This window comes from Medicago sativa, chromosome 3, assembly GCF_051527215.1.
Source record: "Medicago sativa cultivar Bolivia chromosome 3, Bolivia_mono, whole genome shotgun sequence".
NCBI lineage: Eukaryota > Viridiplantae > Streptophyta > Magnoliopsida > Fabales > Fabaceae > Medicago > Medicago sativa.
The window spans coordinates 23803905-23875993 of NC_140751.1; the positions used below are offsets into that span (position 1 = coordinate 23803905).

At 36.6% G+C, this 72089-nt stretch overlaps 3 protein-coding genes, 2 long non-coding RNA genes and 1 other non-coding gene across 9 annotated transcripts; 3 read left to right on the plus strand and 3 right to left on the minus strand.

Moving 5' to 3' along the window:
* The first annotated feature begins 2051 nt into the window (after positions 1-2051).
* LOC146936519 (uncharacterized) lies at positions 2052-7841 on the plus strand. Of its 4 annotated transcripts, none has more exons than XR_015030633.1 (7): positions 2052-2517; positions 2588-2696; positions 3637-3726; positions 4791-4854; positions 5906-6009; positions 6924-7110; positions 7490-7841. It is a non-coding gene; the product is annotated as an uncharacterized LOC146936519 (long non-coding RNA). The 4 variants fall into 4 exon arrangements; XR_015030632.1 differs by having other exon boundaries at positions 2052-2489; XR_015030634.1 differs by having other exon boundaries at positions 2053-2517; positions 2616-2696.
* A 5879-nt stretch (positions 7842-13720) lies between these two features.
* On the minus strand, positions 13721-14775 carry LOC146936520 (uncharacterized). Its single transcript, XM_085751304.1, has 2 exons — positions 14335-14775; positions 13721-14261 (listed from the first exon to the last, which is right to left on the minus strand). The coding sequence occupies exons 1-2, from the start codon at positions 14753-14755 to the stop codon at positions 14008-14010; spliced, it is 675 nt and encodes a 224-aa protein (XP_085607430.1). The 5' UTR covers positions 14756-14775; the 3' UTR covers positions 13721-14007.
* Positions 14776-21913: 7138 nt separating this feature from the next.
* LOC146936521 (uncharacterized) lies at positions 21914-53332 on the plus strand. The gene is made up of 2 exons (XR_015030636.1): positions 21914-22105; positions 53293-53332. It is a non-coding gene; the product is annotated as an uncharacterized LOC146936521 (long non-coding RNA).
* LOC146936522 (uncharacterized) lies at positions 30047-32788 on the plus strand. The gene is made up of 3 exons (XM_085757364.1): positions 30047-30144; positions 30298-30413; positions 30498-32788. Exons 1-3 carry the CDS (start codon positions 30047-30049, stop codon positions 32786-32788), a joined length of 2505 nt encoding a protein of 834 aa, XP_085613490.1.
* LOC146936523 (small nucleolar RNA R71) lies at positions 36997-37103 on the minus strand. The gene has a single exon (XR_015033598.1). It is a non-coding gene; the product is annotated as a small nucleolar RNA R71 (small nucleolar RNA).
* A 9074-nt stretch (positions 53333-62406) lies between the features above and the next one.
* Positions 62407-62892, minus strand: LOC146936524 (uncharacterized). Its single transcript, XM_085749231.1, has one exon. It carries the CDS (start codon positions 62890-62892, stop codon positions 62407-62409), a length of 486 nt encoding a protein of 161 aa, XP_085605357.1.
* Positions 62893-72089: the final 9197 nt, after the last annotated feature.

A 72089-nucleotide genomic window follows, 5' to 3' on the forward strand; every position in this document is an offset into this window, starting at 1 on the left:
CTATCTTCAAGAACTGAGAAAATTAAAGACTATATATGAGGCCATTTTATGGGAACACTATTGATTATTTCTTGACACATGATTCTTGCTGTTTTACAATATAGATCTGGTTATCACAAGTTCATCTATGTATAGTGAGAGTGAGAGATTTTTATTGTATTTATTTATGTATTTAATCATTTATTGTAGATGTAGAAAAAAATAAAAGAGGATGTTGAATCCTTCTTGTTTCTTCAACTTTCTTGTTCTTTATTTTTTGTTTTTTGTCAAGAACTTTCTTGTTCTTTTATTATTGTTACGGTTAAATATTTTTTTAAGTAATTTAATGATTAAAAATTCACCTTTAAATGATTATATGTCGGTCTCGGAGTACGAACCAACCGAATTAAACACACAAAGTTATATATTATTATTTTGGTTAATTAAGTATTTATAATTTTATTTTTGTCCATTTAATTTTATTTTTCATCAGGATTTTGTTCTTAAAAATGCTAAAGGATGTTACAGGGATTAAAAATTATGATATTTTTCAAAGATTAAAAACAAAAGTATATATATGTGTGTTTGGTATAGCGGCGGTGAGAATTGATTTTGATAGAATTGAGTTTGAGAGAATTGATTTTGGTTAAAAGTGAGTTTGATATGAATTGATTTATGTTTGGATACACTAATGTAAAAGTGATTCTTATGATTTGATGATGTTTGGAAGGTTTAAATCAAAATTGATTTTGAATGTGTAATGACCAAATTATCTTTTAAATGTATTTAAAATTAAATATCTCATTTGATATAATTATCTTTACCTAGCCATTATTATCTCTCGGTTCATCTTGTTATTATTTTTTATTAATTAATTAATTAAAATCATTTTCAAAAAATCATCTTCAAAAAACAAATAAGAATTCTCTAGAACTTCTCCTTTAACTAATAAATAACAAATATAGTGATGGGTAATATAAGTCATTTATGAAGAAGACTCTAGGCTCTCTGTAATACTACCCATTTCAATATCGCCTGTCTTCCCTTTTTCTGTTTGAAGATGTTTAATTCCATGGCATCATCCTTTCTTCCCTTTTTATGTTTTTAGTTTCCCAAATTTTTAAATTTTTCATTCATATTCTCTGTTGAAGCTTCAATGGAGATTGGGTATTTTCTCATTCTTCCTCCCCAACTTTTGTTTTTCACCAAATCTGGAAAAAGAATGAGATTTTTCACTAGATTTGAAAAAATAAGGAGAAAGTGTTCCATAGAATAAACATTGGAGTCTGAGAAAAAAAATGGTGTTTGGGTTGAATCATGGGTATTTATGGAAAATATATTTCTTAACAAAAAAACAAACTCCAAAATTGCTTTTGGTTGCTGCAGAAGCTACAATTTGTGGCTTCCAGTCAACCCACGTTTTGGATGTAAAATTGCTTTTTCAGAATTGCTTTTGATTGCATCTAAACATCACTGAAAAAAAGCAACCCGCGTTTGAGAGCACAAACGCTCAACCAAACACATACTTAGAGGGACACATTTATTTGTTTAACGCTAATCAACCTTTCTTTAACGCTAATCAACCCATATTATTAATAGAATTATCTGGTTTCATGGAATTTTGATGGGTATCGTTATCATTTAGTCAAATTAATTTAAAATTTAAATTCACTTGCATAATATCCTTTTTTTTTTAAAGGCAAAGCAAAATTTATTAAAAAAACCAACACAAGCTCCTCTAATACAAGGTGTACCAAAGGAAGTTAAACAATCCAAATATTACAAGACACAAGCTACCACAATGTAGTCAAGCAAAGCAAAATTATGTACAACCTTTTTCCAATAAAGAGAGAAGTTGTTTCGTTTTATTATTGAAATGCCTCATATTGTGATCTTTCCAAATAGTAACACTACAAGAAAAACTGCAAATTGCGACACTTCATCTGCGACCCTTGCCTTATAACTGCCTCAAAATGTACATTTGCGACAGTTGCTGCGACTGTTTGGAGCAACTGTCGCATGTTTTTTTTGTTAAAATTAAAAGGCGCGTTGCAAATTTCATTAAGCTCTCTACCCAAAATTTCATTCCCCCGCTTTCTCACTTCCCCCAAAACCCCCAGATCTGAAACTCACTCTTGACCAACTCACCACCAATCGTTCACACTCAAGTGACCTTCTTACTCCTTCTTCTCCTTCTTCACTCGTTCACCCCCAAAATTTCACTCGTCCTCACTCCTTCTTCTTCTTCGTTCACACTCGTTCACACTCAAGTTCACCACCAACTCGTCCTCACTCCTTCTTCTTCCTCGTTCACCAACTCGCTCCTCACTCTCTCCTCTTCCTCGTTATGTCTTCACACACACTCGACTCAGATTCTTCTCCCAAAACCTAACCTAACTCTCTGAATCGGTGCTACAATCTCAGAATCGGAGCTCAAACGGAACTCACTTAATCTCAAAATCTTCTCACTCACTCACTCACTCAATCGGAACTCAAACGGTGCTCAAAAGGTGGTGGCTCAATCTTCTCACTCAATCGGTCAGCACCCAATCTTCAGTGATACTTTGTGTTTAAGTTTTTGATTTTTGATTTTTTTTGTTGATTTCAGTATAACACGTTTGATTCCAACTCAAAAGGCTCGCTCACCACCCAATATTGCTCAGATTCCAACTCACTCAGTCCACAATCCATCACCGTTGATCTTATTGCTCTGAAAGGTTAGTGACCTTTGCTAAATTGATTTTATTGCTGCTAATTTGTGATTTAAAATTTTAGGGTTTTTGATTTGGGTTTTTTGATTTATGTAATCCTTCACCTTTGCTTTAAGTTTTTGATTCAGAAAATTTGATTTGGGTTCTTTTGGTACAGTGAAAAATGTTTTAACTTAACATGTTTTAAGTTAGTTATGTAGCCATAACCTGTGACGATACACATAACACGTTTGGGTTCTTTTGGTAAGTTAACACGTTTGGGTTCTTTTGGTTTGGATACAGTGAAAAATTTGATTTGGGTTCTTTCGGTATAGTGAAAAATTTGATTTGGGTTCTTTTAGTAGTGTAGTAGTGATGTTTTATCAAAATCTAAACCTGTTGAAATGGGGTTTGTGGGCTATGTATATGGATGATGATAGTGATGAAAGAAGCAAAGTAAAGTCATTTTATTTGTTGAGGAGAAAAAAAGGACAGAACACGATTGGAAGAGCATTGTAATACTCTTACCCTTTTTAAAAAGTTGTTATAAACAGTTTCACAAACTTTATTTAGGATGTAAATGGTTGGATATAATGTAAATGACTAGATAAAAGTGAAATGGGTTAATGAAAATGGTTCAATTACTTGAGAATTTAAGTGTGTAAACAAAGGATTTCTACACTGCTTTGGAGTGTCATCATCGGAAGCTATGCACCTGTTGCATAATGGGCTTGTTTTATGAGAGTGTATACAATTAACCTATTAGTCATGTGATTGTGAGTTCTGTAATGTATATGTCCCCACTCTAATTTTGTGCTTTAATAAGTTCATAATGATCAGCAGTCAAATTAACTTCTGAAAATATTGTTGAAATGTAACACAGTCATGATATTGTCTATTGAATGAACAACTTGTTCCTAGTTATTATGCCTGTATTATAATACTGTGTCAAATGTTTTCTTTGCAGTTGAGATTAACCTTATAAAAGGATCTTACTCTAGTTGATTAGATCTGTCAAGTGTAGAATCTGTTGAAGTTAATCACATGCGTGTGTAAGGTAAACATTCTACATACTACTAAGTTATAACATGTATTAAATGTATACATCAAATAGAAATAATCAAAGTGGCAATATGTTGTGCAAGATTATTGTTTATTGTCAGTGATACCATAAATTAGACAGTTAGCTGCATAGCTATCGAGTACATACTTTCTTTCGTTGATAGTTTATAGCATAAATTCATGAAACATTCCATCGCATTGTTTATAATTTTTTTTACAAAGAGCTTCTCTTTAGAACCGACAAGTGGCTTGGACGCCAAAATCAGTTTCCTTATTCAAGTTACTTTAAATTTGCCTTGATGTTCGCCATGCCACTATTTGATTTGATGTCTTTATTAAAGCCACTTTGTGCTATGGATTTTTTTGACTGCATCGTCTACTCTTATATACACACTAGTCGCTTAGGTCGGATGGTAGTTTGGAGTTTATGTATTTCTATAGCAAGATCTGCTGAACTCATTTTTGTTCAACTAAATTCTGGATATTGGAGTAACTAAATTTTGTATTTTAGCAGTTTTGATTGGATTAACTTATTGGTTCATCTACTGAATATGCTCTCAAGAATTTAATTTATGGATATAACAGTGACTAGTCTTAACTTCTGTTTGTTATCTTCGTTGTCTTAAATATGTAAGCCCGTCCTTGATCTAAATAGGATACTTTTCTGTGTTGTTGTGGTTGCCGATGATCCGTCTCAATGAAATTTACAAACAACTTCAACATATACATTCTATTACTTCTGTTATGCAATAGTTCTATAGCGCCACTATAGCTGCTATTTGACAATATTTTGTACTGAATAGCATATCTCAGAATAATAGTGGTTTGTTCAAATATCTCTCCGTTATAGTGCTATAGCGCCACTATAGCTGCTATTTAACAACACATATATTAACCTCTTCTTTTTCTTCTTCTTCTTTTTAAATAACAAAGCAATGTTAACCCCTTCATTTTCTTCTTCTTCTTCTTTGGTAACAAGGCAGTGATGATGTTTTCTTTCGTTAATTTCTTGATTTTTTAAATTTTGTGCAATTTCTTATTTGACTTTTGCGTTCTCAGATTTGTGCAATTGGGTTTCGCCGTCGTTCGCAATTCTTCAGCTATCCTACTTCACCTTTTCAAGGTAAAATTTATTCATTTGAATCTTTGTTATTGACATAGATAGAATCAGGACATTAGTTGAAAATTGAAATAGAAAAGGGATTTTTGTTGAATGTTGTTTAGATGGTTTGCTCATAAGATTTTTGTATTGTTTGAATGAAATATACTCTATGTAGAAGTATGTGCAAATTCCAATACTGAATAAAATATACTATGTAGGCTTCAGTGTATATCAGAATCAATGTTATACCATACCCTACAATAATAACCATAAATAAGCTTGCCAACACCTGTTTTGAAGGGTTGGAGAGTTTTTTTTTTTTTTTGCATATGATCTATGGTGAATTCCTTTATTATTAACTTAATTAAATTATGATATATGAGTTTGTATTGTGTAAATGGTTGTGAAGGACGAAAGAGTTCAATTAGAATTAGAGAAACCATATATACAAGCCAAACATAAAAATTTAATGCCCTTGCAAAGAAAACTACAATGGCATAGGGAAAATATGATGTAGCAAATTGTATTGTTATTGTTATTGTTGTTTTCTCTCATTAAGTTGTTATTTACTATTGAAGTGGAGATGCCATTGTTTTGCAATAGGTGGGTGGTTTTTTGGGTTGGATTCAGCTTCTGACTGACAAAAATCACATCTTAGTAGAAAACTTGGAACTGCACGTTCACAGTAATTTTACATGCTAATATGTCCCTGATCAATTTCAACAAGAAGTGTAGATAGGTAGGAATATGCGAAAGGAACTCTTCAGAGTTACATGAGTTTTACAATCTGAATCAAAATTTTGAGTTTGTTTGACTACTGTGTTTCTATTCTAACATTTAACTTTATAGATCTAGATAGTGTCAGTCATTTCATCTAACTTTTCTTTTGGGCTGTCAAACATTTCTTAATAGTATCAGATTGAAAATTTTCAATTTAATGTAAATAAACTTGTTATTTACCCTCAAAATCTTCACATAGATTTAACTCTCCACTATTCCATGTAAAAATAATTTTTGACTGAGCTCAGTATTATGAAAAAAATCTCTTCATTACTTGCAACCCTTGTGTCAGGTTGATAAGGCCTTACAAAGTGTTGAGGAAGAAGCTGAACGTATTTACAAGGATGAGCGTGGTTTACTTCTTGATGATGAAGCTGCGTCCACAAGAGATGCTATGTGAGTTTCAAATTCTCTTTTTTCCCCCCTTAATCAGTATCAGTATCTTTTTTTCCTCCTTAATCAGTATCTTGCTCTAGTTTAACTCTATGTAATGTAATATGAATTGCTATAATGTTAATGTGGATTTTTTATTTTTTAAAGTGCTCATGGTTGAATTGCCTTATATTCGTTATGTTTTGAGCTTTAAACCACATCATTGTTAGTGAGAGTTTCAATTCTTTATTTCAATATGTATCTTTTAGTGTGGAATAATTTTGATCTGTGACTGTTGAATTATTTTATACATAGTAATCATATACTTCACACTAACCATGATAGGGTTATCAATCATGAATTAACATGTACGTAACATTACATAAAAAGTTAAAACCACCAAGACTAACTATGAAGTAAATGTTTACGGTTCAACATATTGTGCTGCTCTAATAGATTACCTATAAAGTCGCATGCAATACACTTTTTTATACAGGGTACTACATTGATCTATGTCATCACACTGATCTATTTTATATAGGGTATTACATTGATCTAAAGTGAAATTTTTCGCACAGGGTATTACAACAACGTCCATAGTTAAATCACACTAACTATTTTTGATCTATTTGACAAATTTCTATGTATAAAATAAAAACCATATGAATCATTGTGAAGTATATGATAACTATGTATAAAAAATAATTCATTGACTTGTTTAAGTAAGATCCCCAACCACCAATCCTGGTCACAAACAGAAGTGTTTTGTAAAATTTATTTCGACAATATTTCATCCTAAACTATGCCTCATCTCAAATGAAATTCAATATGCAACTGAAGGCAATGTATCTCTTGAAAATTATGTGCTTACATTTCTGCTTTACATTCTATCTTCATTACTGATGCTTTCCTTCATCTCTATATACTTTCTTTTGCAGGTATGAGCAGTCAGAACTGATAGAAAGGGAACTAGAGCAAATGACAGAGCAGATCAAGTCAATTATCCATTCCCTTAATTCAAACCAGGGTGGAGAGGTTGAAGCACCAGATGGAATGACTCCACTAGATGCTGTTGTTCGAATTTTAAATAATCAACTAACATCTCTCATGTGGATTGATGAAAAGGTTTGTATTTGTCAATGTGCTATAGCTGCTTGTTATAAATGTCTTCAAAATCTTGTTTTTTTTATTTACTTTTAAAAAAAAAATCTATTGTGATTTATTTTTTTCACTATTTATATCTCTATTGTGTAATAGCCTAGTAAAGGGGCTTTTATCATATGTCCTGATCCCCCAAACATGTTATCATGGAAATTTGCATGGGATGTATTTATGATATGTGCATAAAGGTTATAATTATTGCTCAAGTGAAACTGAGAGTAAAAAGTTGCAAAAGCAGGGAATAAGTTCTAGAATCTTAAATGTTCCAACTTTTCCAGTTTGTTTTTTGCTTTTTTTTTTCTTTCCAAATGATCTGCCTCTGACATTGATCAATCTACTTCAGGCTGAAGAATTTTCTTCCCGCATTCAGAAGCTATCAAACCAAGGTTCTGCTTCAGATCGTCAGCTGATGGGACCTGGAAGTTGGATGTCGTGATATTTCTGGAGATTTTGGATGAACTGTTATAGAATTACTATTACTGTCAATTTTCCTATTAACTCCCCAACAATTCTATAATTTCATTTTGAAGCATTATGAAATTTTGAGGATTGTTAGTATTAAGGAATGTTGTTTCTTGTTAGAACCCTTCTTACCGAAAAAGTTGATATCTGTAACTAGTAGCTGTTGTGGTTTTACAGATGATCGAAGGTACACTGCCTGTGAATTTGCAAATAGTTAAGTGTGTATTCCTTCCTGACGAATTTTTTTGCTAATTAGTAAACATGTAGTAGCAGTTCATGGAATTTGTCTTTGTACTTTGCTATAGTGCAACTGTGAAAGGTGATTTTGTTGCCAATTTATGTAGTTTAAAAAAAGTATTATATGAATGAGATTTTGACATTTTTAGTTATATATTTTTGTATTTTATGTATTTATTAATATATTTATTTAAATTGGCAACAAAAACTGCCCCATTCATTTTTTTTTTTTTTTTAAAAAAACTTAACATTTGCGACTGTTTTGAAGGGTCGCAAACCCTTTTAAATTAAATTAAAGCGCTCCTTTGCGACGGTTGGCAACTGTCGCAGCACCTGTTGCGGCAGTTGGAGTGGCTGTTCTACGAAGGGTCGCAAATGACTATTGCGACCCCAACATTAGCGCCTGTTGGGGAACAGTCGCAAATGTACATTTGCGACCCTTCTAACAGTCGCAATCGTCAATTTTAAAGGTCGCAAAACACGTTTTTTCTTGTAGTGTAAAAAGAAATTGAAGGGTCGTTGAAATGTCTAACCAGCCCGATATCAAAAGCCAAAGTTGTCCATACAAAACACATGAAAAGAACAAATGATTTTGATCCTCTACCAATCCACAAGCAGCTGAACAAAAAGCATCATTATAATCCAAAATGTTTCTCCTAAACAAATTCATCTTTGTTTCTAATCTATTCAGGAATAAACGCCAAATAAAAATATTGACTTTAAACGGAATTTGCTGAAGCAGTTGTTTGAATTCCTTATAATATGCAAGTTAAACAAGTTCGTTGACTTGTTGAAGTGGTTCAACACATTGTTGTACTTAAAAACGGAATTGGCACAATTCGTAGAATTATAAGCTTTTGGGGAAGGTTAGGGCCCTCGATGTCGCCTCTTCTCGAAAAATTAGGATCAATTCCGGAAAAATAAAACTTCAATTGAAATGAAGCAAATTGAATTCTCCCAACCAACGCCGGGTGAGCACTGTTAATGTCTCATGCCACAAATACTCTTGAAAGAGAGAAGTGCCTTCGAGAACGCGAACACAGGTGGTGCATGGTTGTCGTCAGCTCGTGTTGTGAGGTGTTGGGAAAAAGATGTTGTATATGAATCACTTACATATTCCTTTGAATTATATATATCCGCGGGGAAAACTTATGTTTCTTTATGTTTATTCACGTAAAAAATTGAAAAGATGCTAGTTGGCCATAAAACATGATTGCATCGGTCATCAACAACATCCGAAGTAGTCAAGTGATTTTATGCAATCCACTTGTTAGCCACATCAACCTGCAAAACAACAAGTGACATCTGCTCCAAATATCTTATATTTTAGGATGGAAGAGAATTGTTATTTTTGCAACAATATTTTTTAGGCAAAATAGTATTATTCATACTGTAACTCATTGCCTCTCTTTATAATCATCCATAACCTTCATATTTCATTTGCTTCACTTTGATCATTTGAAGTTGTGATTTTTGTACGAAGATGTTGTGACACTATGGATGATTTTTTTTTTTTTTTGATAAATGTAACTTTTTTATTGGGAGATTTGATGCTGTTGTTGATGGAAATGGTGATTTGGGCTTTTATTTTATTTTTATACATTCTCGATAGTGATTGAAGATGATAATGAATATGATAAGAATTTTTGTATCTCTAAACAAATTTTGTAAATGTAAAAAAGGACTACAAGCTCAATATTTAAAAGGGTTTATTAAGTAAAATAAATTTTAAGCCAAAAAAATATAATAAATAAAAAGAAAGAGATACAAAGAATGGGGACATTAGACCCGACCCAGATGCAATTCAAACAGAAATACATCGTAATGACCAAGTGAACAACCGTAAACTATCCTAACAAAAATTCACTCATCACGTGCGCATCCTAGCGAATCCGCGTATGGACGCGACACTAGGTTACAAAAAAAATATGATGAGTGAACACCTGCAAGGAAAATTTACCGTTTAAAAATGATGGATGGATTGACTGTCATCACGATATAAGAATCCAAGTGCCAATAGCTTTCTAAATTAAACAGCAAGCATAAAAGCACTTTCAAGCATAAACATTCTGTTTGTCAAAAAAAAAAAAAGCATAAACATTCTGAGAATTTCATTATAAATATCTAGAATTTCATTTTTAGTTCTTACAAATTTTTTTCCCTTTTCTATGTAAATTTTTTCAACAGTTTTAGTCTTTGAAAAATCAGCAATTTTTTCGTTATGCCGTCAGCATTTTCGTTGCCTAAAATTCCTAAAGGAAAATGTTACAGGACTAAAAAGCGCAATCTTTTTGAAAGGACTAAAAAAGAAATTATGGATAATTATAGGAATAATTCATATAATTGACCCTATTTAATAAACAAAAAGGTAAAAATGGGGAAAGATATAAAGGATTTTTTTTTGTTACTAAAATGCAATAGATTGTTTTTTTTTGTTTTGTTTGTGATGATATTTAATAAACAAAAAGGTAAAAATGGGGAAAGATATAAAGGATTTTTTTTTGTTACTAAAATGCAATAGATTGTTTTTTTTTGTTTTGTTTGTGATGATCTTGATTTGAACTTCATACCCTGTATATATTATGCATTGTCCTTATCAACTGAGCTAAGCTCAAAAAAAAAACAAAAAATATAAAGGATTGAAACATTACTTGAAATAAAGTTAAGAGATCGAATGAGCAATTTTACTATTTTTTTTTTTGTAATAGAGTATGATAATTTTTTTTTTTTTTTTTTTTTGCGTGGGATGAGGGGTAACGTGGGCTTGGTGGCAAATTTAATTAATTACAGAAAAATAAATTAAAAAATCTTTACCAAATCATCATAGGCTGTTTTCCTAAAAAAAATAAAATAAATCATCATAGGCTGTTTAATTAACAACACCGAAAAGCACAAACAGCAAAGTTAAGTAACGTAAACCAACACAACGGCACCAACCAGACAACCCATTCATACGTTAACAACACCGAAACACCTGTTTCTCAATTCCACCTGTCCACGTTCCTGTGGGTCCCACGTTCCTTCCCTTAAATCTCTATATAAATACTCCCAACTCCCTTTCATCATCATATATCAAAATCTCTTCAACACCAAAAACTTGTTCTTAATTAACACTTTCCACTTTTTCTTCTCTTTTAAGTAGTTTTACAGTTACAATGGCATCATCTTCAGCTACTACAATCAAGTTCTTCTTCATTTTTGTCATCGTATTCGCCACTGTGGCCTCAGCCCAAGACCTTAGTCCGTCGTTAGCTCCGGCACCAGGTCCTGATGCTGGAGCTGCCGGATCTGTTGCAAGTTCTGTTGCTATGATCGGAGCTTCAATTGTGCTGTCAATGTTCGCTATCTTCAAGAATTGAGAGATTTAAAGGCTATGAGGCCATTTTGTGGGAACACTATTAATTATTTCTTGACACATGATGTTGGAAATTTTAGGTCTTAATTCATAAAACATGTTCAATACGAATAAAAGTATAGCAGAAGCAAATTGATCATTGAACATGAATTATGATCGGATCTACGACATGTTTGATTTATCAAGGATATTAAGAATTAGGGTATTAGAAATACCTGGATAAAGCTTTCATAGCAACCCTTTCAACAGCAACCACCAACAACGGTAAACAAAGAGAGAGGTGATCTGAAACAAACAAGAACGTTAGTGGCGGCTGATTTGGTTCTTCCTCAACCGGTACCTTTATGCCTCAAGTTCTCTTCAGACTAGTCCTTGCACCCGTGCTGCCGCACGGGTCATAAAAATTGCATATGCGAAAATCCTAAAAGCAAATTTTAATAGTAAGTATCAAACCTTGAAACATATAGTTTATAAGTGAGTTAATACAATTGGGACACAACAAAATTTAATTCATGATAAATTTTAGCAGATGCTTGTATCTTTCCAAGCTGTTTTTATAAGTTAAACAAAGGTGAAATATAAAACAACCTGAGCCAAATATAATTTTCAAAATATAAGACCACATTATATAATTTCAAAAAACCAACCTTGTCATCAAGCAATAGCATGTGAATAGAGTTATCCTCATTTGGATTGTTGAACTCAGACACGGTCCAAACATGAACGACACGAACTCGAAGTTTGATGTTGATCTTTCCAGCAACAATGGCGGCAACAGGAGTGATGAGTGGAGCCATGGTAGTAGCAAGCACACGAAGGAAGAGTTTCACCTAGAACTTTGATTTCAATGTTTAGTGAATAATAGAGTGATGATCCATGATCTATATATACACCAGAATTTGTGGTATCTCATTAAAATCTCACTACTCAACCTAAGAGTCACTTGCAATATCAGTTTCTTTTAACTGTTGGGCGCAGCTTTGGCATGAATGAAAAACGGTTTTCCTCAATCAAGCATAAAAGTCTCCATAATTAGATATTCCATGAAAATTGAGAGTGAAAAGTCCCAATAATTAGAATTAACAGTAGTTATAGCAATTGATATTCCATCAAAATAACTGCTAAAGTCTCAATCAATCATATTCCAACTCACACAAAATAACGGTCTTCAATCAATACATACAATAAGGACTTTTTTTTCTTTCTTGAAACCAATATATGAATGATTACCCAAATTTTATAAACAATATTAAAAAAAAAAACTTGTTAAACACCAAAAATAAAATTTCATCAACAAAAATCCACTTTTACTAAACTTTCAAAATCCACTTTTATATCAAATGGAAGAAATAATTTTTTTAATTAAAAACCAACATTTTTTTAACGGAAGACAGTATATAATGCTAGGGCAAATTTTTCCAGCCCTATCCATCATCCATGCACTATCATTTTGTCTATACTAATTTTTTTGTTAAACACCAAAAACAAACTTTCATCAACTAAAATCCACTTTTATCAAACTTTCAAAATCCACTTTTACATCACATAGAAGAAATAATTTTTTTAACTAAAAACAATCATTTTTTAAGGGGAAGAAGACTCTTCTGCTTGATTTTATTAAAATTTCATAGGCCCTGGTAGTAATAGTCTATGTTCCATGAATTCAAGAATCCATAAGGTTAAAAATACCAGCTTTTATTATATGCATGCCACTATAAACAAAAGCGCCTATGCTATGGGTTAATTTTAGTAACACAACCTTTATTCTGTAATGCAAGAATGCAGCTCTGTTAACAAATAAATTAAGCAGACAATAGATCACTAAATTGTTCTCACAATTCTCATAAGAGGCATATTAATTCATAGCTTCATTGGCACAAAGAAAACAGAAAAGAATATAACAAAAACTCTTGGAGAAATGCAAAAAACTCATCCATATAAGGATTGCATTATCTTATATAGCATCTGCAATAGAAAGGAAACGGTCACAATCATCATACCATGTATTTCATGGTAAGTTTAAGCCAATTATTGTACCAAAAGAAAAAAAAAAGTTAAAGCCAATTCATTTAAGGGTTATACAGACCACACGTAACAGGATTTATATTATTAGTGTTAGATTGCAATGTTACCCTTCTTTAATTTTTTTTTTTTGGAGAAGACATGATTTTTGTATAATGATAGTAGGATTTACTATATATCTTTCAACTTCTTGTACTTTATCTTTACAAATAGCTCTTACATTACGTGCAGAACATGCATCGGTATATCATCCATCATAGGATTTTGTATATGCTACTTGCTTGTAAACATTGAAATGCAAGGAAGGAATTTTTCAAGGTTACAATGGAATGATGATCAAATACTTTCAAGCTTACAATGGAGTGATGATCAAATACAATTATGTTATGTGTACAATAAAATGATAGAGTTCTGGACCATTACCAACCGTGTTTAACCTAATGGACACTATAGGAGCATATTTTGTTTATGTGTATATACATACTGGTTGAGCAACAATTTGACAAATCAAATAGAGTTATGCAGCAATGCAGCTCTGTCAACAAATAAATTAAGCAGACAATAGATCACTAAATTGTTGTCACAATTCTCATAATAGGTATATTAATACATAGCTTCATTGGCACAAAGAAAACAGAAAAAAATATAACAAAAACTCTTGCTGCAATGCAAAAAACTCATCCATATAAGGATTGCATTATCTTATTCATGAAAACAGAAAATGGAAAGAACAGAAACATCACAATGGAAAATTACATCAAAGCTTAGTACAAAATGTCTTAGACTCAATGACGAATCACACAGAAGTAGAGGGTTAAATTCAGGCCAATTGCAGGAGCACCAATCACCACACGTGCACCCTCTGTGAACCTTCTAGCCTTGACCATAAGCTCCCAACCACCTCCAATCTTGAAGTTTGGAGCAGGATCCATCGAAAAACTAAGGGTGCAGTTCCATATGTTGCCATTTTCGTCCACCACATCTATTATCGAAGTTTCTCTATCCAAAGCCATTTGAGCAAAACCAATATCAGCAGTTCCTGAAAAAACATAAAAAAATGTCTCAGCCTTATTCACAAAACACACAACAAATACTTGTAATTGTTTTAACACGATGATAGCTAACATGTACCAAAAATCCACTTTCAACATCAGCAACAGCAAGCTTCTTCTCATACGTGAGTTGAAAGTTCACCTCGTCATGCATGAATGGCCTTTGAACAAACCAATCAAGGGTGACCGGAACAGCATTGTGATGAACCCTAAAATTCATCGGTGGGTTAAAGGTTGGGCAACGAATTCTCTTACCAAACCTGTTCTTGATTCTAATACCAAACCTTCCATTTCCCATAAACACAATTGTAACCCAAGCACCAAACTGCACTTTGTAGAAATCACGGATAGCGTGCCAGCCCTTTGTTAAATAAATCCCCTGGTTATTCCTTTCAACCAGCACTTCAAACTGATTGTGTTTTGGATCCACCAGAGTAGCATATTGTTGGATCTGGTCTCCAAAATCACTGGAAAACATCATCGGCAACAGAACAGCACCCTGTTGAAACAAATAACATTGTCAGGGTTTTAAAAAAGAATAACAGATGGAAGGAGAACAGACCACAACAAAACCACACACATATTCAACGTCAACTTCAACCATGTATGTCCTATACTTAAGGCGTAGCTCGTTGATCATCATATCGATTTCGGTCACTGGGTTGGGATCAAGCGGTGCTGCAAAAAACGACACACCAAACATCATCTTCAAACCGCAAAAATAAGGAAACAGTATAGGGAAAACATCATATTTTTTAGAAAAGTTTGCGCATACATACCAATCAACATGTTGTAAGAGAGCATCGCCACGTCGTTATGATGGAAAGCCATGCATGTGCAATGGTGGAAAGACAAATCCTGATATGTTGTTTATAAAGGAGAGCAAAACTCCTCAAATGATTGTAACTGCAAGGCATTCATTGTAGAATGGAGAAAACCAAAGGACTGTGGCTGTGTACATTTCAATCATAGCCTTTGTAACCGCAACTGCAGAATGAAGTTCAAAAATCAGAATTAAATTAAATGGATTAAAGTGGGACCGAAATTAAATTAGGGTTAGGGCAACATGACATATGTAGTAGTGGAAGCAAAATTATAACACCAAAACAGCTACTGGTCAAGTGGTTAAAGTGATTGGATGGAAGCTATGGGTTGCGAGTTCAACTCCCTGCAGAGACTATTTTAATTCTGAAAATAATTAAATAATTAATTATCCAAAATAGAAATCTAATTAGCCTTATTACTTAATTTGATCACTAATCAATTAAGGCTCTAAATTGATAAATAACTAATATAATTATTATTACGATATTTGCCCACATAATGATATTGGAATATTATTAAATAATAAAATATTCCAACAATCTCCCACTTGGGCTACATATCTTAATAATTATACCAGAATTCTTTAGGCGCGCGTCCGAATGCTATTTATCTTTAGATTTCAACCGTACAATCTGGTCCACCTCATACATTAATAATGGGACCACCGCGGCTATCGTCACTGACATATAACGTGACGGAACCCCGACGACCACCATATAAATGCACTTGATGACATAGATTGATATGGATGAGTGGCATGGAAATTTCATGTAATGTGATCTCTAAATCATGTCTATTTCCAACTGATCCAACTGAAAACTTTAGTGAGATCAAACTGAAGTTTGCAAATTTAGTATTTGCACAAAATGATACAGAAATGGTTATAATAAATATAACCTCATGAACTTTATTTCTGCAGAAAATCATAACATAAAGTCTGTATCAATACCAACAAAAGTATAGAACATAAAGTAAAAGAGACTCCCACTAATCCAAGACATCCTTAATGACAACAACCATATGAAAGACCTTATGTGTCATGTCTTTGAATAACGGATCAGCTAGCATAAAGTTTGTCTCTACTTGTTCTATCATTCAACAACATAATCTATAAGGTAATGAACCTTATAAACTTTGTTATCAAATAACTATACGACTGAATTATGTCACTATATAACTTGAGTGGTCTTTCAATGCCTTTAACGATATGCAACCAAGTGACATAAATACTTATAGTCATTTCCTAAGTTAGGATGTATGTCATATACTGACATCCAAAAGTCAGAGTCTGACACAAAAATGATCTCCAAATTGTCAGATCTCTGATGTGAACATAAACTCTCTTGTTCTCTTTAATAATCCTTAAGGTTGCTTTTCAACAATTCAAACTTTGAATTGCTCAAGTATCTGCAAACAATCTGATTATATATGTTATTTCCAAATACATATAAATAAGATCATACATAAAAATCCTATAGACAAAGCATAGGAAAATACTTAATTTTCTGAATTTATAAATTTTCAAATTGGCAATATTTGAGACTGAAAGTCTCTCTCAGTGATTGTCACCTATAATTTATTATGTCAATTTATTTTCAACTTTATCGATATAAACCTTTTGTGACATCTAAAGGATACTTTGAGAGTAATCTCTAAGTATCTAAAATTTAATACAAAAGAAGTGTCCCCAAGATCTTTCATCGCTAAACTTTCATTAGAGATATTCTTGGTTTCACATAACTAATATATCAATGTTGACTAAACAAAATATAATTGACACATTAAACTTGAACTATAAATTTACTCCCACTGAGCTTAATAAAACCACAATTCTCCATAATGTTATCTTAAAACCAAATGAGACAATTACTTTATGAGAATTTGTGGTAATACTAAAGAGACAAATTTCTTAACTTATAAGTGGATTTCATGAATTTGCAAACCATCTATTTTGTATCAATTGACACAAGTTTGATTCAGTTGCACCATATTGCATCATTAATGTCACCATTAAGAAACACTATATTGAAATCCATCTTGTGTAGCTCCAAAATTATAGTAAGCAAACTAGTATCATGACTGTCCTAATAGAGTCATTCAATTAAACTAAATAGAATTTCTCTTTTCAGTCATTTCTTAATGACACTAGAATCCCTAGTTCTTGAGGGTGTTGAGTTTGATCTATATGAAATAATTTCTTAACTTGATTGAGAGGAAGAACAATAATGTCCTCATGAGAATCCAAATATACTACAATAATAGTAACTATATGAATTAGTTTAGAACTAATTCTTCCTCATTCAGTTTTGTTCTAAAACCATATCTCTCCCCCAAACTCAATATCCTCAAGAAAGCTTAACAATTTATGTCTCAAAAAATTTCTTAATTTGTGGGACGAAAAACTTATAATATTCAAAACCTTAAACAATATAGAATGTCACAAGTCATAGCTGAATTGACTCTAATAATTGAACTTAAAAGACACATTGAATCATCATTTGAAAATAGAACTCAAAATATCATGACTTAATCAAAGAGAAAAAGAAGAAAGAAAGAAAAAAAATAAGCAAATGATGATTCACCAAATTGTCTTTTAAATACAAAAAAAAACTAGTAATGACAATCTAAAATTGGTTCAATAAATGAATAAAGCAATCTTTATCGACTTTGTCCATTCCAAATTGATATATCTTTCAACATCATTGGACATAAGTCAGTCAAGAATACCTTTCTTTATTTGCCCTTATCTTTTGAGGTATTTTCCGAATGAGCACTATTTTCTTGCTTCAATTTTTCCTTATTTGCACACTTTATGAATTGATCATTTAAATGATCATTTCTAACTGAAATAGTTATAAACTTAATTGTGCAAAGAGAATATTAAATACTGAATTTTCAAACAAATCATATGATAGTCGAAATTATAGTGTCTCAGCAAGATTAAATATTTACATAATGTGCTCCTAATATTTTCTTTGCCCAATAATCTTAATGAAATAATCACTCTCCAATAAGAGCTTGTCTTTCTCTATATTACTTTAAAAGCACCTTAGTTTAAGCAAAGAAAATATGACAAAAATTTTGTCATCTTAAATAACATCTCTAATACATATGATATTTTAGCTTTATGATCTCACTTGACCTATGACATTTGGTGTATACTCACTTGTCAAACTTAATTCTCACTTTAGTTGCTGAATTTGTGAGAGAATGTGAGTTTCACCAACCTTATTTAAGGTCTAGATCCAAGAACAATGTTAATGTTCTTCTTTAAATCCTATATTAGAATTTAACTCAAATTAGCAGATGCTTAAACTATATTAGTTTAAAGAGAACAAGAGTAGCAAAATCTACTCACCAAAATACCTAGTGCATCATCAATATCATGTCTTTAAACGATAATATCAATTGCTAGCGGTATTTTACAATATTGATCAACAATGACAATTTACTTTGACAAAGAATAAATTCTTATAATTGTCATATGTTTATCATAATGTATGTGAATGTAAACTCTTAAATATTTAAATAAGTTTACACTAACACAACATCATCACACATGTCAGCAAAATATTAAAGAAACATGCTTCTTTATTTGTAAATAAAAGACCTTAACAAGATACCAAGCGCACCATTAAAACACAATCTTTGGATTGCTAAGAATTAACTGCAAGCGGTACTCTCAATGTAATGATCAAACATTGGTGATAAGTCCTGTCAAATAATAGTCACCTTTGGGCATCCTATTATCCACATGGATAATTACGTTATAATCACCACATATTTACCATCACAGGTATGTAATTATCCGGCCAAGTTGTGCCTTCCTTGGGGCCGACGACAACTCGCATGAATAATTACACACTACATCTTTTGTAACTTCAGTTGAGATCAATTTACACAACAGAGGTTACTTGGGCAACATTATTGTTTCAACTGACTCAACTAACTTTACTAGACAATTTTAATATATAACGGGGTGATAAATCCTGTCAAATAATAGTCACCTTAGGGTATCCTATTATTCACATGGAAAATTAATTTATAATCACCATACATTTACTATCATATGTATGTAATTATCCGGTCAGGTCGTGCCTTCCTTGGGGCCGACGACAACTCACATGGATAATTTCATACTACGTCTTTTGTAAGTTCAGTTGAATCAAATCTACACAACAGAGGTTACTTTGGCAACATGTTGTTTCAACCAAAACAACCACAATTACTAGACATTTCACAGCAAATTAAATGGGAATGGTCTTAAATTTACAAGGCACTACTGACATAATGTAGGCTGATTTATTCCATTATGTTGCTAAGTAACCATAGGGTCACTCGACAACCCTTAAGTGTGAAGACAAATTCACGAATTTGAAAGAAGATGAAAGTCACAATTCACACCAATGTGTGTATGAAAATACTTAAGTGTGAAGATAAACTCACGAATTTGAAAGAAGATGCAACTCACAAATCACACCAACGTGTGTATGACAATACATTTACATATATCTAATAAAAGCAACAACAAACATAGCATGATATATATTTAAAATGCATGATACGACAAAATATTATTGTAGAAAACTTAATAACAATAAACTTTAACATCATAATCATGCTAGAAGAAAAAAAATTTCAATTTCAAAGCAAAAGAAAATTGAATCGTATATACACCAAAATATTCATGCCAAAATTGATTCACATATACACTTAATGATTCTTTAAATAAAGGAACAAATAATTCTAGAACCAGTTATTTCCAACATAAAGAAAACAAATCTTTATATGCTTAAAAAAAATAAACAAACAGCTCTAGACTCCATATTTTCCAAAGTTAGAAGAATCAAATCTTTAAATCATGTACTACAAAATTCTTTCATAATATTTTGAGATGTGTTGTTAAACACTATTCAAAAGAGACAACAAATTTCTATAAATAATATATGATAACCAAATATATATTAACTCTTTATTTCTCTATTTCTCAAAATAAACTTTATGTGTACAAATCTTGTGAATCAATTTAATTTCAAGAAAGAAAATTAAAATAAAATCAAACTCTATGATATGCTGCATGACATAACTATAGTTGAAAGGAAAAATTCAGATTCACCAATATTGGTCACATGAAGCACAAAACAGGATATACAGACATGTACACTTGAGAATTTTCCTGGATCCAAAAGTTCGTCGAAGGAACAAATATACAATCATAACCATTCAAAATTATACTAACATGATCAAACCATGTGCAATCGCGATTAATAAAGCACATAAAAGAGAGAAAAAAAAAATCATGTGCAAAACATCTCATATTATCACTTGAACATAACACGGTCAAGAATTGGTTAAAACAAACTCACAAATTTGGATCAAAACAAGCATGATGTGACCAAGTAAACAGGAGTACAAATCAAACTTTAGTTACTAAAAGTTCTTATTAACTGGATGGATGAACTTTTCAACACTAAGCAAGTAAATAAATTTCACAACCTTAATAGTAGTATATACCATAATATATATTATATAAATACTATAAAAAATAAAATAAGACTGCCGTCACTTTTCAAAACTTTACAAGGTTTTAAAAAAAAAAAAAAAACTAAATAACTTAATGAAAATTGAAACTTCATGTGCACATAAAACAAAATAGGCACAACGTTCATTTTCTCAAGAAAATAAAAAAATTGCAACTCAATTAGCCGTAAGGTACTGGACAAAACATAAAGATGTTATCTACAGCTGTGTATGCAATTTTGAGTAACAAAAAACAGATGAATTACCAAGTAAATTATTGACACCTTGTGAAATAACCAAATCCCTAAATTGAAAAATTTGGGTTCTCACGAATTGAAAAAAAACATAAAATACATTCAACAACCAAAACCCTTAGGTTTCAACTAAAATTGCATTAAGGTTCAAAAAAAGTTTCAAGCAACACAATAGCATAATAAAATAACAGTAATAATAATGAAGCTTACTATTACGTACCTACCAAAAAACCATAATTCACAGGTAATTGAGTGCAACAATTATAACCGAAAATTGGATGATGATCGATTACCGAACCGAAATAAAAACAACATATCTATTAAGTCGTAAAGGATATAACCGAATAGCCCCGAAATATAATTAGGTTAGGCCAACAAATTTTGAAAAGTTCGATGAATACCAATAAATCAAACATGAAACCGCTCTGATACCACTTGTTGGAAATTTTAGGTCTTAATTCATAAAACATGTTCAATACGAATAAAAGTATAGCGGAAGCAAATTGATCATTGAACATGAATTATGATCGGATCTACGACATGTTTGATTTATCAAGGATATTAAGAATTAGGGTATTAGAAATACCTGGATAAAGCTTTCATAGCAACCCTTTCAACAGCAACCACCAACAACGGTAAACAAAGAGAGAGGTGATCTGAAACAAACAAGAACGTTAGCGGCGGCTGATTTGGTTCTTCCTCAACCGGTACCTTTATGCCTCAAGTTCTCTTCAGATGGGGAGAAGAGAGAGTTCGCCGTGTACGGTGTATTGGGGACCATAGCCTCTTTTATATTGGATGGCCATTAGGGTTTCCCATTATTCCGTTAATGGGCCATCCGGACATCCACTCATTGAGTCCATATCAACTAATTAAATAATTAATTATCCAAAATAGAAATCTAATTAGCCTTATTACTTAATTTGATCACTAATCAATTAAGGCTCTAAATTGATAAATAACTAATATAATTATTATTACGATATTTGCCCACATAATGATATTGGAATATTATTAAATAATAAAATATTCCAACACATGATTCTTATTGTTTTACTATATAGATATGGTTATCACGAGTTCATCTATGTATAGTGAAAGTAAGAGAGATTTTTATTGAATTTATTTATTTATTTAATAATTTATGGTAGATGTAGAAAAAAATAAAAGTGGATTTTGAATCCTTTTTACTTCTTCTTCTTCAACTTTCTTCATCTCTTGTAACTATTACGGTTAATGAAGTATTTTTTTTTGAAGAAAAGATGCTTATAGCATTTCATTAATAATAATAGATTCAATACATAATGGAATTGCATAATAAATAATGGGACTAGCTAAGGAAGTGGCTTCTCTTGCTAGAGCATGAGCCGCCGCATTCGCTTGTCGCCTAATAAACTCTACCCGGGAGTTTGTAAAGGAGGTGGAAAAAATCTCTCGGCACGCGTCAATAATATTTCCAAATTCTGTAACGTCGACCGTACGGGAGTAAAAAGCATCTCGAGTGATTTTTGAATCAAGTTCAAAGTCTATATTATCAAAATGCATATCTTGCATCCATTGCATAGCATGATATAGACCCAACGCTTCACCGATAGCTACAGGAAATAATTGATCAAAATGCATCACTTTTGCTAGCACAAAAGTTCCAGAATCATCACGTATACACACGCCGATACCTGTCCTCTGAAATTGTGCTGAAAACGCCGCATCGACATTGCACTTGAATCTCCCACTGCTCGGTGGTGTCCATTTCGAATTACCATGACCTGCTGGCCTGTTCTGGTGATGTGCGTGAGCCTGCAAAGGGACAGCATACTGCTGATGTTGTGCGCGAACCTGCAAGGGAACAACAGGCTGCTGTTGCTGCACCTCCTCCTGCTGAAACGTTGTTGGTTGCAGCGTGTTTGCTTCTTCCCAATCTGCAATCAAGTTCCGAGCCCTGTCAACAACTTGTGCACTGTTCTCATCAACGTTCTCCCAAATTTTAAGGTTCCGGTGCTTCCACAAACTCCAGCAAGTAGCAGCAAAGCGTTGTTTAATATTTCTGGACAGATTCTGGAGTATAGAGAAAATAGAATTTGCAGCAGAATCGGAATGAATGGCTGCATGTTGAACCTCATGCCAAATTCCTGCAGAATTCCAAACATGGATAGCAAAAGGACATTCAAACAGAAGATGATTTAAATCCTCATGATCAGCACCGCAACTTTCACAATTCGTCGGGCACGAGACCCCTTTATCTTGCAAACGAACTCGAGTCGGTAAGCATCCCCGACACATACGCCATAACAGATTTTTCACCTTTGGCGGAACTTTTAAACGCCAAATATGCTGCCAATTACCTGGCCTACGGAGATGGGAAACATCAATTAATTCTTCCACGCATAAACGATATGCACTCCGCACCGAATAACAACCATTTCTTTCCGCTTTCCAAACAAGACGATCGTTGGTAACTTGATCATACAGGGGCGTATGTACAATCGCTTCAGCTATGTCATTACTAAACATCTGTTGAACAAGAGGCGCATTCCACCTTTTTCCATGCTGAGACAATAAATTTTGGACAGTAAAATCATGAATATAAGAACCTCCAGGGATGTTACCATTGATAGACTCACCGTTAGCCAGCCATGGTGTGTCAAGAATAGGGATAGTCGCCCCAGAGCCAATACTCCACCTTGCTCTGCCTCGGACAATGAAACGGGAACGTAAAATGCTCCGCCAAACATAACTCGGATTGTGACCAATGGTAGCATGAAGAAAGGATTTAGACGGAAAGTATCTAGCTTTAAAAATACGAGAGACTAGGGACTGAGGCTCCGAGAGAAATTTCCACGCTTGTTTACCAAGCATCGCAAGATTGAAGGCCGAAAGATCCTTGAAACCCATTCCCCCATGAGATTTGTGCATGGACAACTTTTCCCAACTCAACCAATTTATGCCCCTATGAGTGGTTCTGCCGTGCCCCCACCAAAAAGAGTTTATCATCCTCTCTATAGATGTTATAAGAGTATCCGGTAATTTGAAGAGACTCATAACATAAGACATGATAGCTTGAAGTACAGACTTAATCATAATCTCCCGTCCCGCCTTCGATAGACACTTACTACTCCAAGAGTTAATCCTTTGCCACACACGGTCTTTGATAAAAGAAAAAGTAGCCTTCCTATCTCTCCCTATCATGGATGGCATACCTAAGTACTTACCTGTACCCAAAACAACCTGGACTGCCAAGATATTAGTAATGTAATTCTTCAGAGCATCAGACACATTTCTGCTGTAAAATATTTCTGACTTCGATAAACTAATTGCTTGACCTGACGCTGCCTCATAAGTATTCAGAATATTTTTCATAACTTGTGCTTGACTTTCTTCCGCTTTGAAGAAAAGAAAACAGTCGTCGGCAAACAACAGATGAGATACCGACGGAGCCCCACGACAAATACTAGTACCAGAAATAGCTTCATTTTCCTCAGCGTTTCGAATTAGGGAAGAAAGACCCTCCGCACAAATAATAAACAGGTACGGCGAAAGCGGATCCCCTTGACGAAGGCCTCGCCCTGGAATAACCGGACCAACATGTTCCCCATTTACAAGAACGTTATAATCAACAGATTCGACACACATTACCATCCATTGAATCCATGTCTGATTAAATCCCATTTTTTCCATAACCGCCTTTAGATAATCCCAATCCATTCTATCATAGGCTTTGCTAATATCAAGTTTAAGAGCCACAAACTTATCATTACCTCTAGTTTTTGTCTTCATAAAATGGATAACTTCAATTGCAATCGTCGCATTATCCAAAATAGATCTATTAGGAACGAAGGCCGACTGGTTGTCGGAGATGCACTTATGAAGAATAATTTTAAGCCTATTGGCGAGTACCTTTGAAATGAGCTTGTACAAGACATTACAAAGAGCAATGTGTTATACCCTAATTTTGGACCTAAAAATACTAACTCAATTCTCCTTTTCTTGCATTTCAAGTCATTTGATATGTTTCTGATCAATTACATCTTTCTTTGCTTGTTATTTCAATATTTCTTGCAAAATTCACATAGAAGGGTATTTTAGTCATTTCCTATGTTAAAATTTCTTTCAGTCTTTTAAAAAGTTGTTTGAGTCCTTTCAAATAGTTTGAGTAAGTCTTTGTTCCCATTCTATGTCAAAATCCATTTCAAAATTGCATTTGAAGTCATTTTGAGTCAGTTTAGCTCCCTAGGGGCATTTTAGTCTTTTCAAGTGTTAAAGCTCTGTCTAATCCCTTAAAAATTGTCTCTGAGTCTTTTAATTTTGCTTGTATAAGTCCTTGTTTCAATTCCCTGTTAAAAATCCATTTTAAAATTTGCATCTGAGTCATTTTTAGTCGTTTTAGCCCCAGGGGCATTTTGGTCATTTCACACGAAATTTCGGCAGAGAGAGGTTACTTTAAAGTACCTCATTTTAAGCCATTGGTTCGTTTTAGTCCGTTTTGTCAATTTTAACCGTTTCACTTTACGTTTGTTCCAAATTACGTCTTTTAATTCAATTTTATTATTTTTTTTCTTTTTCCTAAAGTTTCCAAAAATTGCATTCAAGTCCTTTTAGTCCTTAATAATTTTCTTTTTTTAGGCCTTTTAATTTTGCATTTTGCATAGTAGTCCTTTTTTGTTTCAAATTTTTTTAAGTCTTTTTATTAAAATTGCAATTCAGTCCTCTTTTCTATTTTGCAGTTTTGGTCCTTTTAGTTTTTATAATTCGCAGATTGATCCAAAGTCAAGTCCAAAGTCCAGGAACACATGTCAGAATATCATTGGGTCAAAGGCCACATGGCAGCCTATAAAAGGGGCCAAGTCATCAATACACAGAAGAGGGGACCATTCCAGAAAAGACACATCATCAAAAAACTCTAACAGATTCTCTCTCTCTCCTTAGAAATCCTCGCCACCGTAACCAACATCTCAACCACCACAAAAGCCACCGTAACAGAATTTTAACCACCGTAACAAACACCAAATCACACCAATTCCTCACAAATTCGAATCAATCCATCACAAATTCTTAATAACTTCATCATAGAAAAACTCAAATCCAGAATTTGGCAACAAGAAGAGTTCGAATTAAAAACGTTTTGTTTCACAAGTTCTCAGAGATTCGAAGCGAACCTTCATCATCGAACCGTAAGACTCTGCAATTCCAACGCCGAATCATCCAGAGGAAGAATCAACGTGATCACAGAGAATTTGAGGAAGAGAAGAAGAAAGATCAAAGAGAATTTGAACCAGTAAAGAAGAAGAGGATGAAGAACTGATTTATTTTCAGTTTCTGTGCAAAACTTACCAAAAGCATCAAGAATACATCCAGGATCCAAGTTCTTCGAAGAATCCAGTTCGAATCTCCAATCAAATTCAGGTAAATCCACCAAAACCTTCTCGTTTTCGCATAAAATCATCATCGAAGGCTTGAATTTGAAAATAAACGGTGAATCGAGGAGAAGATTTCGAAAAGATTCCAAAAAAATTCGAAACGAAACCCTAAAACGTAAATCCTCAGAGATTCACCGTTTATTTCACGAAACAGAGTTCAAATTCGTATTCAACGAAGGAAAAAAGTTAGATTAGGGTTTAGTTCCAAGGAGTTTAGGAAAAATTTGAAAACCCTAGAAACTGTGAATACAAAGTCCGATCTACTTCGTTTCCACTATGATTTCACAAAAATAACCTCAGATTCGTAAAGAGGGAAGGAAGACGGACATTTCTGTGTAAAAAATTCTTTCAGATCGTCGGAGAAGATGAAGATTCATCTTCCTCCGCCGTTCCTCCGCCGTCCTTCCCAGTTTCCGGCTAGGTTAAGGTTGCAGAGGGTTTAGAGAGAGAAAGGAGAGAAGATGAGAGAAGAGAGAGAAGTGAACGTAGGGAATGAGCTGAATCGGCCTCTGTTTGTTTATAAAGGGAAGTGAACCAGATCGGTTCAGCTGAACCAGTCTGGTTCGTCCCTGGACCATGTGTCTAGGCCGTCTGATCTAGGGTTTGGGATCCTGGATCAATCCAACGACCCTGATGAGTTTGGATGATCCAGGATCCATGCAGGTTTGGGTTGGGCTTAGTTCCTTCGTTTTGTCCTGATTTTTTTGCTATTTTCCACACTGCTCGATGCTTTTTACACCTCTGTCTCATCAAAATTCCTTTGAAAATTCCTAAAAAATTCCTATGTGTTCTGGATCTTTTTCTTGACATTTTTGTGATATATTATGTGTTAACTCTTGATTAAAAAAATGTGTGGTATTTTTCTTGATTAAATTGTTTGTTTTTGTTGAAAATTGTGAAGTTTTATGTGTTCTTGTGTCTAAGAAACCTTTTAAAAATTCTAAAAAAATCCATGAGTATTTCTTGATAATTTTGTGGTGTTTTGTGATAATTTTTACACATTGAAAATTGGTAAAAGATGATGTGGTGGTTCTCTTACTATTTTGTGATATTTTGTGCTAAAATTGATGAAAATTTGCTTGACTTCAATTCCAAATTCTTGATGAATATTTGTGACCTACACCACTTGATTTTATGAAGTTTTAGCTACTTTTTGTGTGTGTTTCTTGCTGCATATGGATATGTGTAATTAGTTTCTTGTGTTACAAGTCATGTAAATGTGTGTGAATGAAAATAAAGTGCTAAAATGGACCTAAAAAAATGTGTCATCATCCTTGACTTGAATATGCTCTATAATTCTCACACTCATAATACGATGAAGTCTTTGAACATTGCTCATAATAAGAGAATTATAGGTCATGTGCATGTTAGGAAGTTATGGCAAACTTTTAGTATATTTTAACACTTTATTCTCGTGAATTTTACCATTTTTTGTTTAACATTTTCTTGCCTTATTTCTTTATCCTATTGCATCTTGTGATACTAACTCTTTCATTTCATATTTCATACATTCCATAAGCATTTCAATCTTCATCTCACATTCTTGGTTTTCACCTTTCTTACACTTTAACTTTGATGCAAAAATTAGAATGTAAAGCTTAGGAATTTTGTAATATTTTACTTTATGCTTTTAAATTTCTTGCAAGACCGTAGAATGTATCTAGGCCAATGATGTAAAGGACAATGGACTCTAATGATGTACACCGACACAAGCACCAACACACGCACACACATCACTTTAGGTACATAGCTAGAATATGCATGTTTAGATGTATGTTTAGGATTGTATGTTTAGATGAATGCTTAGGATTTACACTTAGAAAAATCAATCTTCCAAAAAAATATGAACAATATCACTCAAATGTGTTTCTTAATAAACTTTGGGATCAAAATCCCATTGAATTTTCCTTTTCTTTTTCTTAATCAAACTTTAATGAACTTTAATCATACTTAGACCACATTTTGCAAAAATAACTAATCAAACCTCACATTTTTACAACCTCATGCCCTTGAGGCCTCTCTCTCTCATTCTTCAAATTCCAATTTTCAAACTTAAAATCAACCAACAAAAACAAAAACATTTGTGGAAGAGAACTATGGTGGATTTGATCCCTTAAACGGGTACGTAGGCAAGGAACAAAATTCCTTCAATTCAAATAAAACAAAATTTTAATCACATTCTTCTCCCTCCAATTCTTCACTTAGAAAACTCTTAGGTTTAAATAAACACTTTCAAATAGCATTTAAAAATAAAGCGCGCGCGTAGAAATTAAAGACGGTTCCTATAGGATACTATAGTCGTTATGGGTGCCTAACACCTTCCCGTAGCGGAAACAACTCCTGGACCTCGATTCTCAAGGGTTTTGCTTACTTTTTCCCTTCCCAAGAAAAAATAAGATATCACCGGTTTAAAAGGTTCAAACGTAATCAATGTTTGACACCCGAAAACCAAGATAAAACAGCTGGCGACTTCACTGGGGAGATTCGAGAGTTACGCCTAGTCTTTATTTCCACGCTTGCGCTCTTTTTACTTGTTTCTTTTACTTGCTTTCCTATGTGAATAAATGTTTAAATTTCTTGCAAACGTGTGGGGTGAGAATATCAAAAGTCCTGCACCCGGGCTGAGTGAACTTAGGATTTAGGAGGGATATAATCGACAATTCATTCCGGGGGTTGCCTCGTGTTTTGGATTATGGGATCAATCCCACATAGCTGAGGCATTTTAGGGGTGATGTTGTCGGCGCGTGTTGTCGCGTTTAGGCACTTTACTTCTAATTGTTCTATGACGCTATGAACCGTAGATAACCAAACCCATCCATGGCCATTTTTCTAGGACGTAGTGCGGAGGCTAAACCAAGTGTTGTCTCGAGTTTTAGTCGTCACGCGATACTACACTCAAGTTAGACCTTCCACGGATAATCATGGAGCGAGTGTTTGTCTCGTGACACCGTGATATACGTCGGAGAGGTTGCAACTTGGGAACCTTTTTTAGAACCCGGTTACTATTATCCAAAGCCCTAGTTTCACCGGACACCGTGTCCACCCATGACTCCTCGACTTTGAACTTCAACCCACCATGTTTTCTTCGAACTTGAACATAATCATGCATTCATGCATACATGCATACATGCATAAACTTTTTCCATGCATTGTTATCGAAGGGCTTAGACAAGTTGAATTTGTTAACATCGTAGGAATGAAGAAGACTAAGTCCTACAAGTTCAAGGGAGTGGATTTGGCTAGTTTGAGAGATTTGGCACTCAAGGTTGAGGATCCGACTGGTTTCCGACATCGTTACGGGGCTTTACTTACTATTCTCCAGACTAATGTGGATGAGAAGCTTGTGCACACTCTAGTGCAATTCTATGATCGGGAGTATCGGTGCTTTACTTTCCCCGACTTTCAGTTGGTGCCTACTCTAGAGGCTTATTCTCACTTGATGGGTCTATCTATCGCTAAGAGGGTGCCCTTTGCGGGACTTGAGAATCCTCCTACTCCATTGGTTATTGCTAAAGATCTCTATCTCAGGACCACCGATGTCTCCAAGAATCTTATCACTAAGGCACGCATCCGAGGGTTCACTTCAGAGTATCTTCTTGGGAAAGCCAACCTCAATACCACTTCAGAGTATCTTCTTGGGAAAGCCAACCTCAAGATCCTGCAATGGAAGCCATGAAAAGACAGTTAAGGGAGTTGGCTGGAGAACTCCGTGAGGTCAAGGCTATCCGTGGAAACAATGTCTCTGCTAAGGCTCGTGATATGTGCTTAGTATCCCGATTTGAGATTCCTAAGAAGTTTAAGGTGCCAGACTTTGACAAATACAACGGATCTTTCTGTCCACATAGCCATGTCATTCGGTACGTCCGAAAGATGGCCAATTATGCAGATAATGATGCACTGATGATACACTGCTTCGAAGACAGCCTAGCAGAGGATGCGGCAGATTGGTACACTGGTTTGAGCAAAGACAACATCCATACTTTTGAGGATCTGGCTACTGCCTTTGAAAGTCATTATGAGTTCAACACTCGTCTGAGGCCAAATAGGGACTCTCTTAAGTCTTTGTCTCAGAAATCAGATGAAACATTCCGTGAATATGCCCAGAGATGGAGAGGGGCAGCTGCCCGTGTTTCTCCCCAACTTGATGAGGAAGAATTAACACAGACATTCCTGAAGACTCTGAAGAAGGAATATAAGGAAAGAATGATAGTCTCTGCTCCAAACAACTTCTCCGACATGGTTACTATGGGAACTCGTCTAGAGGAGGCTGTCAGAGAGGGTATCATTGTTCTTGAGAAGGGTGAATCTTCAGCCAGTGCACCAAAGAAGTACGGTAATGGCCACCATAAGAGGAAAGAATCTGAAGTAGGGATGGTATCTGGTAATCAGTCTACACCTGCTAATGCTACTCAAATACCTTTGCCCTATCAATACATGCAATACTCTCAACATCCTTTCTTCCCGCCATTCTATCAGCAATATCCTATGCCATCGGGTCAACCACCAGCGCCCGTTAATGCCATTGCTCAACAAGTGCAACACCAGCCCCCTGCTCAACAACAACAGCAGCAACAACAGGGTCCCCGACCCAGACCTTCTTTTCCACCAATACCTATGCGGTATGCTGAGCTGCTCCCAACTCTACTTGCTAAGGGACACTGTGTCACTAGACCAGGCAAGCCTCCGCCTAATCCTTTGCCTCCCAGGTTCCGACATGATCTTACATGTGAATTCCATCAGGGTGCTCAAGGCCATGATGTTGAAGGTTGCTATGCTCTGAAATATATTGTGAAAGACCTGATAGAAAAGGGACGGTTGACTTTTGAAAATAGTGTTCCTCATGTTCTTGACAATCCGCTTCCAAACCATGATGCTGTTAACATGATCGAGGCTTTCGAAAGAGTTCCCGTTCCCCAAGAGGATCCCATGTTGGATGTCCGCAATGTTATTACTCCCTTGGTACCGCTACATGTCAAACTTTGCCGAGCTTCTTTGTTCAATCACGATCATGCTTCTTGTTCCGAATGTCTCCAAAATCCTATGGGCTGTTGTGTGGTGAAAGATGATATCCAGAGTCTGATGGATGACAAGCACTTGATTGCTAGTGATGTTTGTGTGATTGTGCCAGTGTTTCATGATTCTCCTGCCGGAACTGCATCTCAGACAAGGAACGCTGAGCCCTTAGTGATCAGGTTACCTGGTCCTGTATCATATGCCTCTAAAAAAGCAATCCCTTACAAGTACAATGCAACCATGATTGAGAATGGAGTGGAAGTGCCTCTGGTATCCCCAGCTACGGTTGATAATATTGCGGGAGAAATTACAGCCTTGAGAAGCGGAAAAGTCCGTCCACCCTTGTTCCAAAAGAAAGTAGTTACACCTATTGCCACAGTAACTCCACCAGTTGCTCCTCCTGTTGACAAGAGCCCCGGCCCAATATGCCAATCTATTGACGAGTCTAATCTGGATGAAATTCTGAGGCTCATTAAAAAGAATGACTATAAGATTGTTGACCAGCTGCTGCAAACTCCGTCGAAGATATCCATCTTGTCTCTGCTCATGAGCTCAGAGGCTCACAGGAAGGTGTTGATGAAAGTACTAGAGCAAGCATATGTTGATCATGAAATCTCTGTGGATCAGTTGAATGGAATAGTGGGCAACATTACTGCTTGCAACAATTTGGGATTTGGTGACGATGAACTCCCCGAAGCAGGGAAACACCACAACTTGGCTCTGCACATCTCAGTGCACTGTAAGTCTGACATGATATCCAATGTGTTGGTGGACACTGGATCATCCTTAAATGTAATGCCTGAGTCTACACTGAGACAGTTGAGTCATCATGGGATCTCTCTGAGGGGAAGCAGCTACTTGGTCAAGGCTTTTGACGGATCTCGCAAAGATGTTCTTGGGGAAGTGGACTTGCCAATTACCATTGGTCCCGAGACATTTCAGATTACTTTCCAGGTCATGGACATCAATGCCTCTTACAGTTGTCTCCTCGGAAGACCGTGGATTCACGACGCTGGGGCAGTCACTCATACTTTGCATCAAAAGCTGAAGTTCATGAGGAACGGTAAGATTGTCACTGTGCATGGTGAAGAAGCATATCTGGTTAGCCAAGTGTCATCTTTCTCTTGTGTTGAAGCAGGATCCGCTGAAGGGACGTCATTTCAAGGTTTGACTGTTGAAGGTGCAGAACCCCGGAGAGCTGGTACTGCTATGGCTTCATTGAAAGACGCCCAGAAAGCTGTTCAAGAAGGGCAAGTTGCCGGCTGGGGCAAAGTGATTCAGATTCTGGAAAACAAACGTAAAGAGGGCCTTGGATTCTCCCCAACCTCTGGTGTTTCAACAGGAACTTTCTACAGTGCTGGGTTTATCAATGCTATTGCTGAAGATGCTGCTGAGAGTAGTTATGTGCCTACATTTGTTGTACCAGGAGGCACCGTGAGAAATTGGGTGGCCATTGATGTTCCTTTAGTCATGCATGCTTCCATGTAATGTGTTTTGTTGCTCATGTTTTCTTTGTTTTCAAAATAACAATCCTTTCGCTCTGCCCAAGGCGAAAGTGATATCATTGTAAGGGCGTGTTTGTTTCGGCATTGCCGTTATCAATAAAAGTTGTCGTCTTTCTCACGACTTTTTGTTTTTTTTTTACTTTTTAGTGCCTTGTTCATAGAAATAATGGTAATACCAGAAAAAACCAAAACATCTGTATTTTCTTATTAATTTCAAAAATCTGCATGAAAAACTTTTTTCTAAAAATCATCCTAATCATATTATGCAGATTGAACCATAATAAACCCGTTGAACACAGTGACCCTGTGGTTCCTCCAAATTTTGAATTCCCTGTATATGAAGCTGAAGATGAGGAGGATGATGAAGAGATACCGTATGAGATCACTCGACTGCTTGAGCAAGAAAGAAGAGCCATTCAGCCTCACCAGGAAGAGGTCGAGCTCATCAACCTGGGTACTGAAGAGAACAAGCGAGAGATCAAGATTGGTGCTGCACTTGAGCCAGAAGTGAAAAAGAAGATTACTCAGCTTCTCCATGATTATCCAGATGTCTTTGCATGGTCCTACGAAGATATGCCGGGTCTAGATACCAAGATTGTGGAACACCGAATACCAACAAGACCTGAATGTCCTCCTGTCAAACAGAAATTGAGAAGGTCTCGTCCAGACATGGCTCTTAAGATCAAGGCTGAAGTACAGAAGCAAATTGATGCGGGTTTCCTCATGACAGCTGAATATCCTGAGTGGATTGCCAACATTGTACCAGTGCCAAAGAAAGATGGGAAAGTTCGAATGTGTGTTGATTACAGAGATCTGAACAAAGCCAGTCCGAAAGATAATTTCCCATTACCTCATATTGATGTGCTTGTTGACAGTACCGCTCAGTCTAAAGTATTTTCTTTTATGGATGGTTTCTCTGGCTACAACCAGATACGAATGTCACTTGAAGATAGGGAAAAGACGTCCTTCATTACTCCGTGGGGAACGTTCTGTTATAAAGTGATGCCGTTTGGCTTGATAAATGCTGGTGCTACCTATCAAAGGGGTATGACCACTCTGTTTCATGATATGATTCACAAAGATATTGAAGTATATGTTGATGACATGATTGTGAAATCAAGTGATGAGGAGCAGCATGTTGTGTATTTTAAAAAGATGTTTGAAAGGCTGAGAAAGTACAAGTTGCGGTTGAATCCTAACAAGTGCACGTTCGGTGTACGATCTGGAAAGTTGCTAGGCTTCATTGTCAGTCAGAGAGGCATTGAAGTTGATCCTGACAAAGTCCGAGCCATCAGAGAGATGCCGGCCCCTCAAACTGAAATGCAAGTCAGAGGTTTCCTCGGACGCCTGAATTATATTTCAAGATTCATATCTCACATGACTACTACTTGTGGTCCAATTTTCAAATTGCTCAGAAAGAATCAGCCTGTTGTATGGAATGATGAATGTCAGGAAGCTTTCGATAGCATTAAAGAATACCTGTTAGAACCACCTATCCTTGTCCCACCAGTGGAAGGAAGGCCTTTAATTATGTATCTGTCAGTGTTAGATGATTCTGTGGGTTGTGTTCTCGGCCAGCAAGACGAGACTGGAAAGAAAGAGCACGCTATCTACTATCTGAGCAAGAAGTTCACCGACTGTGAGACTCGGTATACAATGCTTGAAAAGACTTGCTGTGCTTTAGCTTGGGCTGCCAAACGCCTGCGTCATTATATGGTGAATCATACAACTTGGTTGATATCCCGAATGGATCCAATCAAGTACATCTTTGAAAAGCCTGCTGTTACTGGGAAGATTGCACGTTGGCAGATGTTGTTGTCTGAATATGATATTGTGTACAAAGCTCAGAAAGCAATGAAAGGAAGTGTCCTTGCTGAGCATCTTGCTTGTCAACCTCTTGATGATTACCAGCCAATTAAGTTTGATTTCCCTGATGAAGAGATTATGTATCTGAAAGCAAAAGACTGTGAGGAACCACTGATCAATGAAGGGCCGGACCCCAATAGCAAATGGGGATTGGTGTTTGATGGTGCTGTTAATGCTTATGGTAAAGGAATTGGAGCCATCATTGTAACTCCACAGGGGCACCACATTCCTTTCACCGCTCGAATAACTTTTGAATGCACGAATAATATAGCTGAATATGAAGCATGTATCTTGGGCATTGAAGAAGCCCTTGATCTGAGAATTAAGCACCTTGATATCTATGGAGATTCTGCACTTGTTATTAATCAGATAAAGGGTGAATGGGAGACTCATCATGAGAAGCTGATCCCATACCGTGACTATGCAAGACGTCTGTTGACATACTTTACCAAGGTCGAGCTGCACCACATCCCCCGGGATGAAAACCAGACGGCTGATGCTCTTGCTACTTTGTGATGAGTCATAGATAGTATAATTTATTGCCTTATTTAGTTTAGTTTTATTTTAGATTTGATTTAGTTTTATTGAATTTTATTTTATATTAGAATATTTTACTTCAAATTATGTTTTATTTTATTTTAGGAATAAATATATGGTGGAAGGTGTCTTGGAGCAAAAGAAAGAGGACTGGAGCAAATACAGCGCAAGAATACGAAGATACGGGACAAAAATATGTTCCCACCAAGTCAGAAGCTTGGCACGGCCAGTGCCAACATGTGGCACGGCCGTGCCACCTCCAGGAGCCTCTTTTGCTGCTTTTTCTTCGGGCCCAAGTTACCCTGTTGCAGCTTTACTGTTTTACCCTTTTAGTTGCTTAGTTTCTAAGTCGATTGTAAAGCTATAAATAGAGTAGCTCTCCACCATAAACAATCATGCTTTACTTTGTTTATTTCAATTACTATTTTAATAAAAGTCTTTGTTTTCCCTTTTACTTTCTTTGCAATTTATTTTACCGTATTTCTCTCTTCTTCCTCCATGTCTACGATGAACATGAGTGAGTAGACGTCTTAGTCTTAGGATTATTGGGGAGTCTAATGACTCAATCCTAAACAAAACATGTCTAAACCCTAATTTCCATGTAACCCTAATTTCTAATCTAGATTCACCGTCTTAACGTGGATTAACAATTATCAAACTGTGGAAGCGAAAGCGGAGGGTTTGATAATCGTTAATCCATCATCCCAAACATCAATTCATAAAGCGAGAGCGGAGCTTTGATGTTGGAACAAGTGAATCTAGACAATAATTGCAAAATAGTGAAATAGTCTTTGCAATTATTGAGACAAAGAGTAGTTTCAATCCTCTATGCATCTTCTAGTAATCATGTCAGTGAAATAGGCTTGGTTGCTAGAAGTAAACTCTCACCGGACTTTCATCGGAAAGGTGAGGGGCTAAGGGAAACCGGTCTTTAGAAATTAGTGTGTAAATCATGAAATTAGATGTTTAGGTTTTGTCTAGTGAAGGATTAGTTATTAAGATGAACCAATGATCCTAAGGCCCTTTATTATTATTGTTTTTACCTTCAGCAATCAAACTCTTTCTAATCAACTTTCTCTCCTCTAATCATTCATTAAAAGTTAATTAAGTTGAACAACTCCCTAGCGGAACGATACTCTACTTACTACTATTACTTCGATAGGCCGTGCACTTGCGGTTTGGCTCTATCAAGTTTTTGGAGCCGTTGCCGGGGAGTTAACTAATTTAATTAGTTTTTTCTTAGTGATTAGAATTCTCTCTTCTTCTTTCTCTTTTCTTTTTATTTTTAACTTTTTATTTTTCTGTTATCGTTAACTTCTTGGGTTCTCAACCTTGTATGCGAAGAACTAGAAATCAAGCGGTTTTCATACCCGAGATCGAAAGGTTCTTACATAGAAGGAGGAGAGCAGCACAAAATAACACCGCCATGGCCAATCGCACTCTCAAAGAGTATGCAACGCCGTCTACGGCTGAGCCACAAGCTGTTATAGTGTACCCAACGGTTGAGGATGACAACTTTGAAATCAAGCCTGCCCTACTTAACTTGGTGCAGCAAAACCAATTCTCGGGATCCCCCACTGAGGATCCCAATCTTCACATCTCTGTTTTCCTACGAATTAGTGGAACCATGAAGGAGAACCAAGAAGCCGTAAGACTTCATCTCTTTCCCTTTTCCTTAAGGGATAGAGCTAGCGCTTGGTCCATTCCCTCGAAGTTGGTTCCATTACTTCATGGGATCAGATGAGGCAAGCATTCCTTGCCCGTTTCTTTCCACCATCTAAAACCGCTAAACTTAGAGACCAAATCACGCGGTTCAATCAAAAAGATGGGGAATCTCTCTATGAGGCGTGGGAGCGTTTCAAAGAAATGCTAAGACTTTGTCCCCATCATGGCCTAGAGAAGTGGCTTATAGTCCACACTTTTTATAATGGCTTGTCCTATACCACTAAGATGTCTGTTGATGCAGCTGCAGGTGGAGCACTTATGAACAAGAACTACACGGAAGCGTATGCCCTAATTGAAGACATGGCTCAGAATCATTACAAATGGACCGACGAGAGAGCCATCTCTAGTTCTTCACCCTCCAAAAAGGAGGCAGGTATACACGAAGTCTCTAACTATGATCACCTTGCTTCTAAAATTGATACACTAACTGAAAAACTTGAAAAATTCAATGTTAGTGCTATCAATTCTGCATCTACTCCTTCTTGTGAAATATGTGGTATAGCTGGTCATGCTGGTGTTGATTGCCAACTAGGTAGTGCTATTAATGGTGTTGAGCAAATGAATTATGCTCAATACAACCAAGGGATGCGACAAAATCAAAATTTTTATAAAAACCAAAATCCCTATGGACAAGTAGCACCACCCGGTTATGCAAACAACCAAAGATTCACTCAAAAATCCAATTTGGAAATTTTGTTGGAAAACTCTATTGCCAACCAAAACAAACAACTTCAAGAACTCAAAAACCAAACTGGATTTCTGAATGATTCTCTTTCCAAGCTCAATACCAAGGTTGATTCTATTGCTACTCACTCTAAAATGCTTGAAACTCAAATCGCTCAAATAGCCCAACAAGTGGCTACCTCTTCCCAAACACCGGGAGTCTTTCCTGGCCAACCCGAAGCCAATCCCAAAGCCCAAGTTAATGTCATATCTTTTGGGGGTAGTAAGTTAGGTGAAACTTTTGCTAAGGTTAAAAACATTGGGAAAGAGAATGTCAAGCCCTTAGGTGATAAAGTTGTGATAGAAGAAGCTAAACCACTTGAAGAAAACAAAACTCCATCCCCCTTAAATCCCGAAAAGCTTAAATTAGAGGGTAAGTTTGAAAAATTTGTTAACATACTTAGGAAGATTTGCATTAAACTTCCCTTTGCTGAAGCTTTGTCTAGGATGCCTCTATATGCCAAGTTTTTAAAGGAAATTTTTTCAAAGAAAAGGGCTATAGAGCATAATGAGACAATAGCCTTGGCTAAGGGAACTAATGCAATCATCCAAGAAGCACCCCCTAAGCTTAGAGATCCAGGTAGCTTTGCCATACCATGTGAAATTGGGAATGAAACCATAAACAAAGCCTTATGTGACTTAGGAGCTAGTGTTAGTTTGCTGCCTTTGTCTCTTCTTAAAAGGATAGGGATAGGAGAATTGAAACCTACCGAAATGGAACTGAAGTTAGCAGATCGTTCTACCATGAAACTTGTAGGATTTGTCGAGGACATACCTGTTAAGATAGAAGGGATATACATCCCCACTGATTTTGTAGTCGTTGACATTGAAGAGGACGACGACGTCCCTATAATCCTAGGTAGACCTTTCCTCGCAACTGCGGGAGCTCTCATTGATGTGAAACTTGGTAGGATAGTCTTTCAAGTGAGTGATCAAATGGTAGGATACGAGTTGGAAAATGTTATGAAGGGTCCCGCTCTTTACTCTTGTTGCATGCTTAACGATCATGTTGTGAAAGAACGTTTTATAGCGTCATCTACACAATATGATATCTTTGATCCATTCTAAGGACTCTTTCTAACCGTCAAGCTAATGACATTAAAAGAGCGCTTCGTGGGAGGCAACCCACGCATTTAATTGCTTTTGTTTTGTTTTTCTTTGTTTTAAGTTGTTTTGTAGGTAATTGTCCAAGTTTGAATCGAAGAAAATCAAGAAATTGAAAAATTCTGAAGCCCTCAGGATCAGAGAGGTGGCACGGCCCGTGCTAGCATTGGCACGGCCGTGCCAGGTTTTTAAGAAAAAAAATTGGCCATGAAGTCAGAATGATGGCACGGCCCGTGCCAAGGGTGGCACGGCCGTGCCCGATCTCTAGCCCCTATATACTCATATTTTTTTCTCTTCTTCTTCCTCATTCACAAACCACAACCCTCTTTCATCTTTCAAACTTCTCTCTAAACCTCCATAACCTTCAAACCTTCAAACCACCATATCTCCCTCAATTCTTAACCAAATCACTCCATTCTTTCACCAATCAACCACAAACTTCACCCAAAACAAAAACCACTAATCAAAAACATCTTTCATCCATCCAAACCCACAATTCACCAAAACCCTAATCCTTCAAAACCTAACCCAAACACCACAAAACCTTAACCAATCCCCATATCCAAACCAACAAACCTTCCTTAAACATCAACCCCAACCCTAAACCAATCCTTTCCACCAAAAATTTTCCCAAACCCTAAACCTTCAAAACCAATTCTAACAAGGGTCAATGGCTTCAAGAAGAAGTGGTAAAGAACCAGCAAGCTCTCAAGGAGGACCTCCCCCAAAGAAGCAAGCCCAAGTGAAGAATCATGGGATCTAGTTCAAAAATAACAAGCAAAGGGACAGGTATAAAAATCTCATCTCTAAACATTTGCACCCTTCTCGTTATCCTGATCCCAATACTTTAGATGTGCTAGAGCTGTTTGATGATGTTTCTAGGTTGATAGGAAAGTTAGGTTGGACTGAATTGCTGAAACCTATGAGGGGTTATGAAAATTTCACTTATGAATTCTTGAGCTCAATAGATTTTACTAAAGATAAGTTGAATTTTGATAACCCTAACCATAGAGTTGTTTTCCGGTTAATGAATATTGATTATGACATGTCACTTCAGCACTTTTGTGAAGCCTTAGGTTTTGCAAATGAAGGATATATTCATGATCATTGGGATCCTAGTCTAAAACCGGCTAACTATGACCCAGCTACCTTTTGGAAACAAATCACCGGTCTTAACAAATACGTCCCTAGGGCGAACAAAGCTAGCAATATTCACAACCCCGTACTTAGGTACCTTCAGAGGGTAATGACTTGCACTATTTGGGGTAGAACCGAGCTAGGAAACACTAGAACCGATGAGTTGTTCATGCTATGGGCAATGCTCCACAACCACCCCGTCAATACCTGTTTTTATTTGATTGATCACCTAGACTTTGTCGGTACTAGACCGGCCGGTAGAGGAGACATAGTGGTGGGTGGCATCATTACATATATAGCTAGGTGTTTTGGAGTGGGTGAAGATGAGGGGATCAAACCAATTGAGGGAAACAATAGGCTTAACATAGAGACCCTTATTGCTATGAATTTCATCAAACATCGTCCACCCCTCCACTACCAACTTAAGCTAAATGTGCCAATCATGTTTTTATTGCCTAACCCATCTCGGACTACCACCGAGGTGGAAGAAAATTGGTTGTATGTTAATGATGTGCAGGTTCTTGGTGAGCAAGATGATGATGAAGGAGAAGGTGCTAACTTGCACCAAGAGGGGCACCATGGCCATGCAGCCGGTGAGCTTAATGAGAATCAAAGATGGACATGGATTCACAATGAAATCGAGAGGATGAGCACCGAGCAACAAAGGCAAGGTGTTGAGATCTCCGGCCTTCGCAATGAAGTTCAAAGGGGCAACCGTGTCAATGATGAAAATAATGAGATGCTCCGTCGGATGATGCAACACCTCCAACTTCAAGGTCCTCCTTACGGACCTCAATAAAATGTGAGCTTTCCTCTTCCCTCTCTTCCTTTCTCTTCACTCTTTCTCCTCTTTCTTCTTCTACTCCTTCTTTCTTCTTCTACTTCTTCTCCTTCTTTTAATTTCTTTTTCTTTTGAATCATTGAGGACAATGCTTCCCCTAAGTGTGGGGGGGGGGGCCTAATAAAGTGTCTAGAGTCGTAGTGTTCCCAAACTCCATTGAACTTTATTCTTTTGTTTTGTTTTTGTAGCAAGAGGCATGACTAGTATCTTGTTTTTAATGTAAATATGGCATGAAATTTTTTTTGTTTTGTCTCTTCTTTAGGTCGCCTCTTGTACATGAAAATAGTTTCTTGTGTTTCTTATGTTCTTGCTATACCCATATCATGTTTTATTGTGAAATTCTCCAATGAGAAAAGCACCCAGTTGCAATCCTTGAGTAAATGTATGAATAGGTATTTTAAGGAACACGTTCTATCTTTAGTGTTAACTTAGACCCTTTAAAGTCTTAAGAGTAAAAGTAGTATAAGTTTGTGTGGGAAAATTAATCAAATTGTTCTTAATTGTTATATTCTTTTTAATTTGTTAATGTTAAATGGGGCGGGAGAATGGCACCAACATGTGGGGGAAAGGACAATCCCTAACTTCCTAATTGTGGTGGTGACTCCCTAATTGAACTTAAGTTCCAAATCCCTCAAATGAGGAAAACAAATTCATCAATGCTAGGGGGAAATGACACCCTCTCCAAAAAGACTTCCTACGCGGAGATGATAAAATTTTGCAGCACTACTTAGGGTGATTTTGAATCTAGGAGGAAAGGACAATTACATCCAAAAAGACTTCCTATGAGGATAGATAGCCCCTAAGCATCTGCAGCCCCTTGTGCTTAATTGTTATATCTAATTTAATTTTTAACTCAAATTCCCATCACTCTTATATGAAATGAAGAAAGGACTTTTCTCGGTTACTTTAGCACTAAGGATAGAACCTATTCCTCATAATATCTGTCTTATACAGGAGCAAGAAAAGGGTTGGACTGCACACACACACTCACTTGAGACTTGATGTTGGGTAGAATAGGTTCATGAGAAGTATTTGAAATTGTAATTAGTGTACTTGAGGCAAAGCCTTTCTCTAGAGACATATGTTCTTAATATTGCCATAATCAAATCTTTTGTTGCTGCTATGTTTGCTGCCTTTTGCTTGAGGACAAGCAAAGATTCAAGTGTGGGGGAGTTTGATGAGTCATAGATAGTATAATTTATTGCCTTATTTAGTTTAGTTTTATTTTAGATTTGATTTAGTTTTATTGCATTTTATTTTATATTAGAATATTTTACTTCAAATTATGTTTTATTTTATTTTAGGAATAAATATATGGTGGAAGGTGTCTTGGAGCAAAAGAAAGAGGACTGGAGCAAATACAGCGCAAGAATACGAAGATACGGGACAAAAATATGTTCCCACCAAGTCAGAAGCTTGGCACGGCCAGTGCCAACATGTGGCACGGCCGTGCCACCTCCAGGAGCCTCTTTTGCTGCTTTTTCTTCGGGCCCAAGTTACCCTGTTGCAGCTTTACTGTTTTACCCTTTTAGTTGCTTAGTTTCTAAGTCGATTGTAAAGCTATAAATAGAGTAGCTCTCCACCATAAACAATCATGCTTTACTTTGTTTATTTCAATTACTATTTTAATAAAAGTCTTTGTTTTCCCTTTTACTTTCTTTGCAATTTATTTTACCGTATTTCTCTCTTCTTCCTCCATGTCTACGATGAACATGAGTGAGTAGACGTCTTAGTCTTAGGATTATTGGGGAGTCTAATGACTCAATCCTAAACAAAACATGTCTAAACCCTAATTTCCATGTAACCCTAATTTCTAATCTAGATTCACCGTCTTAACGTGGATTAACAATTATCAAACTGTGGAAGCGAAAGCGGAGGGTTTGATAATCGTTAATCCATCATCCCAAACATCAATTCATAAAGCGAGAGCGGAGCTTTGATGTTGGAACAAGTGAATCTAGACAATAATTGCAAAATAGTGAAATAGTCTTTGCAATTATTGAGACAAAGAGTAGTTTCAATCCTCTATGCATCTTCTAGTAATCATGTCAGTGAAATAGGCTTGGTTGCTAGAAGTAAACTCTCACCGGACTTTCATCGGAAAGGTGAGGGGCTAAGGGAAACCGGTCTTTAGAAATTAGTGTGTAAATCATGAAATTAGATGTTTAGGTTTTGTCTAGTGAAGGATTAGTTATTAAGATGAACCAATGATCCTAAGGCCCTTTATTATTATTGTTTTTACCTTCAGCAATCAAACTCTTTCTAATCAACTTTCTCTCCTCTAATCATTCATTAAAAGTTAATTAAGTTGAACAACTCCCTAGCGGAACGATACTCTACTTACTACTATTACTTCGATAGGCCGTGCACTTGCGGTTTGGCTCTATCACTCTGTCTTCTATGTTTCGTGTCAATCATTGGAATGATGTGCCCGTGATCAAGGTGCAGCGTCTCGATAGACCCGCTCATGTGTTTACTATTGAAAATATACCAGATCAGGCTGATGAAAGTGTGAATGACAAAAAACCTTGGTATCACAACATCAAACAATTCTTGCAGAATCATGAATATCCACCTGGTGCTTCCAACAGGGATAAAAAGACCTTAAGACGATGGGCTAGTAAATTCCTTCTGGACGGAGAAATCCTATACAAAAGGAACTATGACATGGTCTTGCTGAGATGTGTTGATAAGCAAGAAGCTTTGAAGTTAATGCATGATGTACATGACGGTACTTTTGGGACCCATGCTTCGGGCCACACCATGTCAAGAAAGCTGTTAAGAGCCGGTTATTACTGGATAACCATGGAACGTGATTGCCACAAACATGCTAAGAGATGTCACAAGTGTCAAATTTATGCTGATAAGATTCATCTGCCTCCACATGCTCTCAATGTTATCTCTTCCCCATGGCCTTTCTCTATGTGGGGCATTGATATGATCGGAAGAATTGAACCGAAAGCTTCCAACGGACATCGTTTCATTTTAGTGGCAATTGACTACTTCACCAAGTGGGTTGAGGCTGCCTCCTATGCAAATGTGACCAAGCAAGTGGTAGTGAGGTTTATCAAGAATAACATCATCTATCGATATGGTGTTCCCAGTAAAATCATCACTGACAATGGTTCCAATCTGAACAATAGCATGATGCAAGCTTTGTGTGAAGAATTCAAAATTGAACATCACAACTCTTCTCCTTATAGACCTCAGATGAATGGTGCAGTTGAGGCCGCTAACAAGAACATCAAGAAGATTGTTCAGAAGATGGTCACTACTTACAAAGACTGGCACGAAATGCTACCTTTTGCCTTGCATGGTTACCGTACTACAGTGCGCAGTTCAACCGGGGCAACTCCTTTCTCTTTGGTATATGGTATGGAAGCAGTTCTCCCTCTAGAAGTGGAGATTCCATCTCTTCGAGTGATCATGGAAACAAAACTAACTGAGGCTGAATGGTGTCAAGGTCGGTATGATCAATTGAATTTGATTGAAGAGAAACGTATGGATGCTATGGCTCATGGACAGTTGTATCAAGTGCGAATGAAGAATGCTTTTGACAAGAAAGTCCGACCTCGAGAATTCAAGGAATGCGAACTTGTATTGAAAAGGAGGATAAGTCAGCAACCCGACCCAAGGGGCAAGTGGACGCCTAACTATGAAGGACCTTATGTTGTCAAGAAAGCTTTCTCTGGTGGTGCTTTGATTCTTACATACATGGATGGTGTTGAACTCCCAAACCCTGTTAATGCCGATATAGTCAAGAAATACTTTGTCTAAAAAGAAAAGAACAGCGTGGTAGGTCGAAAACCCGAAAGGGCGGCCTAGGCAAAAATGCGCTTCCCGGTGGATCGAAAACCCGAAAGGGCGATCCAGGAAAAAGTTAGGGACAAAAAAATGAATAGGAAAAGCTCACTGAGATTGTACGTAACTCAGGCAAGAATGAGCGCCTCGATGAGCCGAAAACCCGAAAGGGCGGTTCATGCAAAAAAGAGGTTGACAATAGAAGACAAGTACCTATATCTGGCAAATTACCATCACCCCTTGGGGCATCTGCAACTGTCAATGATCGTCTTCATCAGAGGCTTCTGTACTTGTGAATTCAAAATTTCTATGAAATGTAGTGGTCATCGTGTTCAATGTATCACCAACCAATAAAATTACCATTTTCCAAGCTTTGTAAATCCGTGAAGTCATGCCTTTGGCTGACCCCCACTCTTCTACATCAATTTGAGCCTGTGCTATTTGTTTGAAACTCTATTTTTCTTTCTACTTTCAATGCTGTATACAAAATATTTCCTTTCTATTTGATAATGTCAATGTCTGAAACAAACATCTTTGAAAATTGAAAAATCTTTTTCTGTATATTTTGAAAGCAAACCTGAGCAATAGGGTACATTTCAATGAAACATGCATGAATAAATGAGTGTCAATGTCTATTTCAATACATGTTACAAGCAGGTTACTCCCCAAGATGATCTGTGGTCAATGGCAAGAACGAAAAAACAGAATGAAAACGAAAAGTTGAAAAAATGAAAATGGAAAGCTCGCTAAGTTGAAAACCCGAAAGGGCAGCTTAGGCAAAAATGAGCACCCCGCTGATTGACAACCTATGAAGGAAATTCAGGCAAAAATGGGGCAATGAAAAGAATTTACTCCCCGGTGAATCGAAAACCCAAAAGGGCGGTTCAGGCAAAAATGGGATTAAAAAAATGAAAGAATGAAGAATGAAATATTGAAAAGCATTGACCACAGATGCGAACATCCAATGTCTACCCAGCACTGACGCGCCTAGCAACGGCGACCGGTATCCAAGAACTTTCCAAGGGTCCCCCCTCTACAAGTTTTATTGCCCTCAGCCATGGTTTCGATACGTCTTTCAACGACGATCTCTCCAAAAAGGTTTTCCCCTGTGAATATGTTGCAGCACGAGCCACTACGTGCCCAATCTTCCAATGTTTTGTCTGCCTTTGTGAAACTTCTCTGTCAAGTTACAAACCAATCATGCATTTCAAGCATTCATACATGCATAATCATGCATTTTATGTGCTCATACCTTCAATAATCTTGTTATACCATACATACATGCCCAATCTTCCAATGTTTTGTCTGCCTTTGTGAAACTTCTCTGTCAAATTACAAACCAATCATGCATTTCAAGCATTCATACATGCATAATCATGCATTTTATGTGCTCATACCTTCAATAATCTTGTTATACCATACATACATGCTGCATTTCCAATTTCAACTTCCAATCTAAATCAGTTTCCACTTCCAATTTCAATTTCAAATCAATTTCAATCTCAATTCCAGTCCAAATTTCAACTGTCAAACTCAATTTCAATCTCCAATTTCAATCCATTCTCAATCTCAATTCAATTCAATTTCAGCTGTCAAATTCGATGCAATCTCAACTCTCCAATCTCAATTTCAAATCATTTCAAATCTCAAATTCGATGCAATCTCAACTCTCAAATCTCAATTTCAATTCAATTCAATCCTAATTTGAGGCAATCTCAATTTCAATTCAATTCAATCTCAATTCGAAGCAATCTCAATTTCAATTTCAATTCAATTCAATCTCAATTTTCAATCCAACCTCGATGTCAATTTCAACTCTCTAATCCAATGTCTATGTCTATGTCTCTAATCAATCTCAATTCTCAATCTCTCTTTCAATCTCAAACTTTCAATTCAATTCAAATCAATGTCAATTCACTCTCAATTTGCTTTTGGGCCAACAAAAATGGTCATGTCTATCTTCAAATCAAGTCAATGACAATTTACCCTCAATTGGCATCTTGTTAAATCAGACTTCCAATTTGTATCTTGTTACTGGTCAAGTGACTAGTTCGATCCAAAGAACAACTTATACCTGCTTATATGCCTATACTTCCGGACAAACGACAAGTTCGATCCAAAGAACAAGTTTGTACCCAGCTTATGCTTTGTTATCAGTCAAACGACAAGTTCGATCCAAAAGAACAGTTTGCACCTACCCACATGATGTGGTGATGATCCAACGGCAAGTTCGATCCAAAGAACAGTCTGTATCTACCCTTTTGTCTATATCTCCAGCCAAACAGCCAGTTCGATCCAAAGAACAGTTTGTGCCTACCTATCTGTTCGTATTTTCAATCAAGTGTCAAGTTCGATCCAAAGAACAGCTTGTATCTGCCTATATGTCTATGTTTCCGGTCAAGTGCCAAGTTCGATCCCAAGAGCAGCTTGTACCTATCTCTTGTTTTGTATTCCTTGGTCAAGTGGCTAGTTCGATCCAAAGAGTAGCTTGTACCTTATTTTCTATCCCCTGGTTTGTCTACCCTGTCAATGTCCACCTGGATCCCCAGTGACATGACATGTTCCATAGACTCCAGCTGTTTGTCTTGCATTCATAATCAAAATATTGCATGGCATTCATATTTTTGAAAATCTGAAAGCGTATTTTTATGTCCAAAAACAGTGCAAATGTTAATATTTAAGTATCTTCGTCCCGTCAAATCAAAGACTTCGTCTCTTGACTCTCCGGACAAAGAAACTTAAATAGGGGCAGCTGTTATACCCTAATTTTGGACCTAAAAATACTAACTCAATTCTCCTTTTCTTGCATTTCAAGTCATTTGATATGTTTCTGATCAATTACATCTTTCTTTGCTTGTTATTTCAATATTTCTTGCAAAATTCACATAGAAGGGTATTTTAGTCATTTCCTATGTTAAAATTTCTTTCAGTCTTTTAAAAAGTTGTTTGAGTCCTTTCAAATAGTTTGAGTAAGTCTTTGTTCCCATTCTATGTCAAAATCCATTTCAAAATTGCATTTGAAGTCAATTTGAGTCAGTTTAGCCCCCTAGGGGCATTTTAGTCTTTTCAAGTGTTAAAGCTCTGTCTAATCCCTTAAAAATTGTCTCTGAGTCTTTTAATTTTGCTTGTATAAGTCCTTGTTTCAATTCCCTGTTAAAAATCCATTTTAAAATTTGCATCTGAGTCATTTTTAGTCGTTTTAGCCCCAGGGGCATTTTGGTCATTTCACACGAAATTTCGGCAGAGAGAGGTTACTTTAAAGTACCTCATTTTAAGCCATTGGTTCGTTTTAGTCCGTTTTGTCAATTTTAACCGTTACGTTTGTTCCAAATTACGTCTTTTAATTCAATTTTATTATTTTTTTTCTTTTTCCTAAAGTTTCCAAAAATTGCATTCAAGTCCTTTTAGTCCTTAATAATTTTCTTTTTTTTAGGCCTTTTAATTTTGCATTTTGCATAGTAGTCCTTTTTTGTTTCAAATTTTTTTAAGTCTTTTTATTAAAATTGCAATTCAGTCCTCTTTTCTATTTTGCAGTTTTGGTCCTTTTAGTTTTTATAATTCGCAGATTGATCCAAAGTCAAGTCCAAAGTCCAGGAACACATGTCAGAATATCATTGGGTCAAAGGCCACATGGCAGCCTATAAAAGGGGCCAAGTCATCAATACACAGAAGAGGGGACCATTCCAGAAAAGACACATCATCAAAAAACTCTAACAGATTCTCTCTCTCTCCTTAGAAATCCTCGCCACCGTAACCAACATCTCAACCACCACAAAAGCCACCGTAACAGAATTTCAACCACCGTAACAAATACCAAATCACACCAATTCCTCACAAATTCGAATCAATCCATCACAAATTCTTAATAACTTCATCACAGAAAAACTCAAATCCAGAATTTGGCAACAAGAAGAGTTCGAATTAAAAACGTTTTGTTTCACAAGTTCTCAGAGATTCGAAGCGAACCTTCATCATCGAACCATAAGACTCTGCAATTCCAACGCCGAATCATCCAGAGGACGAATCAACGTGATCACAGAGAATTTGAGGAAGAGAAGAAGAAAGATCAAAGAGAATTTGAACCAGTAAAGAAGAAGAGGATGAAGAACTGATTTATTTTCAGTTTCTGTGCAAAACTTACCAAAAGCATCAAGAATACATCCAGGATCCAAGTTCTCCGAAGAATCCAGTTCAAATCTCCAATCAAATTCAGGTAAATCCACCAAAACCTTCTCGTTTTCGCATAAAATCATCATCGAAGGCTTGAATTTGAAAATAAACGGTGAATTTCGAAACGATTCCAAAAAAATTCGAAACGATTCCAAAAAAATTCGAAACGAAACCCTAAAACGTAAATTCTCAGAGATTCACCGTTTATTTCATGAAACAGAGTTCAAATTCGTATTCAACGAAGGAAAAAAGTTAGATTAGGGCTTAGTTCCAAGGAGTTTAGGAAGAATTTGAAAACCCTAGAAACTGTGAATACAAAGTCCGATCTACTTCGTTTCCACTATGATTTCACAAAAATAACCTCAGATTCGTAAAGAGGGAAGGAAGACGGACATTTCTGTGTAAAAAATTCTTTCAGATCGTCGGAGAAGATGAAGATTCATCTTCCTCCGCCGTTCCTCCGCCGTCCTTCCCAGTTTCCGGCTAGGTTAAGGTTGCAGAGGGTTTAGAGAGAGAAAGGAGAGAAGATGAGAGAAGAGAGAGAAGTGAACGTAGGGAATGAGCTGAACCGGCCTCTGTTTGTTTATAAAGGGAAGTGAACCAGACCGGTTCAGCTGAACCAGTCTAGTTCGTCCCTGGACCATGTGTCTAGGCCGTCTGATCTAGGGTTTGGGATCCTGGATCAATCCAACGACCCTGATGAGTTTGGATGATCCAGGATCCATGCAGGTTTGGGTTGGGCTTAGTTCCTTCATTTTGTCCTGATTTTTTTGCTATTTTCCACACTGCTCGATGCTTTTTACACCCTTGTCTCATCAAAATTCCTTTGAAAATTCCTAAAAAATTCCTATGTGTTCTGGATCTTTTTCTTGACATTTTTGTGATATATTATGTGTTAACTCTTGATTAAAAAAATGTGTGGTATTTTTCTTGATTAAATTGTTTGTTTTTGTTGAAAATTGTGAAGTTTTATGTGTTCTTGTGTCTAAGAAACCTTTTAAAAATTCTAAAAAAATCCATGAGTATTTCTTGATAATTTTGTGGTGTTTTGTGATAATTTTTACACATTGAAAATTGGTAAAAGATGATGTGGTGGTTCTCTTACTATTTTGTGATATTTTGTGCTAAAATTGATGAAAATTTGCTTGACTTCAATTCCAAATTCTTGATGAATATTTGTGACCTACACCACTTGATTTTATGAAGTTTTAGCTACTTTTTGTGTGTGTTTCTTGCTGCATATGGATATGTGTAATTAGTTTCTTGTGTTACAAGTCATGTAAATGTGTGTGAATGAAAATAAAGTGCTAAAATGGACCTAAAAAAATGTGTCATCATCCTTGACTTGAATATGCTCTATAATTCTCACACTCATAATACGATGAAGTCTTTGAACATTGCTCATAATAAGAGAATTATAGGTCATGTGCATGTTAGGAAGTTATGGCAAACTTTTAGTATATTTTAACACTTTATTCTCGTGAATTTTACCATTTTTTGTTTAACATTTTCTTGCCTTATTTCTTTATCCTATTGCATCTTGTGATACTAACTCTTTCATTTCATATTTCATACATTCCATAAGCATTTCAATCTTCATCTCACATTCTTGGTTTTCACCTTTCTTACACTTTAACTTTGATGCAAAAATTAGAATGTAAAGCTTAGGAATTTTGTAATATTTTACTTTATGCTTTTAAATTTCTTGCAAGACCGTAGAATGTATCTAGGCCAATGATGTAAAGGACAATGGACTCTAATGATGTACACCGACACAAGCACCAACACACGCACACACATCACTTTAGGTACATAGCTAGAATATGCATGTTTAGATGTATGTTTAGGATTGTATGTTTAGATGAATGCTTAGGATTTACACTTAGAAAAATCAATCTTCCAAAAAAATATGAACAATATCACTCAAATGTGTTTCTTAATAAACTTTGGGATCAAAATCCCATTGAATTTTCCTTTTCTTTTTCTTAATCAAACTTTAATGAACTTTAATCATACTTAGACCACATTTTGCAAAAATAACTAATCAAACCTCACATTTTTACAACCTCATGCCCTTGAGGCCTCTCTCTCTCATTCTTCAAATTCCAATTTTCAAACTTAAAATCAACCAACAAAAACAAAAACATTTGTGGAAGAGAACTACGGTGGATTTGATCCCTTAAACGGGTACGTAGGCAAGGAACAAAATTCCTTCAATTCAAATAAAACAAAATTTTAATCACATTCTTCTCCCTCCAATTCTTCACTTAGAAAACTCTTAGGTTTAAATAAACACTTTCAAATAGCATTTAAAAATAAAGCGCGCGCGTAGAAATTAAAGACGGTTCCTATAGGATACTATAGTCGTTATGGGTGCCTAACACCTTCCCGTAGCGGAAACAACTCCCGGACCTCGATTCTCAAGGGTTTTGCTTACTTTTTCCCTTCCCAAGAAAAAATAAGATATCACCGGTTTAAAAGGTTCAAACGTAATCAATGTTTGACACCCGAAAACCAAGATAAAACACAATGGGGCGCCAATCTTTCATAGAGGCCTGGGAGTTACCTTTTGGGATTAAAGCAATGTTTGTCATGTTCAGGTCTGGTGGGAAAGAACCTGTATCTAACCATGTACAACATTCTTTAAAAATCTCATCACTACACAAGTTCCAAAATTGCTGATAAAATCCCGGGCTATAACCATCCGGCCCGGAACATTTATCAGGATGCATAGAAAACATCGCCTCCCGAAACTCTTCCTTGGTAAAATGTGCAGTCAATTTCACATTATCCTCATTTGATACAGACTGTCGGATGACTTGTAAAACAGGGGCAGTATGGCTATTATTCTTTTGAAACAAATCCAAAAAATAATTTTTTGCAATTTGACACATACCGTTACTATCTGAGACCTTGTTACCTGAGTTGTCCTCGAGAGATAAAATTCGGTTAACCTTCTTCCTTGCAGTGGCTGAAGCGTGAAAAAATTTTGTGTTCTGGTCACCATCTCGATACCAATGAGCTTTAGCACGTTGCCGCCAATAAGTATCCTCTTGAGACAATAATCTGCTCATTTTCTTTCTTAGCCGCACAACCTGGTCTTGATTGTACCCTATACTATTGAGTCGAGCATTTTGAATTTGGCGCCTACAATCTTCAATATCCAGCTTTAGCTTGCTGCAATGTTCTCTACTCCAATTCACCATATCAGCCGCACAATGAGACAACTTAGGCATAACAGAATACACACTATGTTGCTGCCATGCGTCATTCACGAGTTCCTTAAAGCCTGGTTCAGAAAACCACACATTTTCATAGCGAAAACCCCGTTTATGAAGATGAGGACGCTGCACCGGAATTATGTTCAAGAGAACAAGATAATGGTCAGAAGATGGGGCTGCAAGATTTTCTAAAATGGCCGTAGGAAATAGATTGAACCAATCACTGTTAGCAAGCGCTCTATCAAGCCGCTCTTCCACCGCACGTGGTGTGCCTAAGCTTTTGAACCACGTGAAAGGGTAACCCTCCACCGGAACATCTACCAAGCCAGAGTCAAGCACCGCTTGCCTGAAACCATTTATTAACCAATTAGCGCGAAGGTTTCTTCCTCTTTTTTCACTAGCATCCATTATATCATTAAAATCACCAAGGATGCACCAAGGGCCATTAAATTGATTAGATAATTGTTTAAGAAAATCCCACGCAAGACGCCTACGTCCCGCTTCAGGGTAGCCGTAGTATCCGGTGAATCTCCAAAGACCATGAACAACATCAGCAACATCAACAGAAATATGGTTTTGCGAATAATTTACAATATTACAATTAAAAGAGGCGCGCCAAAATAATGCAAGGCCGCCCCCTCTACCAGAACGATCAACAGAAAAACAGAAATCAAAACCGAGCAAATAACGTAAAGCTTCAATTTTATTTCCATGGACTAGCGTCTCACTTAAGAATAAGAGGTCCGGATTGAAGTGCCGAACTAGGTACTTTAAATCAGGAATTGCGTTCGGGCTACTCAAACCCCGGCAATTCCAACTGATAACACTCATTTGTTGGACATTAAACCATGTCTGATGTATTGGCGTAGGCAAGACATGATCTGATCATAGTATGGGCAAAAACCTTTTTCCAAGCATAAAATTAAGACGCAGCCACACCAATCCATTATAAATCAATTTGTGAATGCAAGAAATAAAGCCACGTGAATCACAAACCTGATGTACTAATTGATCTAATTGTCATATGGTAGCCAATTGACGAAACCATGCCACCATTAGGGGTATCTTCCATAATCAATGAATTTGAAAGCCCATGTGATCACATAACATGGAATGGGAAAAAGGACTTTGTTATTGCAAGGATTCCAATTTAGCAATTGACAGAGTGCCAATTGACAGATGCAAACACACGTAAAATTAACTCCAACACACAAACGGTGCCCAAGCCTAAACGACCAGATCTGGATGATCCAGAACGATCGACAACAACACACTCACAAAGGAATTCCAACGATGATCAATGGAAAACCCTAGGAGAGAAAAAATTACCGCAATATTCTTTTTTTTTACTAGGTTATAAAGTTTAATGAAGTATTTAGAATTTTGTTTTTTATCCCTTCAATTTTTTTTTCCATCACAATATTTTTTTTAAATTTTGAAGCAAAATGTTATAAGATTAAAAAATGCAATATTTCTAAGAGATTAAAAACAAAATTCTAAATATTTATAAGAATTATTTATTTAATTAATATTAATTAACACTTATTATTATCTATTAATAGAATTCTTTGGTGACATGGAATTTTGATAGGTATTTATATCATTTAGCAAATTAATTTAAAATTTAAACTCACTTTCCTAATATCCTATGGAAGAGTATTGTTATTTTTGCAACAATTTTGTTTTAGGCAAATTAGATCATTCATACAATCAACCTAGACGAACTCGAGATCCTATGTAAGATCTGTTAGGATCCAATATATCGTGAATCAAGGAAACGTAACACGGAATGTAGGATCCTACCAAATTTAAAAATTCATATATACTACCTCGTTCCTTTTTAATTGTCACATTTTGACATTTTACACAAACCAAGACAATCAATAAATGTTGCTACTTTTGATACAATAATTTCTATTTTTACTATAATAACCTTATTTATTTAATATCTCATTACATATATTTCTCTCTCCACAATAATAAATAAGGGTAATATTAGTAAAATAACATTTAATGTTGCATTGAACTATGCAAAGTGACACTTAAATAGGAACAAAAAAATTCTCCAAAAGTGACACTTAAAAAGGAACGAATGGGAGTATATCACATATAAATTAATACATATTCATATGAAGCAACATCATTTAATAGTTAGCACTCAAATTCATTAACAGTAGCACATCAAAACAATTTAAAACAACTCTAACATTCAAAATAGTAGAACATCATACCTAAAAACATCATTAAAGCTCCAAAATGGTAGCAAATAACACCTACAAACAAACAACTAAACACACCCATTCCAGCTGCAGACCAGAACAAAAAAAAAAAAAAAACTTAAAAAGCTTTAAAACATAATTCATACAACTCCATAACAAAACATTAAAACGTAATCATAATTATCTCAATGGTCAATTCCCAAACAGTTAATGTTAAAGAAGGTTATAATCACCCAAGGGATCATCATTTCCTCCATCTCATTGTCTTCTCCATTATCTCCATCTTCATTTTCATCTTCAAATTCATCTTCCCCTTCGTATTCATATCTGCCTCCAACATGTTCATCTTCCAAATTATGAACAAGAATGACATCCTCATTCATTTCAGTGTTGTCATCTTCTTCATTCATATCCAGAACCTAATCATCATCAGAACTAAGGTCATCAAGCTCATCCTCATGTGTTCTTCTCCCTTTCTTTTTCTTAGCTAACCTTGAATTATCCATGACAAAAACAACATCATTCACTGTTTTTTTCTTTAAACGGTTCCTTCATTTTGTTTGAACCTTGAAAAAGATGAAAACATTTTACAATTTAATTAAGCCAAGAAATATGAAAACATTTTACAATTTAACTATCATTTTTTGAAGTCTTACCATCTCAAATGCGCTCCAATTTCGTTCGCACCCCGAGGAACTACATGTCAAGTTGTATATTCGAATGCTCAAACCCAACTGAATCTCACCAATATTCCGGTGTAGATTAATCAAGTGTTTGTTTGGCCAATCTTGTACCAAAATTCCTTATTTGTTTCTTGAAGTCATGCATTTGGACTTCAATCTTAGCTTGTTCTTCAAGGTCTTCCCCCATCCTAGTTATTGATAGAATAAAATATTAGTCATAATTAGTTATAATTATTTTTCTATAATTATGTTGTATCATAGTTAGATAGTTGACATACACATGTGTGTGTGTGTGTGTGTGTGTGTGTGTGTGTGTGTGTGTGTGTGTGTATTCTATTCACATAATGAAAAGGCAAGCAATTCCATTATCTTACATGGTATCACCTTAATCGATCCCTTAATCCCTGTTTTTCTTTCTCTCAAACCCTCACCCATACAAACAACCGCCACCGCAAGCCTCCTACCATGCAGTTGCTGCCCACAGCCACCCCCACCGTAAGCTAACTACCTTGCAGCCGCCACCGCAAACCTACTACCTTGCAGCAGCCGCTATCGCACCAACGCAGGCCTTCTACCTCTCTGCCGCCGTCGCCGTTCATATCCTTTCTCTCCGTCACGAGATGTATGAGTCTAATCACAGTGACAACAGCAGTAACGACAGACCCACAAAGTCTTCTAGTCGTAATTCTGGCAAGATGCCATCCTCCAAAACCGAGTTTCACCCTGCCCTTGCTGTTTCCAACATCAAGAACCATATTCCCGTTGCTCTTGAGATGGAGAAAGACCAATATGGTACTTGAGTCGAACTTTTCTGCAATCATGCCCGTTCTCATCGGGTTCTAAATCATATTGTCCCTTCTAAGGACAAGACCACGCCGGCAGATACCTCTAATGCTGAGTTTGAGCAGTAGACCACCCTTGACTCCACCGTCCTTTAATGGATATACTCCACAATCTCCACTGACCTGCTGACTACCATCCTGGAACTAGACTCCACTGCTATGGGGGCCTGGAATAGTTTGGCTGACATTTTTCAGGACAACCAGAATGCTAGAGCTGTCACTCTTGAGCAAGAATTCTCTAACACTCGCATGGAGGATTTTCCTAATGTCTCTGCTTACTTCCCTGACCAATTGAGAAATGGCGGTTCATCTTTCAACAATCATCGTCAGGTTCTTCAGCTGATATCTGGTCTCCCATATGCATACCGCAGTGTTGCAACTTTGATTCGCTAGAGAAATCCTCTTCCCGCATTCTATCAAGCTCGCTCCATGCTCACCTTGGAAGAAGCCGGCAGGGCAAAAATGGCACACACCGAATCTCATGCTGCCATGCACACAACTGAGCCGCTACCTTCTGAAGACACCTCTCAGCGTGGCCAACGCCTCCCCGAAAACCGTTCTCGCTCCCGTGGCAACCAGGGTCCCGGAGGGGGACGTAGAAACCATAGTGCACCTTAATCTGGAGCTTCCAATGCCCCGTCACCATGGTCCACTCCACCTTGGCAACAGCAAGAACAATATGCATCATGGCAACCATGGGGTTGGACTCCACCTCCGTGTGCTATGCCTTCGTGCCTGTATCCCACCTCCTAGTGGACACCCCCTACTGGTCCTCTGAAACATCCAAGTATTCTAGGACAACTTCCTCAAGCATATGTAGCTTCTACCTCGTCCCAGAAATCGACAGACATTGAGGCAGCTATGCACACCATGTCACTTTACACTCATGATAATCAGTAGTACGTGGATACTGACACAACGTCTAACACGACTGCATCACAAGGTAATCTCTCATCTTATTTTCCTGTAAGTAATTCAAATCAGAAAGTTATTGTTGGCAGTGGTCATGGAATTCCAATTCACGGCACCAGACACGCATAAATAGCCACACACTAACCTTTTGACCTTAACCATATCCTGCTTGCTTCGAAAATTATTAAAAATCTAATTTCTGTGAGACGACTCACCATTGATAATAATGTTTTTGTTCCCTTTGACCCCTTTGGCTTCACTGTCTCTGATTTTTAGATGGGGATCACTCTTCTCAAATGTGACAGCAGTGACGATCTATATCCAGTCACCAGTCCTCCCAGTTTTGCCAATCTTACGTCAAGTCTTTGGCATGGTCGCCTTGGTCACCCTGGCGTGTCTATTGTAAATTATCTTCGCAAAAATAAGTTCATATGTTGTGAACATTTTAATTCTTCTGTTGTTTGTGACTCATGTGTTTTAGGCAAACAAGTTAAATTACCAATTTTAAATTCTCAAACTACGACATGGATGTCTTTTGATGTTCTACATTGCGATTTATGGACGTCTCCAATTTTAGGTTTTGCTGGCCATAAATATTAAGTCTTATTTTTAGATGATTTTACATATTTCTTGTGGACTTTTCCCATTAGCAGAAAATCTCAAGTTTTTAAACGTTCAAATCACTTACTCGACTCATTCACACTCAATTTTTACAAAAAGTCAAATCTTTTTAATGTGACAATGACGGTGAATATAATAATGAGCTTTTTCAACAATATTGCACTGATCATGACTCTATTTTTCGTTTCTCATGTCCCCATACATCCTCACAAAATGGGAAAGCGGAATGTAAAATAAGAACCATTAATAACATGATCCGCACTATGCTAGCTCATTCTTTTGTTCCCCGTCATTTTGGCATCATGCACTTGACATGACAACTTATTTGTTAAACATTCTTCCGTGTAAAAAAATTCAAAATAAGTCACCAACACAACTCTTATATCATCGTAATCCCACTTACACACATTTACGAGTTTTTGGTTGTCTATGTTATCCATTATTCCCGTCATTTACCATTCATAAAAATGCATTCCCATTCCACTTCACCTATCACCAATAACCATCCGACACGAAACACCAAAATTGATCAGCCACTCTCACCAATAAACCAACATTCACCCTCTTCTCCAATCAATGCATCCACTACAAATTCCTCTCCCACAATATCACCAATCCAACCTCATCTACTTCATCATACAAGGACCATCACCAGTCGTAGCATGAAAGGCATTGTCAAACCCCTCAAGATATTTAACTTATCCATCTCTCACTCAGATTATACCGTCTCTCCTATACCTAAAAATCCAAAACTAGCCTTGTCCGATTCGAATTGGAAATCCACAATTCAATCTACATTTGATGCTTTTATTAGAAATAAGACGTGGGATTTGGTTCCTCGTCCTTCTGATGCTAATCTTATTCGATGTGTGTCGATTTTTAGACATGAGAAAAATTCTTATGGCTCCTTCTAGCGATATAAGGCTCGTCTTGTATGTGATGGCAGATCACAAATCGCAGGAGTGGATTGTGATGAGACTTTCAGTCAGGTGGTCAAACCCGCTACGATTAGAACAATGCTCACCATTCCTCTCTCTAAATCCTTGCCCATTCATCAACTGGATGTACAAATTGCCTTCTTGCATGGTGATCTTCATGAAACTGTTTACATGCATCAACCATTGGGTTTCCGTGGTTCTCATCATCCACGTTATGTGTGACGTCTGAAGAAGTCCCTTTATGGTCTCAAGCAAGCGCCCCGAGCATGGTACCAACGCTTTACTGACTATGTAACCACCATTGGTTTACGACATAACACATCAAACAACTCTCTTCATATATCGACAACACTCTGACATGACCTACATTCTTCTGTATGTAGATGACATCATACTTATAACTTCTGCCCACACCCTTTGCAAATCAATTATGTCACTCCTAGCATCTGAGTTTGCAATGAAGGACTTGGGCCCCCTGAGTTATTTTTTGGGTATTATTGTATCTCATCATCCAGGTGGCATTTTTCTCAGTCAAAGCACATACGCTTATGAGATCATTGAGCGAGCTGGCATGACATCTTGCAAACCGTCAGCCACCTTATGAGGATCCTTCTTTATGTCGCAGCCTTGCAGGTGCTTTACAATACCTCACATTCATTAGACCTGACATCTCTTATGTTGTTTAGCAAATTCGCCTTCACATGCATGCACCCAGCACATAACACATGATTGCTCTCAAGCAAATTCTGCGTTATGTACATGGTACCATACACTTTGGATTACATTTATCACCATCCCCAATTACCAAGCTTATCCCCTACACGGATGCTGATTGGGGTGGATGTCCTGACACTCGACGCTCAACATCTAGGTATTATGTTTTTCTCGATGACAACCTTATCTCTTGGTCTTCCAAAAGGCAACTAATTACTCTTTTCTCGTTCTAGTGCTGAAGCTGAATACAGGGGCATTGCAAATGTTGTCTCTGAATCATGTTGGATTCACAATCTTCTATTGGAGCTTCATTTTCCCATTCCTCAGGCCACTATGGTATATTGTGACAATGTTAGTGCCATCTACCTATCTGGTAATCCTATGCATCATCAGCGTACCAAACACATTGAGATGGACATTCATTTTGTTCGGGAAAAGGTAGCTCGTGGTCAGGCACATGTTCTTCAAGACACATACATCTTCACATGAAAAGGCAAGCAATTCCATTATCTTACAGTTATACAAACCATTAAGCCTTTTCTAACCTCAATATCATCTTTAAACCCAGGAGCATAATGCAGTTGCAGGCTAAGATAATAGGCTGCAACATGCAAAGGCCTATAAAACATTTTATCCCATCTATCATCAATGATGTTCCAAATTGGTTTGTAACTACAAAGTAAAAATAATTAAGTAAGTTTTAACTTTTGGAATTAGACCAGACCACATATAACTAAATAAAATTAAACCAAACAAAGATATCTCTTTTTGACACCATTAAAATTCTTTTGAATTTGATCCTTTTCTTGATCTATTGCTTCATAGATGAATCTCATGGCTGGTTTTTTATCTAAGTCAACCAAACAAAGAACTTTTATGAGAGGCGTCACACCCCTCAAACAAATTACAATATCCTTCCAAAACTCTTTATCCAAAATCATATCTTCAATATTCCTTGGAAGTGAACATTCTTATGAAAGCTTCCTTATTCTCAAACAAGCACTCTAAAGTAAGATATGATGTGGCAAAGCAAGTAGCAACTGGCCTAACCAAATCTCTATTTTTTGTGTGACTATGAAAAGTAGAAATTAGAGATGTTCTTGAATAAATAAAAGTTGTGATCTTTTTACACTTTGGAATTGTCTTTTTGTGAATCGGTATATTCTTCTCCAAGTCTTCAAGCATCAAATCAAGGCAATGCGCAACACAAGATGTCCAATATAATATTTTCCTATTTTTCATAAGCATCTAACCAATAACCTTGTAGTTAGCTGCAATATCTATCATAACCTGAACAACATTATCCTCTCCCACTTCTTCAACAACCATGTTTATCATCTCAAATATTTTTTCGGATATTTTGTATATATTGGATGCATCAACGGACTTCAAAAACACAGTACCCCTTGGACTATTCACCAAGAAGTTTAAAATGTTCCTCTTCCTATGATCATTCCATATGTCAATCATTATTGTGCAGCCGGTTGTCTTTGATTCCTTTATATGTTTTTCCAAAGCATCATTTGTCGACTTCACTTCTTGGTTTAACAACTTAATCCTAAGATCATAATAAGACGGTGGTTCGAATCCATTACCATGTCTTCAAATCATATCACACGTGATATTGAACTCCTTACTCTTTGCTTGATGAGAACCACAAGATCCACTATGTACATTGTAAATTGTCAGGTATGCGTCATTTTCACCAAGACATTTGAGTATAACTCCATCATGAGTCTTTTTAAACAACCCATTTCCAATGATAACATAACTTAAGGCTCTGTACTTAGTCTTTCGACTAACTATTCATGATTGATTCTCAAGATATTCGACAATTGGTTTTTGCCAATCATTGTTTGACAAATTGTCAATGACGAAAATTTCAAAAATTTCAAGGTTTTCAAATTCCTCAAAACTTTTATTTTCTCCCTCTGTCCCATAAGTTTTGGCATTAACAATTATGTCAAGGAGAAATTTGTCGAAATTACTGCCCCCACAATTTTGTTAAATAATCTTTAATTGCGTCGATAGCCTTTTGATGATCCTGCCCCAAGTTAAAATTATCCTCTTTCTTCTGTCGAAGAAATGGTGAAAAAGCTTGTGTTTTGCCACTTAAGTTTGAGATAAATCTTTTTTCATCGTCAAAAAAAAAAGTTTGAGATAAATCTTCTTAAAAAGTTGATTATTCCCAACAAAGACTGAAGTTCCTTCTTGGTTAAAGGGAGCTTGGTTTCCAATATATTTTATTTTGATTGATCTTAATGCCCTTTTTATGTACAATGAAACCTAAGAAGTCACATACACGCAGACAAAAGACACATTTTAGTGGATTCATTTTTCATTTATATTTTCTCATTCTTTCAAAAAGATTTTCGAAGGTGGCCTAAATGACCATCTTTCAACAAAGATTAAACAACAATGTCATCAATATAAGCTTGCATAAAATCTTCAATAAAATTATGAAACATTGAATTCATTGCTCTTTGGTATGTGGCACCAGCATTTTGGAGGCCAACAGGCACCACTACCCATTCATAAGTGCCCAAGGCCCCTTGGCAACAAAATGTTATTTTTTTACACATCTTTTTCCACGATAAAAGTTTGATTATAACCATAGTAACCATCAAACATACTCCAGTATTCAAATCATGATGTTGAATCAACTATCATTCTTCCACTGGCATAAGATATTCATCCTTTGGTATAGCATTATTTAAGTCCCTAAAATCTATACAAATTCTAAGAGTCGCATTTTTCTTAATTACAGGAACAATATTAGCTAACCATTCAACATACCTTGCAGTTCTAATGAACTTGCTATTAAGGAGTCTTTCAATTTCGTCTTTGATCTTCGACATTATCTGAGGTGCAAACCTTCTTGGAATTTGCCTTAATGGATTTTTTTCTGGTCGAATTGGTAACTTCAATTCCACCATTTCCCTGCTTAGTCCAGACATTTCATTATAATCCCAAGAAAAGCAATCTCTAAACTCTTTTAGGAGTTCAATTGTTTGAACCTTCAATTCTGGCTCAATTTTGGAACTTATATATGTTGGACTTTTTATTGATCCATCTCCTAAATCAATTTCTTCCAAAGGATCTTGAGCTTGAATTCTTTTGGTCAAAATGGATGGATCTTTTTCAAAATCCAAAGGCTCATCATCATCATATATACAATCAAACCCTTGGCCTTCAACCAACTTTTCATCAGAATTTCCATCAATGGCTTTGACAACCATTTTTTTGTTGCAATTCAACATCTAATGCCTTTATTACTTTGTTTTCAATCAATAGGTCGTAATCTTGTTCCAAGCATCTTGCTCAGACATAATAACTTTCCATCTACGTTCCAGCTAGTTGGTGGAATGGTTCCCTCTAGATAGTTAGGTCTGTGTATGGAACTTCTCTTTCCCACAAGAAACCATGTGTGGGATGGAGTCTGACAGAACAAACATTTTTCTGGTTCACAAAACCAGATTCAGTAGTAGAACATGGCGAAATATTTGCAAATTTTTTCTCAAAAGTTTTCCTGGTCACTTGGTTAATTTCAGCCAAGAAATAACTTTTCGACCAAACCATATTCTCTCCAAATAACAATCCTTTGGTGCATGGAAGAAGGTACTGCACCAACACCATGGATCCATTCTCTGCCAATTAGGAGATTGAAATTTGCTTTAAAAGGAATACCAATAAATAAAGTGGGTCTAGTAATAGTTCCTACAGTCAAGTTCACTTGGATAGCGCCTAATGAATGTCCAACCTTGCCTTCATAATTCGACAAGACAATGTTTTGGGGCTTTAGATCAGTGTCTAACTTCCCAATTTTTCTCAGCAAAGTTTGAGGCATCAAATTTATTGCAGCCCCTCCATCCACCAAGACTTTGTTGACCCCTATGTCATCAACCCTTGCCAGAATGAACAATGGTTTTAGGTGGCTGTTCATGGATCCATCAAGATTTTCGAGCACAACTTCTTGGTCTTCGACACAACCAAAGTTTGTTACATAGTAGCACATTGGCTTATGGTTGGCCATGTCTTCAGGATTGTTATACCCTAATTTTGGACCTAAAAATATTTTCTCAAGATGTTTTCTATCTCTGATATGTGTCTTTGGACCTTTGAAAGATTGCCTATTTGTTACTGTTTACTCTGATATTTTACTCTGCGGTATTTGCATATTTCTACTGTCTATGTTTGAAAATACCTTCAATTGTGACTTTGTCTATGTTTTCTTGCATTTCAAGTCATTTGAATGTGTCCTTGGTCAATTGCATCTTTCTCTGCATTTTATTTCAATGTTATTTGCAAAATTCATGAAAAAGGGTATTTTAGTCATTTCCTGCATTCAACTCATTTTAATCCTTGAATATTGTTTGAGTCTTTTCAATTGGTTTGTATAAGTCCTTGTTTCAATCTCATGTCAAAATCCATTTCAAAAATTACATTTGAAGTCATTTTGAGTCAGTTTAGCCCCTACGGGCATTTTAGTCATTTCCTATGTTAAAATTTCTTTCAATCTTTGAAAAGTTGTCCATGAGTCCTTTCAATTGGTTTGAATGAATTTTTGTTTAATTCCATGTTAAAATCCATTTCAAAAATCACATGTGAAGTCATTTTGAGTCAGTTTAGCCCCTAGGGGCATTTAGGTCATTTCCTGTGTTAAAACCTTTGTAATCCCTAAAAAATGTCTCTGAGTCTTTTAAATTGCTTGTATAAACTCTTGCTTTAATTCAATGTTAAAAGCCATTTTAAAATTGCATCTGAAACATTTTGAGTCAATTTAGTCCCAGGGGCATTTTGGTCATTTCACATAAAATTTCTGGTGCGTTTTAATCCATTTTGTTCGTTTCACTCTATGTTAACTTTCAATTTACCTTTTTTTTTTCCAATTTTAGTCTTAATTTTCACTTTGGTCCTTGTACTTTTGTTATTTGCATTTCAACCGTTTTTGAGTTTGTTATGGTCAAGGTCAAAGTTGGTCAAAGTTGGTCAAAGTTTGTTACTACTTAGTCCATGTGGCACTTTCCCATTGGTCAAGAATTATTGCATGGCACCTATAAATCCAACTCATCTCACAATTTCTCATTCAACTAATTATTTTCTCACAAATCCACAAATTCACAAAATCATTTTCCCTCCACCTCTTTCATCTTCAACAACCTCCATCTTCACCTCTAACTAACTTTCCACCACCATAACTAACCTCCATAACCACCACCTTCAACCTCTAACCACCACTCTCTTCCACCCTAACAACTTTCAACCTCTACCAATTCACCAATATTCATCATCAACGCAATCGCAAATCAACACCAAAACCGTCACTATCCTTCAAATTCGCAACAATACTCAAAGTTTCGAATCTTCAACGCTCAAAGTCACTGATCCGAAGTCCACGATTCTGAAACGGAACGTTTTCCACGCATCAAACCTTCATTCACTGAATCAGCTAGCCAAACAGACTGAAATTGTGACAAACGATTCTGAAACGGATTCGTTCCTTTCTTTTCAACATGAAATTGTGACAAACGATTCTGAAACTGAAATTGTGACGAACGATTCTGAAACAGATTCTGAAACGATTGACTGAATCAGCGAGCCAAACGATTCTGAAATGGATTCGTTCCGATCTTTTCAACAATCAAATCCCAGCAAGGAAACAGAATCTTGAGCAAATCCGGAACAAATCGCATCCAGAGAGTTCCGAATCGGAAAAAGGGAGAAGAGTCTGAGGGTTGTGGTTTTGATTCGAAGCTCTTAACAACACAACTCGGCCAACAACTCAGTTGAGTCATCAACCGAGTCCATCAGAGTCAGATCGAGCTTTGCAGAAGTTTCCCATCTTGAATTCATCGGTATCCTCTGTCTTCAACTCAGGTATCGCCGTTTCCCTCTTTTTTTATCCAATCTGCGATCGGTGTTGTGGTTGTGTGTTGCTGGTTCATGTGTGCGTTCACTATTCTCCTTTGTCTTACATCGAATTTGAGTTTCATCTGAAGCATCAGTGCTCACGTTTTTGCTTGTGTGCTTGCGTGCGTTTCTGTTTGATGTTGTTTTCGTCTGTGAAGAGTGAAGAGAAGTGTTGAGATTACATGATTCTGTTTCTATGTGTAGTTGTTTTGTGTTATGTGTTTAGATGTGAGGGTTGATTGATGAAAAACAGAGAAGTAAGCGATATAGAGAAGGAGAGAATAAGTGAGTCTTAGTGAGAAAGAGTAGAATACGTTTGTTGAAGAAGAAGGGATTCTAACCTATCTCAATTGCACCCACAACCCATGGATATGCTCCATGCTAACCGATCCAGCTCTTTGCCCAAACCCAGCAGGCTTGTTCAAGCCCAACTGCCAATTTCTTTGTGTCTTCTGCTGCTGTTTACACCTCATCTGCATGTTTACTGCACCCCCCTGTTTGCCTCAAATTGCATGAAAAATTCCACAAAAATTCTAGTAGTTTTTTATGCTTTTTGATAATTTTTTGATGTATCTTACATGCCAAATCTTGATCACAACATGTGAAGAATATTTTAATTCTTGATTAATGCTTTGTGTCAATTTTTGTTCAAATCTTGATAAAATTTCTAAAGCTTTTGTGTGGAGTTGTTGTGATCAATTATTGGCATTGAATGTTTGTTTTACATGTTGAAACTTGCTTCAAAATATATGTGTTCGTGTTTTGTTGATTTGTGTACTTTTTGTTATGTTTCTTGTGAAAGTTGTGATGTGATTTTATTCTTGAGTTTTGGTGCATAAATGTGGCCTTGACCATGTAATCTTTGGAGTGAGTTTACCTATTAAATGTGGTGTGTGCTTGCTGTCTTGGTATAGTTTTTTGTGAATTTTATGTTAGTAAATAATGTGAAGCTATCTTATGAAATAAGGTGTATAAAGAACTTGCAACCTTTATGATCTTTGGTATGGTTAATGACCTTAATTCTCATGTTTTTTTTCTTGAACTAAGTCACTCAAAAATTCTCTAATATCATGAGGATTTAGGCCTTTAACCTTACCTTAGAATGGTATTAAAATGTCAAGTCTCTTTCATCACTTTTAGTTAATTTTGCTTGTTACTTCACTTTCAAGTTACATCTACTTTACTATGCCTTTAGTATGTTGCTCCCATTTCACCTATGCTACTAACCTTTTTTGTTTCATGTCTCATTTCCATAGCATTTCACATCATATTTTCATCTCTTATTCCTTGCACTTTAATTTTCATACAAAGGCTTAGAATGTAAAAACCTAGGGATTCTTGTACTTTACTTTTATGCAATTTTTAAATTCTTGCAAGACCATAGCATGTATCTAGGCCAATGATGTAAAGGACAATGGACTCTAATGATGTACACCGACACAAGCACCGACACATGCACACACATCACATAGATACTTTAGATGTATGTTTAGGGAGTGTATGTTTAGATGTATGTTTAGGGGCTTTGAAACTTAGGCCAAAATTCTCTTTTTCCAAAAAAATATGAACAACATCACTCAAATATTTTTTCTAAATAAACCTTGGGATCAAAATCCCATTGTATTTTCCTTTTCTTTTCTTAAACAAAAACCCTTAAAGAATTTTAATAATACTTAAACCACATTTTGCAAAATAACTAATTCCACCTCACCTTTTCTAAATCTCATGCCCTTGAGGCCTCTTTCTATTCTTCAAAAATTCCATTTTTCAAACTTAAAATCAACCAACAAAAACAAAAACATTTTTTGGAAGAGAACTACGGTGGATTTGATCCCTTAAAAGGGTACGTAGGCAAGGAACCAATATTCCTTCAATTCAAATAAAACAAAAAAATCAAACATTCTTCTCCCTCCAATTCTGACTTAGTAAACTCTTAGGTGTAAATATCATTTTCCAAATAACATTTAAAAATAAAGCGCGCGCGTAGAAAGTAAAGACGGTTCCTATAGGATACTATAGTCGTTATGGGTGCCTAACACCTTCCCGTAGCGAAAACAACTCCCGGACCTCGATTCTCAAGGGTTTTGCTTATTTTTTCCCTTCCCAAGAAAAAATGAGATATCAAAGGTTAAACAGGTTCAAACGTAATCAATGTTTGACACCCGAAAACCAAGATAAAACAGCTGGCGACTTCACTGGGGATTTTCGAGAGCTACGCCTAGTCTTTATTTCCACGCTTGCGCTTTCGTTTTTACTTGCTTCTTTTACTTACTTCCTCGTGTGAATAAATGTTTAAATTCTTGCAAACGTGTGGGGTGAGAATATCAAAAGTCCTACACCCGGGCTGAGTGAACTTAGGCTTTAGGGGGGATATAATCGACAATTCATTCCGGGGGTTGCCTCGTGTATTGGATTATGCGATCAATCCCACATAGCTGAGGCATTTTGGGGGTGATGTTGTCGGCGCGTGTTGTCGCGTTTAGGCACTTTACTTCTAATTGTTCTATGACGCTATGAACCTTAGATAACCAAACCCATCCATGGCCTTTTTCTAGGATGTAGTGCGGAGGCTAAACCGAGTGTTGTCTCGAGTTTTAGTCGTCACGCGATACTACACTCAAGTTAGACCTTCTTACGAATAATCATGGAGCGAGTGTTCATCTTGTGGCACCATGATATACGCAAGAGAGGTTGCAACTTGGGAACTTTTTAAAACCCGGTTACTATTATCCAAAGCCCTAGTTTCACCGGACACCGTGTCCACCCATGACTCCTTGACTTTGAATTTCAACCCACCATGTCTTCTCCGTACTTGAACATAATCATGCATACATGCATACATGCATACATGCATAAACTCTTTTCCCATGCATTTATCGAAGGGCTTAGACAAATTGAATTTGTGAACACTGTAGGAATGGGAAAAACTAAGCCCTACAAGTTCAAGGAAGTGGATTTGGCTAGTTTGAGAGATTTGGCACTCAAGATCGAGGATCCGACTGGTTTCGGACATCGTTACGGTGCTTTACTTACTCTTCTCCAGACTAATGTGGATGAGAAGCTTGTGCACACTCTAGTGCAATTCTATGATCGGGACTATCGGTGCTTCACTTTTCCCGACTTTCAGTTGGTGCCCACACTCGAGGCTTATTCTTGCTTGATGGATCTATCTATTGCTAAGCGGGTACCCTTCGCGGGACTTGAGAATCCTCCTACTCCATTGGCTATTGCTAAAGATATCTATCTCAAGACCACCGATGTCTCCAAGAATCTTGTCACTAAGGCTCACATCCGAGGGTTCACTTCAAAGTATCTACTTGAGAAAGCCAATCTCGAAACTACTTGTCAGGACACTCTCGAGGCTATTCTTGCACTACTCATCTATGGGCTTATTCTCTTTCCACACCTTGATGACTTCATGGATATGAATGCTATTGTGATCTTCTGCTCCAAGAATCCGGTTCCTACTTTACTAGCTGACACATACCATGCTATTCATGATCGATCTGGCAAGGGTCGTGGATATATTCTCTGCTGTGCATCTCTCCTCTATAGGTGGTTTATTTCGCACCTTCCAAAGTCTTTCCATGATAATCCAGGGAATTGGACTATTTCACAGCAGATCATGGCTCTCACTCCTAATGACGTGGTTTGGCTCACTCCTGCCGCTAGAGTCAAAGAGATTATCTTCGGTGGTGGGAAGTTTCTTAATGTACCTCTTCTTGGTACCCGGGGTGGAATCAACTACAATCCGGAACTTTTTTATTCCTAATAATGTTTACAAAAGCTCTAATTTGTCTAAAACCCTTCCATAACACAAAAAGAATCTTTTGCATATGCATCTGTACATATCATGCATCATTTTACATTCATAGTTTCTCGTCAGTGTCTCACGTGTTCTCTTTCCTACAAAAGGGTCGTCTCTGCCGCCTAAAGTCAAGCTACAACTGCAAAACGCTCGGGCTAAACAAGAAATCAGAATGAGTCCATTTGAACAAGAAATCCAGGAGCTTCGCGAAGAAGTACAACACTCCGTGGGGAGGTGGAGAGGTTAAGCGCCTTGGTGACAATATTGGTAGTCGCACAGGGTCAGCCGACACTCTCATCACCAGCCAGCTTTCAAGCTCAAAGACCTGATGTTACTGTTCCGATTCTGACGAAGGTTGCCAATACTCCCTAACATATGCATGTGCTCTATGGTCTTGATGAAGTACCTCTTCCCCATGTCTCTGAGGTTCCAACGCCTACGCACCTGGTCAGAAGAAGTGATCCCACTGATGGTCCTGAAGAGAAAGAACAAAGAGCGAGTATGGTGAACTTCAATGCTGCTACTGTTATACCTATTATCAAGGCTGCCCAAAACCTGGGTCATCAATCCACTGCAACTGTGATACCTGTCTTCCATGCTGCTCAGAAACATGTTGCTACTGTTACACCTGTAATCAAAGTTGCTCAAAGTCCCAGTTATCAGACCTAGTTTCAACTTTACCAGCATCGAGGACAACAGAATCTCCAACAATCTCAACAGCCTCAACGGCAACATCAGGGTCCCCAACCTAAGCAAATCTTTCCTCCTATACCAATGCAATATGCTACACTGCTCCCATTTCTTATTGCTAAAGGGCATTGTCAGACTAGGAAGGGCAAACCTCCACCCAATCCTATGCATCCCGAATTCCGTACCGATCTCGGGTGTGTTTTTCACCAAGGTGCTAGGGGCCATGATGTTGAGGGATGCTATGCTCTGAGGTATATTGTGAAGAAGCTGATAGACAAGGGAGAGTTAACTTTTGAAAATAATACTTCTAATGTCCGAGACAATTCTCTTTCAAATCATGCACCTGTTGTTGGCAAGACACGACCATTACTACACCTTGCACCAAGGGGGACGAAGCCTTGAGCTCGAGCATTGTTTTTTCTATGAAAATGGAAGTCCATAAATTGATTGAGGATAACATCTTTCTGTCCATATGTGGAAGTCAATTTGGAACAAGGGGCATGGCGCCTACTGCTGATACATGGGATATTCAGCTGCAACCGAGATGTTTTGTTGATGTTTTCTACTGGTTGTTTGTTTGATGATTGTGTTTGTTTGCTGTTTTTCAAAAATAAAAAAAAAACCTTTCGTCTCGCCCGAAGACGAAAGTGAACTTATTTAGGGCACTTTGCTTCATGTGTTTGCATCACTAATAAAAAGTCGTTTCTATCGCGGCTTTGTTTTTTTACTTTGTGCTTTCTTTGGAAAGAATGGTAATACCAAAAAACCGTAAATTTTTTACTTCACTTTGATCATTTTTGAATACCTGCATAATCATAATTTCTATTCAAAATCAAAGCATGCATTGATAAACCCGTTGAACACTGTAACACTGTGCTCTCTCTCGACTTTGAGTTCCTATGTTCGAAGCCGAAGGAGCTGGAGATGAAAAGTTTTCCAATAAGATCTCTCGTCCACTAGAACATTCTAGTCATCTGAGCTGCAAATATGAGCATCAAGATGATTGTCCCGCAGGGACATTTGCTTACAAAAAACCGATTCAGGGAGCTACCACTAGTCTGGCATGGATATCGTACTTCAATACACATCAACAAGAGCAAAGGGATGCCTAGTTCCAAATGATAATGACAAGTTCGCATGTCTATGAACCCCAATGCAGTCAGTGAATGCTTCGTCAAAAAAAAAGAGAGAAAGAAAAATAAATAAAAAATCAAAAAGCTCGACAAGTCACACACCTAAAAGGTGGCTTGGGCAAAAAAGAGCGTCTCGATGGACTAAAGCAGTCCATGCAAAAGTTAGAGACACAAAAAGTGTATCATGTAAGATCGAAGACCCGCAAGGGCGATCTATGCAAAAATTAAGGATTTATGACAAAGCAACTGCATCGGGTCCGACAAGATTCACCTGGGGAAATCCTTTTATCTCTGGTATATGGAATGGAATCAGTACTCCCGGTGGAAGTCATGATCATGTCAGTGAAAATTCTCATGGAAATCGAGTTTGTCTGTGTTTAAATGATGCTCAAACAAATGTGATCTGCTGGATTTGAATGTTAATGCTTTGTGCCATGGTCAACTATATCAAGAGGAGGATGGATCAAACTTTCGACAAGAAAGTCTATCCCGGTGCTTTTCAAGAAAGAGATCTCATGTTCAAGTCTGGTCTTATATTTTCAAACCCACTCCAGGGGCAAGTGGATGCTGAGCTATGAAGGCCCATGTATTGTCAAGGTGTTTTTCTCCAGTGGTGCAATGACTCTTACAATCATGAATGATGTTGAACTTCGTCATCCTGTGAACACTGATGCAGTTAAGAAATACTTTGTCTAGATATATGAAAAGAACAGCGTGGTAGGTCGAAAACCCGAAAGGGCGGCCTAGGCAAAAATGCGCTTCCCGGTGGATCGAAAACCCACAAGGGCGATCCAGGCAAAAATTAGGGACAAAAAATGAATGTAAAAAGCTCGCTGAGATTGTACGCAACTCAGGCAAGAATGAGCGTCTCGATGAACCGAAAACCCGAAAGGACGGTTCATGCAAAAATGAGATTGAAATGAAAAGACAAGTAATTGTATCAGTCAGTCACGACTCACTTGGGGCACCTCAGCTATCAAGGGACCCCGATTCAAAACGTCATCTATCAGAGGACTCCAGTTCGAAATACCTCTAATATAAAGTCTCTGCTATGCAAGGCGTATCAAATTCAAGACATCTCCAATGCAAAGTCTCTGTGGTTCAATGTATCTGTAAATTCAAAGCATCTCCAGTTCAACGTACTTACAACTCCAAAACATCTGTGCTTCAAAGCATCTGCAATACGGAAGTGTCTACCATTCAAGCGTTCGGACAAAGGAATTCAAAGTTGCCAGTGAGAACAATGTTATTGTGTTCAATGTATCCTTTCAAATATGATTACCATGTTCCAAACTTTTTAGATCTATGGAGTTGCGCCCTCGGCCGGTTACCACTCTCCTACATCAATTTGAGCCTGTGCCCATCTATTTGGAACTCTCATTTCTTCTACTTGCAAAATTTCTTCTATCTGTGATGCTAATACTTAAAGCAAAATTTCAAAAATCATTTTTTCAAAAAAAAAAAAAATCTTTTTATGCAAACAACAAACATGCACTATCTTTGAACTTATGAACAGGTGAAACATGCATCAACATCCATCTCAACATGCAATATGTACATACAATCTCTCCAGGAAAAACTGTGGTCAATGGCAAGAATGAAAAAACAGAATGAAAAATGGAAAAATGGAAAATGGAAAATTGCAAATGAAAAGCTTGCTAAGTCGAAAACCTGAAAGGGCGGCTTAGA

Coding starts and splice junctions, on each gene's coding strand:
- LOC146936520 (XM_085751304.1), bottom strand. CDS start 14,755: ATGATGTTTTCCAGTGATTTTGGAGACCAGATCCAACAATATGCTACT. Junction 14,262..14,334: donor GGTACATGTTAGCTATCATC/GTGTTAAAACAA, acceptor ATGTTTTTTCAG/GAACTGCTGATATTGGTTTT.
- LOC146936522 (XM_085757364.1), top strand. CDS start 30,047: ATGTGCTTAGTATCCCGATTTGAGATTCCTAAGAAGTTTAAGGTGCCA. Junction 30,145..30,297: donor CCACATAGCCATGTCATTCG/GTACGTCCGAAA, acceptor TGCCTTTGAAAG/TCATTATGAGTTCAACACTC. Junction 30,414..30,497: donor ATGGAGAGGGGCAGCTGCCC/GTGTTTCTCCCC, acceptor AAAGAATGATAG/TCTCTGCTCCAAACAACTTC.
- LOC146936524 (XM_085749231.1), bottom strand. CDS start 62,892: ATGGCCAACCATAAGCCAATGTGCTACTATGTAACAAACTTTGGTTGT.